General features: G+C 38.9%; 3 protein-coding genes across 3 annotated transcripts; 2 read left to right on the forward strand and 1 right to left on the reverse strand.

Moving 5' to 3' along the window:
* Positions 1 to 12,745: 12,745 nt before the first annotated feature.
* Positions 12,746 to 13,854, reverse strand: LOC118479594 (zinc finger BED domain-containing protein RICESLEEPER 1-like). The gene is made up of 2 exons (XM_035974202.1): positions 13,426 to 13,854; positions 12,746 to 13,372 (listed from the first exon to the last, which is right to left on the reverse strand). Exons 1-2 carry the CDS (start codon positions 13,852 to 13,854, stop codon positions 12,746 to 12,748), a joined length of 1,056 nt encoding a protein of 351 aa, XP_035830095.1.
* A 916-nt stretch (positions 13,855 to 14,770) lies between these two features.
* On the forward strand, positions 14,771 to 18,947 carry LOC110865729 (protein NRT1/ PTR FAMILY 4.5). The gene is made up of 6 exons (XM_022115055.2): positions 14,771 to 14,941; positions 15,041 to 15,137; positions 16,029 to 16,246; positions 16,556 to 16,984; positions 17,561 to 17,682; positions 17,812 to 18,947. Exons 1-6 carry the CDS (start codon positions 14,939 to 14,941, stop codon positions 18,713 to 18,715), a joined length of 1,773 nt encoding a protein of 590 aa, XP_021970747.1. The 5' UTR covers positions 14,771 to 14,938; the 3' UTR covers positions 18,716 to 18,947.
* Positions 18,948 to 19,849: 902 nt separating this feature from the next.
* Positions 19,850 to 20,421, forward strand: LOC110944920. The gene is made up of 2 exons (XM_022186563.1): positions 19,850 to 19,893; positions 19,986 to 20,421. Exons 1-2 carry the CDS (start codon positions 19,850 to 19,852, stop codon positions 20,419 to 20,421), a joined length of 480 nt encoding a protein of 159 aa, XP_022042255.1.
* Positions 20,422 to 72,089: the final 51,668 nt, after the last annotated feature.

Here is a 72,089-nt window from a genome sequence, read left to right on the forward strand (position 1 = left end):
ACAGATTGAAGGAATCATATGATGTGCTGAACAAAGCGATGAATATGTACAATGACACAAGTGAAGAACACGCTACAGCAATGAAGACACTTCAGGGAGCGGTCATGATTAAACAGAAAGTTGTGAACAACTACATCGAGAAGTGTGATGCTCTTGAACAGAAACTAGAGTTACAAAGGATAGAAACTGAAAGAGTAAACCGTTTGTTGAAAAGTTACTCATGTATTTCTTATGTCATTGACAGGATTTATCCAACTGTTGAGGGCATGAAGGCATTTGAAGAGAATGAAGTAACTGAAGAAAAGAATGCTGGAAAAGTTTCTGAAGAAAAAACTCCAGAAAAGAAGACTGAGAAGAAGAATGACACAAAGAAAAAGACTGACAAAAAGAATTCTGGTAAGAAACAAGGTGTCAGTTACAACAAGTGTCCGCCCCCGCTGGAAAGTGGATATTTGCCCAGAAATCCAAATTCTGAAAGAGTCCAAAAGGCTACAAACTTACAGTGGGAGTCAGAGTCGTCAGTCAATTTGCCAGAAAATATTGATGTCACGTTTACATCGTCTGACACTGATCAACAATCTCAATTGATGAAGAAAGTGGTGGATCATGTGTTAGATAACGATGAAACTGAGGAGTCAAAGTTGGAGTCCGTGTCGGAGTCAAAGTCCGAGTCCAGCATTCCGGGTCAAAATGAAAAACAGGGCAAAAGAGTTTATAGTAATGAATTCCTGTTATCAAAATCTAATTTGAATGATGAATCATTTAAAGTGGCAAATACTTTAAATGATTCTGACAAATTATATTCTGATGAGGAATTTCCAATAAGAGGTGTTAAAACTGAAATGATAAAAAAGGTCTTCAAACTAACAGAAATCAATATTTCTTAAATAAAAGATTTAAATCTTACTGATAAACCTAAAAAATACACCTCAAGAGTGCAACAAAGATTAAACAAGAAAAAGGGTTACGGTTCTGGTTCTGGTTTTCAAAAGAAACCAAACCATAACGGTAATTTCAAAAAGAAAGGTCTTGGTTTTACTCCAACAGGAAAACAGAAAAATGAAAAATATGTTCGTGATTTTAAATCAAAAATGACATTTGTTTCAGGTACATCATCAGAAGAAGAAGAAAAGAAAGCATTTTGGAGACGATCAAACAGAGAGTTCCTTGCAAAGAAGCAAGAAGAGATGAAGAATGCTGATCAGAGAAAGAAACCTCGAACCTGTTTCAAATGTGGTAGAATTGTACATCTTGCAGTGAATTGTTCGCAAGCAATTCAAACCAAACAGGGAGTTTTCAAACTCAAAGAGAAAGTGGTTGAGTTTGAACCGCCAATTGACCGAACCAAATTATTCAAAAACTCAAAATTTGAAATTGGTGAATGTTCAAACAAGTTTTACAACAAAAGAGCTAAATCCGACAACCAGAAATGGGTTGTTAAGAAGTCTGTTGATAGTTCTAGCGATGATTCTGATAGGTCAAAATCAGAGGAGTTATCTTCTGGCGATGAATCTAATTCCACAAAATCAGATGAGCCACTGGTTATTTCAAAATGTGAGGGATCAGTTCCGACTGTGGATGATGAGGATTTTCCACTACTTCGGGCTGAAAATTTTAAAAAGAAAATTGGAAAAGTTGAGATTTCATATCAATTTTTTTTCTGAAAAAAAAGATTTTGATGTTGAAAAAGCCTTTAACCCCACTGTAAAACATATTTTTGGTAAAATGATTGATCGAAAAGTCAAAGGGGTTAAAGAGTTCTACGAGAAGAAGTTGGGAGGTAGGAAACAGAGTGTTGATGACTTGGTAACACCCAAGGCTGGTCAGGCTTGGGTGGATATTTTCTTTGAATAGAAAAACCTGACTTGCTGGAATTCCCGGGTTAGTAAGCGTGGAACATGAATCGGCATCATTCTTTATATTTGATTGTGTTTTTACGTACAAGTGGCAAATCAGGGACATTAATTTGTACTTGATTTCCTACAAGTTGAAGACAAAATGATGAACCACATCCCCGTTCCTACAAGTGGTAAAAACAAACTTATTTTCCGGAAAAATCATTTTGATTAAAACAAACTTAAGTGTTTTGAAATCTTAATGAGAAAATAGTTTGTTGAAAGGGGGAGTTCTGATTGTTTATGCTAAGTAGATGGCGAATTGAAGCTTGAAACAACAGTTGTCAAATTTTTGTATAGTTTGTTTTCAAATTTCTTTAAATGTGTTTGCATTTTAGGGGGAGTAAAAAGTTTAGAAAATCCAAAAACATTAGAAAATTTGAAAAAGCCAAAAACATGATAAAATTCAAAAATGAGTTTTGTTGTGAAAAAGAGGAAATGATAGTACATCAGCAGACTGTCACAACATGCTACAGAAATGTAAATTAAAAATGTGATAAACAATCTCACTGTGGATGTGTCAGTAGGTTTTTGCACATTTAGTAGATTGTGACGAGATATAAACCTAAAAATTCAAACTTGCTTAATTCGTGGGTAACATTTCTTGGATATATGGGTAACCTCCGAAATCTTGTTTGAAAGGTCCCTCTTTCTGAGATACTAGGTCTTTATACTCAGTGATATCTGGGGTATTATCCCGGGACTTCTGCTGAATGAAAATTCTGACCTAGTCCCCGTATAATACTTTCTGCAAATGCTTGAAACATAGCACAACCCTCAGCAAAATGATGAAACAATAAAATTGATAATCATTGCTGTTGAAGAAAAGATCCTCGAAAGGGGACATACCAAAAGTTGAAGCCGTCATCTCTCTGCTGAACGGAAGTTCTGACCCGAGCTCTCACGGTTTCGCATCTAACCCCTTTACAGATATCATCTGTGGAATACTCACCTGTAAGACTGAATATTGGGATCTGGATACAGGAGTATATTCAAGTAGTGGGACACGCGAATAAGTTTAAGTTCTTAAAACATTAATTCGTATCTCGGAATAGTTGAAATTTGTGTGAAAATTTAAGTGGATCAGTATACTGACAATCTAGGTGAATTGTTTACAACTGAAAATGAAATGAAGCTTAATGGTGTTGGTGATTTGTCTCATAAACTGATATGATCCTCTTACACAAACTCAGTAAAATATTGTTTGTAAATATTTCTTTACTGCATTTCTTTTCAATTTAAAAACTCAAAAAGATTTTAGTGTGTTTTAGCATAAATTTTGAAAAATTCCAAAAAGATTTTCGGCAACTGGTGTTGAAGAGCTGATTTTCAAAATTCCAAGTGCTAAACATGACGACACTTGGTTTCGGAGAGTGTGTTTAAGAGTTTAAATCTTTCAAGTGGTCATCAGAAATTTTTGTAGAGAAAATGTTTTTGCAAGTAGTAAAAACTATATTCCTACAAGTGGTTCATCAAAGACAAAATGTTTGATCATTTTATGATTTTTACAAGTGGTGTCTGAGTGAGTTAAAGGTTTATATTAGAAAATTTATGTTTGAGGTAGAGATTGTGCAGATAACCTGAGCTGGAGGAGAGCCAGGTCACGATCTTGGAATGGATTCTGAACTGATGAAATTAAAGATTCAACATTTGAGGTGGAGTGTATGTTGGTGCTGATGAATAGAGAAGAATTCAACATCCGAGGGAAGACTGAAAGAGAAGAGAAGATAGAGATTGAAGATGCTTACAGCGTCAGATACTTTAAAGAGAAGCCCAAAAGCAGATAAAGACTGAAGATGCGAAGACTCGACACTGAAGACTCCGTTAACATCCGAGCGGGAGTTTGTTGGTGCATCCGTCTGTCGTCTTTGTCTTGTATCGAGTCTTGTATTGTATCAGTTAGATCAGGGCACGAAAATCGAGATAGTGAATTATTAGAGAATCCGCTTGAAATGACCTTGGGTCAGTTTCAAGCGAAATCACATTCTTTCTGATTCCGCTCGAGATTATTGTCCTGATTCCGCTTGAACTGAACGTACTCATGTTCAAGCGGAACCCCATCGTCTATATATAGGCTGTTGGAGCGGAATATCAGTAAGTTAGTGTTCCGGTTTGCAACGAATTGCTGCCGAAGTGTCGAGTCGCTGTAAAAGTCATTCAATCTATACAATCGACGATTTAAAGTGTATTCCTTGCTGAATTGAACTCAGTTTCTTAGTTTCCGCCTCTGAAACTGAGATAAACTCTTCTGATCGACTCGTTCGGGTCCGAAAACGATCCAACACACAGGACTGGACCTTGCGCAGTACATGTGACTGCGGACTATTCATGAGACTTGTATTAGATTACCATAGTGTTTTTGTTCTTACTAAAAGAAATTGCATGCATTTGTAATAAAACATAAAGGCATAATGTAAGTAACAGACTTTGCATTGATTTTGATAAGGCGCAGAGGCCGCTTAGTACAAAGCTGCTAAGATTACATTTTAGGATAAATAAGATAATTAAGTTGATGCGCATGTAAGTACTTATCCTTGTGTCATATGTTTACAGGCTGTGAGGAACCTGTCAAATATAAAGGAAACTAGAATTACATGCGTGATGTACCATCTTGGACCATCAAGTTTGTTTCCTTCGTCTCCGCGGGTGATCTGGCGAATCTCTTTTCGCACGTTCTGCACCAAATAAGCAAGTTCTCTGCTTTTGAGTGCCTTTTCTATTTCAGTGCGCAGGCTGATACAGTTGTTAGTGGTGTGACCTGTATCCTTGTGATACTCACAATAAAGATTCGGGTCTTGTCCCCTCTTATTTTTCATCTGTTGCGGTAGTTTAAACTGGTAATTTTCAGTGCTGAGGACCTCCGCAGGAGTTTTGGTTAGAGGTGTCCATTGTCTCTCACGGTTCTCTTGCTTAGCTTCCTTTTGTGTCGCGATCTTGTTGATTGTTACGCGAGCATCTTTTGAAGAGTATGCGCTTGAAGTTGAATCTTTCCAATTTTTCTTGAACTTTCGACCACTGTTTCCACTCATGTCTTGAGGAAGATTCTGAGGCAGCGGCGGTCAATTGGAACTCAAGTTGCGCTCAGTTTGAGCATAAACTTTGGCTGCTGCCATCAATTTCTCCCAACTCTTTGGTAATCCCTCAGTTCTTGATAACACCTTTATCATGTCATCACACCGTACAGCTTACTTGAACTGTGCGCGAATTAAATTCTCGTGCACATCGCCAATCTCCAACACCACTTTGTTATACTGTGTGATGAAATCCTCCAAACTTTCATCATCTCTCCGCCAGATGTTCATGACATCCGCGAAGTCTCGAATAGAGATGTCGTCGCTGGCTAAAATGGACCAAAAAATTATCCTTAAGATCAACCCAGGATGTTAGCTTACCTGTTGGTAGGTTGTGAAACCAAAGGCGTATGGCACTTGTGAGGGTTTGAACGAACATGTGACACCGCATAGGTAGTGTCCATCCATCGATTAGCCCTGTGCTATGAACAAGCGAAAATGATCAACAGGATCTGTCAGTCCATTAAACTTTCCAACATTATATGATAAATTTGCGCGCTCGAGCGGAGCCAACGCAATTTCCCTGACGAACTTAGAATTTTCAGCTGCTTCGGCTGGTCGATAGATCAGATTGTAGTCATGCTCAGCATCTGGGTTATAAACCGCACGAAATTTTGGCTTATAACTGGTATGATCCTTTTGCATCCGATTTAAAACACTCATGCTATCACCTTCATCATAGGTTTTGTCATATTAACAATTGAACCATTTCCACACGTGCAACATCTTCAACGACTCTAGTCCAATATTATCGCCATGACTCAGTCCATATCATCCATGACCTACATGCCATCACGAAAATATACAAGGAACAACTGTTAGTTAAGTTATGAAAATAATAAGGATCCGTGATCCTCAGACTTCCTGCATCAGATTTTAAGGATCAGTGATCCAGGCAGGTCTAAGGATAAGTGATTCATAAGTATTAAAAATTAACCCCTAACAATCCCGTTCGTGAATTTTGAGCTGTCGAGAGGCGCATGCAATAACTTTCTCGCGTTGCATCAACATGCAACCGAGTCCCTGAATAAGCGCATCGCAGTAGACAACAAAGTCGTTGGTACCTTCAGGTAATAAAAGAATAGGAGCACTATAGAGTTTCTCCATAAACTTCTGAAACGCAGACTCCTGAGCATCATTCCACTAGTAAGCAACACCCTTTTGGGTTAGAGTTGTGAGGGGTTGAGCAACCTTCGAAAATCCCTCAATGAATCTACGACAGTAACCCGCCAATCCCAAGAATTGACGAATTTTGGTTGGAGTTTTCGGTATAGGCCAGCTCTTGGTGGAGTCAATCTTAGCTGGATCCATGTGAATCCCAACTTCATTGACCACATGTCCGAGGAAATGGAATTCCCGAAGCCATAAGTCTCATTTCGAGAACTTGACATAAAGTCGTTCGTTCCGAAGGAGTTCCAGAATGAGACGTAGATGTTGCTCGTGTTCCTCTTGATTCTTCGACTAGATCAGGATGTCGTCAATGAATACAATCACAAAATTGTCAAGATACGGTTTACACACTCAGTTCATGAGGTTCATGAAACCCGCAGGTGCGTTTGTAATCCCGAAAGGCATTACAAGGAATTCGTAATGGCCGTAACGGGTTCGGAATGCTGTTTTGGAGATGTCCTCATTGCAGATTCTCAGCTGATGGTAGCCTGATCTTAGATCAATCTTAGAATCGTAGCTCGACCCTTGCAACTGGTCGAACATATCGTCGATACGTGGGAGTGGGTAACAGTTCTTAGTAGTTACTTTGTTCAGCTCACGATAGTCGATACACATACGGAATGTGCCATCTTTCTTCTTGACAAAGAGTATTGGGGCTCCCCAAGGCGACGAGCTATGACGGATAAAACCCTTATCCAATAGTACCTGTATTGCATAGATAATTCCTCTAGTTCGGCTGAGGCTAGTCGATAAGGTGCACGAGCTATGGGTGCTGCTCTAGGGGTTAACTCGATTTGAAATTCAACTTGACAATGAGGTGGAAGGCCAGGTAATTCCTCAGGGAATACCTCAGGAAAGTTGCATACGATAGGAAAATCTTCAATCTTGCTTTCTTTCTCCTGGGTGTCAGTGACGAGTGCTAGAATAGCGGTATGCCCCTTTCATAAGCAGTTCTGGGATTTTAGGAATGAAATAATTCCTGTGACAACGCCACTTTTGTCGCCTTGAACAATAAGAGGTTCACAAATAGAACAGGGAATACGAACAACTTTCTCTTGACAGAGCGTTTCGGCTTGATGTTTGGATAACCAATCCATTCCGATGATAACGTCGAAGCTTCCAAGAACGATGGGAGAAAGATTGACGAGGAAGGTTTGGCCAGATAGTACGAGTTTACAACTGTTGATAACGTGTGAGGCCTCGATGTTTCTACCATTAGCTAATTCAACGACGTGCTTAGAGTTTAGAGGTGTTGGCGTAGGCTTAAGCGTCTTGCTAATACATAGGGATACATAACTAGCATTGGTTCCAGAATCAAATAGTACAGAGACATAACGGTCATCAAGTAGGAACTTACCCGCTAAAACGTTGGGATCATTCCTCGCTTCACCAGCTCTGATCACGAATGCTCTTCCCCTCGCACCGTTGTCACCATTGTTGTTGTTGTTTCCAGTGCCTTGATTGTTGTTGTTGCAATTCTGGTTCAACTGAGGCCAGTTCTTCTTCATATGCCCTATTGCTCCTCACTAGTAGCATCCATGGTTGTTCCCTTGCTGTTGTTGTTGCTGTTGCTGCTGTTGTTGTTGTGGCTGGTTTTGCCTTGCTGGGTACAGGCTTCTACAGTCTTTAGCCTCATGCCCCAGTTTGTTGCATCTCTGACAAAAGTTCTTTTCACACGGTCCATTGTGATGTCGATTGCACTTGTCGCATTTGGATCGGTTTCCTTGGTACCCACGCTGTTGCTGAGGACCCTTGTTGTTCTCAAACTTCCTTTGCTGAGTTGGGGCTTGGGTGGAGTTAGCACTCGTGCCCGGATAGCCTTCCCATTATGCTTGTTATCACTAGAAGTTTCAGCAGTAGCACTGATTTGTTTGGGCAGCTTGCCTTGTTCCACAGCTTGATCAGTGAGACGGTGTGCCAGGCGAATAACTTGCTGGATTGTGGGGAAACTAGTTGAAGTCACCAGACTTTGAATAACGGGAACTAGGCCCTTGAGATAAAGCTCGATCCTTCTGTAAGGAGGTTAAGACATGTTGGGACATAGAGCAGCATAGTCGTTAGATCGCTTAGTGTACGTCTCGATTTCAGATCTAACCATTTTCAACTCGTAGTAATCGGACTCGAGCTTGTGGATATCATCCCTGTGGTAGTATTCTTCCTTGATCAAATTCTTGAAGTCGTTCCAAGGAGTGGCATTGGCAGTCGCCAATCCAAGCATCCGAACCTGCGCATTCCACCAATAAAGCGCGTTTCCTTCGAGGGTACCGGTAGCAAATTTCACCCAATTAACAGCAGGACATTAACACACAGCGAACACATATTCGACCTTCTCGATCCAGTGCAGAAGGCCTATGGCTCCCTCGGTGCCATTGAAAGTGAGAGGTTTATAGTCCATAAACGTCTTGAAAGTGCACACGCGAGGTTAAGGAGGTGCAGGTTGTCCTGTCACGCAAAACAAAGCAAACAAATTTAAGAACGACAAGACAATACGAGAGTAGGATCTAAACATGCTAGAAAGACAAGTTTACCTCCGGGATGGGCTGCCAAAGCCTCGGCCACGGTGTTGATCAGGTTCGTCAACTGATCCTGAGTCATGTTAATGTTACCTCTTCCACATTCGCTCATTGTCTTCATATCTAGAAAACACAGTATGAGAATGACGCCATAGTGTCGTAAGAATAAGTAGAAGGAGGATTGACCATTGCACACAAGTTCATATATATATATATATACACATATCTATATAGCTAAGTATACTAGTACATATATCGTCACAATATGCACCAATTAAATAACAAGTGAACACATGCCCGAGCCACAAAGTCTAGATTGTTGAGCCTTGAACTTGGAGTGTAGTGTCGATGCGAGTCGCTTAGTACAAAATGCATTATAGTCTGGTTTTTCTCAAAAAGACTTTCTTTTTAAAACCGAGTTCACTATAACCGATGGCTCTGATACCAACCTGTCACACCCTCAATTTTCACTTGCAGAGTACTACCACGAGGCGTGTGACTGGCCAGGATCAAGCCACCAATCAGATTCAACAATCATATAAATAAAATAGTTATATCAAACCACTACGATTAGTGACTAATAAAGTCCGTGTCCAAAGTCTTATGTTTAAAAAAATGTTTAAAGATAACAGCAGAAGCATATGTGAAGTAGTTCAAGCATAAGTTCAAAAGTTCATAATTATTAATAAGAAACCCAACACGGGTTTATGCAACCACTACACCCCTTGCTTCAAGCTCCTGAGTCACTGTGTACCTGCAAAGCATGTAGTAGGGTGTCAACATAAATTTGGCGAGTTCACGAGTTGTCCAGTTTTAATTCCATAAAACTTATGTTGGTGTTAAATTACTCATTTATACCATGCCATGGGGAGCTACCCCATATGTAAGTTACTAAACTGCGTGATACCGAATACTTTGTGACCTCATGTTTCGTTGTTGCCCTGTTTGTCAATGTCTATCATCATTGATGGTTTGCTAAGGTCTAATAGTTCACGACCGATCCTCTCCAGGCACAGTGTGAGGTTGGTGAAACCTAAATAGCGCTATGAACTAATAACTCGTTCGCCAGGCCCGGACGACTAATCAGTATAGAAAGTGGGGACTTCATGATAGAGTTTCATTTAGTACACTTGTTGCATCTAATATAAATAGTAATTACCTGTATTCCAAACCAGGAATAGTAAGCAATTCCAAAACCAGGGAAATTATTGTTTGTACCATTCAAGCAATCCCAAACCAGGGAAAGTGTTTTGGTTTTGTTTCCCAATCATTGGGAACGCATGCTTTTAGTAAAAAGTTTTGAACTCACCTTGGTTTACATGGCATGTAATTTACTTGTTAACAATTGATCAACCACGCCCTATTATGGTTACCGAGTTTAATTAGGTTCGTATTCAAGTAACATCACATATTCAAGTACTTAACACGTAGCACATAAGTTGTAATCACACATATTACATACACAAACGAGTGCGTCATACTGGTATTCATACATAAGCCCTTAGTAAATCAGTTTATTAAATAAGCATTCAAGTGTGTGGCCCAAGTATATCACGCAGCCCAAAAGTACAAGTGTGCGGTGTAATTTTACTTGTGCGGTTTATGGCAACATATAATATATAGTCCAATAACAGAATTGTGTGGTTTAAAGTAGCGCTGGACCCAATTTTGGATGTGCAGCCCAGTCTTTTAGCAGTTTTAATGGGAGTGTGCAACCCACTGCTTAATGTGCGGTCACTAGGTAGTGTGCGGTCATGCTAGTGTGCGACATGTAGTGTTTGGTTGCACGTTCTGCATGACAATTGGTACCTCACATTAGTGTACGGTACCGAATGTGCGGTCTACATGACTGGTTTGTACAAAGTGCATTACAGGTTGTACCTTGCCTAGTGTGCGACACACCTCGCACACACAGGTGTGCGACGTGCTGTGTGAGTTTGTACGGTATGCATGGAAGGTTGTACCCTTTGTAAATGCATAGTAACAAGTAAATTTAAACATCTTTCATCATTCCGTTCCATCAATTACTACCACCCCTATACTTCATATAATTCATCAAAACAGATTTAACAACAAGCGTCAATAGATTTACCTTCCTATGTTCATCTAGAATCATCAAACAGTCATCATCATTGCATCAAGAACAAGAACCCAAACATGAATTCGAATCTATCTATTATTTTGATATCATCAAATCAATCCAGCAATTAAACTCATCATGTTAACAGTTTATCTTTTAACCTTCTTCATGGACCGATTTCGCACAAGAACCTTCCATAATATTCATAAAGTTCTAAACTTTAGGTAGCATAACAACTCCTAGTCTTTCTCTTGTCAAAATATTAATCACCATCCAAATCTTTTTATAGAAACATCATCATATGAACATTAATCAAGCCAAGTTCTTTATTCATTTAACACTAAAACAAACATCACTCATGTATAACCATTTAGCATACGGATCATTAACCAAGTTAGCACCTTTACCATGTATTATCATCATTTATAAAGATAGTAGACTAACCATTTTGGATGAGAGTTTAAATGTGCGTAGAATAGAAAAGATGGAGCTCCTCAATGGTTTTCACTAGCTGCCGTTGATGATGGTGCTTTTGCCGCCACTGATCCAAGGAAAAGAAGAGGAATGGTGTCTTTTTAGGGTTTTTAGAGAGAGAAAGTAGGAGAGAGGGAGCGAGTGAGAGAAGGAATGTTTTTAGGGATTTGTGCCCTAAGTGAATGCTGCCAACAATCATATATGTGGGCTGGAAGAGAGTATTTATAACCATTCCATACACGTCGCACACATGAGCATGTGCGCCTTATTTCATATGTGTGGGTGCCCTAGGTCAATTGATGGGCTCATTAAGAGTTCAGTCTGGGTTCAAAGGGGATGTGTGCCAGCCCAAAGGGGGCGAGTGTACGAGACCAAGAGAAAGTGTGCGACTATGCATCTAATCGCACACATTAGTTTAACTGTGCGGTTGGATTTAAATAACAAAATAATCAATTCAACCAATTCACAAACAAAAACTCATATAATTTACCAATTAAAGCTCGTTTACTAAGCTCATATAATTCTAACATACAAGAAACGTGTAGGAAAACCCGAAGTGTCACATTATCCCCAAGTTTAAAGAAATTTCATCCTAGAATTTAGCACGCAGCCACTGACAAGCTAGTGTGTTTAAACGTTTTCACGGGGTGTCACATTTGGCGCCTAGGAAATGGGAAGGGCGCTATAGGGCGTCATTCATGCTGATGTGGCAGGGGGGGGGTGTATACCACACCCACCAGCCTAATAAGGTGGTGGTTGGAATGGTTTAGTGTAGGGATGGGATTAGTACAATACTTGTCCTGGTACCAAATTTGAACAAAACTTGGTTCCAAATAACTTTCCGAATATATTGATATTGTACGGGTATGGGTAGGGGTATTTCGGTATGTTCCCCGCTTTCGTACCACTTTGTTTTTATTTTAGTTTTTAAGCATTCGTATGGGTACTATATAGGTAAAATCGACATGAATACCAATATAGTACAAGTACCAGATAGGTAAAATTGGTACGAGTACCACTACAATACGAGTAACAAATAGGTACAATCAATACAAATAATACCATAATATGGAATTAAACATAATATAAAAAAACTTTGAAAGTTCTATATAAAATTCGATACCAGTACCCTTTTTACCTGTACCCGTTCCAATACCGAAAGTACTGAATACCAAAATCAATAAAACTGGGTACCAATACATATACCGAGTACCTAAAATCGGTACGAGTCAGAGATGGGCATAATCGGGTATTTTTAATACCCGGAACCGGGTACTACCCGTGTCCGGGTACTGATAACACTGAGTGGAACCGGGTACACTGAGGAACCGGGTCTGGGTTGAACCCGGGTAGAAGTCAAAAAAAGTGTAACCGATGTAACCGGTTACAAGTATTGTCGAACCGGGTTCGGGTATAGTTTGGAACCGGGTACGTCGGGTACTGACAGGAACCGGTTCTGTCGGGTATTTCAAATCAAAAGCTGTAGAACACTGTTTGGAACCGGTTCCAACGGATATATGACCATTGGAAACCGATTTTATATTAAAAAAATTTGTGTTTTTTCCTAGAAAACCCCAAATTTTTACCCTTCACTCCCATTATAAACATATCACAAGTTGAATTCCACCGAGTTGGAATATCCCAATTAGGTCCAATTAATTTTTGGTTAACATCTTTACAAAGCTTTTTGTAATCTTGGTATCGTTCTTTGCCACTTTTGAAAACATCTTGAAGTATTACTCTAAAAGCTATAATAAAATCCGATACAAATTTATCTTTTAAACTGGTTTGCACAACTAAGTTAATAATATGTGCAACACACCATGTGTGGAAACAAACACCATCAACAATTGGTTTGTACTTCAACTTTAATTTATCGATTGCATTTGAGTTGTTTGAAGCGTTATCAAATGATATTGAAAAAATTTTATCCTCTAAACAATATTTCATTATTGTGGCATTTATAATTTTATAAATATTTTCTCCCGTATGAGGAGAAGGAAACTCTTCAAATGCAATCGTACGCTTCATCATTTGCCATGTATCGGGATCAACCCAATGAGCGGTGACACAAATGTATGATTCGGGTAAACCGTGTGGAGCCGACCACACATCACTAGTTAGGTTTACACTAGTTTTTAAAGTTAAAAAAAAGCAATTAAATCTTTTCTTGCATTTTCCCAAAAATTTAAACAATAGCGTTTTAAAGTACGACGACTTACATGTTTGTAGCAAAGTTGAAGCGTTTCCCTAATAAGCTTAGTAAGATCGGGGTCGTCGAAGTGTCCAAACGACAACGCTTTTTGAATCACCAACTTCGCCATCCTATCTCGAGCTATCTTTTGTTCATAGCGAAATATCATACCATCTTTTGAGAGTTGAACTTGACCGGGTGGCAAATCTTTTAAAGCTTTACAATACTTTTTAGCATGCTTCGTTAACGTCGAGTTAGAGTCCTTGCTTAACAAGGCGCCACAATGTTTACATTGGGCCTTTTGCGAACCGTCACTCATTTCGACCAAGTCCCAATTGCCCCATACTTCCGCATTGCGACTATGTGATAATGTTCCAACAACATATGGAGCGCTTTGACCTTGAGGAACATTATTGACGGATGGGGAATTTGTGGTTTTAGAGTTCTTTGAAGCCATTGTAGAAAAGTATTACAAGAACTAGAAGAAAATGATATAAGAAGAATAAGAGGATTGGTGAGTTAAACAAATGAAATTTGAAAACAATTTATAGGAATCAGTTCTAACCTAACGGCTAGTAACCGGGTACAACGGCTAATAACCGGTTCCTTCGGATAGTAACCGGTTCCAACGGTAATATTTGGCATTTAATGCATTTAATGTGATTTCCAACGGATAGAACCGGTTCTAACGGTAACATTATACTCGGTACACTGGCGGAACCGGGTACTGGAGGAAACGGGTACGGGTATTAACCGGGTACGGGTTAGGAACCGGGTACTACCCATTTGTTATGAGAAAAAGTGGAACCGAGTAAGAACCTCCGGGTTTTTTGAACCTGGACCCGGTTCTCCTATGTGTCGGGTAGGACTTGGAACCGGTTCCGGGCTGGTTCTATGGGTACGTGTATTTGGGAAAAAATGCCCATCCATAGTTTAGTGTTGTGAGAAAAAGGGGGGGTTTGGAATTGAGGTGGTCTGAAATGATGGCATGCTGACCATGCAGTCTGGATTTTGGACCACCTTTAGCGTTGTGGGTGCTCAGATGATGGTCAATGGACGAAAAGGTTATGAGTTACACCAAGGAGCCTTTGGATCAGGTGTGTAAAATCGTGCTTCTCGTTAAGAGGTTGGGGGTTCGATTCCCTTGTAGAACTATGTCTAGATTATATTTTTAAAACAAATGAAAAATAAATGTATATAACGTTACACAAAAAGGCTGGCTACTTAATTGAAAGAAAACACAAACTGCACAGTATATAAGTTCATGTGGCTTTTGTCGTGTATTTTGTTTAAAATGTAGTTCGTGGGAAATGCAGTTGGCAAACAGATAAAAAGACATAAAGTTTGTTTGTAGTTGGGGGGAAGAAACAATGCTCTCATACAAAGCTATGTGATTGTGTGTTGTTGCAACGTTATGTACAAAGTTGTCCCTCACTTATGCCTTCCTTTTTAAGCCTACCCTTCACTTCTTCATTATCCTCACCCTTTTCTACACATCCTACTAATATTGCAGCTCTATATCTCTCTCATTTTCTATAACCATGGTACGTGTCATCATTATCTCTCTCTCTCTCTCTGTATATACTTATACATACATACGTATGTATATCTATGTCATATGTTAACTTATGCATGCCTTGCAGGGAGAGGAGAAATTTACTCGATACAAATTACTTAGTAAGATCAGCTTCAAGTCCACTGAACACAAGGGTGGCTTCAGATCTTCTGGTTTCATCTTTGGTATGCAATACATGTTCATCAATATCGATCGACATCCAAATCTGTAACGATTTTATTGGACTAACGGGAAACTAGGGTGTTAGCGTTGAATTTATGTACAGTATTTATGTTCAGTTAGTAGTCTATCACTAGAAATAAACTGGGAAATAGTAAAGTAATTCACAATGGCTTAATTTTAAACAAGATTTTCATATGCGTCATACTAACAAATCTTTACCACTTCAAGTAAAAGGTCTTTTGGTGGATGCTACTTTGTTAGGGATTCATGTGAGTTTCCAACATTTATTTTATTATCGACCTATTTTTTATTTACGCACATAAATGAAGCATAAATGTCACGCATGCCACCCCTTTTCTTGTTGACACATTTAAGACATCGATATTCCTTAAGTATTTTTTTATGATGTTTTTGTGGAAGTAGGGTGTTTAGGGACGAGTCTTGTACTTTTGAAACTTGTAATTTTGAGCACTTTGATACCCCTCTAAGCGAACTTGGCAAATGAATTTTATTGAGTTTTTCATCAAACTTAACTTAATTGAGTTCGCTTGCCATCCAAGTGAACTTGCCGAGATCGCTTATAGAGATGACAGACTGTCTAGAAGTACAAGAAGTTTCAAAAATCATGTAAAAGTATCGTCTCGTTCCTAAACCACCTACTAATACATACAAATTGTTTTACATAGCTTGTCACACTTGTAAATCATGTTTAAGAAGTTTAGTAATTTCGATATGGCAGAACTATGTACTAACATATCTACTCATGCCAAAATCGCAAAGTCATGGGACGTTTAGCTAGGGACTCAAGATTTATGCAGATGGATTTGAATCTTATGCTTTTATTTACATGGTTAATTTGGATTGTGACTAAGCAAGTTCGTTCACAATTGCAGGTTTGGTGGCATTGGAGAACATGGGATTTATATCAACAATATTGATTATGTTCACATACTTCATGGAGGATTTGAGCTTTAATATCCCTGGGGCTGCGAACACAGTCACAAACTTCATGGGCGCAGCTTTCTTACTGTCAATCATTAGTGCTTTCATTTCCGACACTTTCGTCTCCAGATTTTACACTGTTCTAATCTTTGGAGTTGTCGAAATAGTGGTAAACACAGAGTATACAATAATAAACACCACAAGATCTTTTGTAAACAAAACCACACTGGGTTTGCCAAACGTACCCCTATTAGTGAATGCAACTCCTATTTGATTTGAACGGTTTTACTCTTACTTATTTTAAAATGCCAATAGGGTCGCATAAGATGTAACATACTGCTTTCGCCCTTAATTACGACCCATATAATTAAGGTTCACTCTTTTATACCGCCAATTTACATTGAATATAAACCGGAGAGAGGTATGTTTAGCATAACCTTTTTTCCATCTAAAATTCACTGTGTGTGCATGATGGCAGGGTTTCACGTTCATGACGATTCAAGCTCATGACACTAGCCTGCATCCAGATCCTTGTGGTAAGAAGAGTTGCATAGGAGGAATGATAAAAGTAATGTTCTACACCTCTCTAGCATTGTTAGCGTTAGGGTGTGGTGGGGTTAGAGGTGCCCTTCCTGCTTTTGGTGCGGACCAATTTGACACCTCCACACCAAAAGGACTCAAGACCCAAGGAAGCTATTTCAACTGGCTTCTACTAAGCACCACCTTGGGCGCCGCTGTTGGGGTGATCGGGTTTGTGTGGGTTGGGACCAATCATGGCTGGTGGTGGTGTTTCTGCTTATCTACCATAGGTTGTGTCTTGGGGTTATGTATGTTTCTCCTGGGGAAGCCATTCTACCGCATTCAAATTCCAGTTCCAAAAGATAGCCCCTTCCTGAGTATTGGCAGGGTACTCTTTCTCGCCCTCCCTCCATAGTCATCAAAACAATCACATTTAAATGCTATGCTATGAACAAATATTGTGACGCAAAGTGGTAGCACAAAAATAATAGAGAACTTCTCATGACTAGTTGATAGAAAATTAAACGACTTAAACATCACACGTGAGGCCCCTGTTACAGGAAACTCTAAATTTTGCAGGTTTTGTTAGATTTCCAAATTACAATTGAGGCTATAACTAAATGCATAAATTAATGGAGATTTCCACATATTTAGACTAAAATGAAATAACTGAAATTAGCTAAAATTTAGGAAAAATATTCAATGGTAAAATCGGAGCCATGGAATTCAAGTCTCTATCGAGAGCTTTCCGGATTATCGCTTATAGGCCCTGTGACTCAACACGTAGCCCAACATGTTTACGCTCTTTTATTGTTTGGACATTTCCTTGCTTCTTTTTTTTTTGTCTAGCTGGTCAAAGTAAGAGTATTTAACTTTAGATTTATCATGTGCATGACAAGTACAAATATGTTCCTTAATGTTTCGATGTTCTTGTTATTGCCAACTTAGATTTGATTTTATACAGGTAATTGCTCTAGCTATTAACAACAGAAAGGCAAAACTACCTGAGAATCCTGAAGAATTATATGAGAATGACACAAATAAGGATTTTACTGGCCGAAAACTCACTCGTACGAGGCAATTCTCGTAAGTATTATTGCCCCATGCCGAGAGGGGATTCAAAATTTGAGTTCTTAATTATAGACTTGAGTTCAAGTTGCTTGTTTAGCCATAAAAAAGCAAAACTAAATATTGTTTTGGTTTCATCTTTCTCAGTTGGTTGGACAAAGCAGCAATTGTTCCAAATGGTTCAAAACCTAGTGAACTTGCACCATGGGAGATATGCACTGTCACACAAGTTGAAGAAGTTAAGATCATAATACGAATGCTTCCTATCGTACTGAGTACAGTTATCATGAACACATGCTTAGCTCAACTACAAACATTCTCACAAGCCCAAGGCAATATCATGAACAAAAAGCTAGGAAAGCTTGAATTCCCTGCAGGCTCAATTCCAGTTATCCCGCTAGTTTTCATGTCCGTTCTTCTCCCTGTTTACGAGTTTGTATTTGTACCCTTTGCGCGAAAGTTCACAAAACATCCCCAAGGCATTACGCAGCTCCAAAGAGTCGGTGTTGGGCTTGTTTTATCCGTGATGTCAATGGGAGTTGCAGGAATTGTTGAAGTTAAGAGGAGAAACCAATCAAGAATCAATCCATTTGAGCCTATCAGCCTTTTTTGGCTCTCTTTTCAGTACGGTATTTTTGGGGTTGCAGATATGTTCACACTAGTAGGATTGCTTGAATTTTTCTACAAAGAGGCTCCTGTCGGGATGAGATCGCTTGCCACTTCATTCGCGTGGATATCCATGTCCCTTGGTTACTTTTTAAGTAGTGTTTTGGTCGATTCTCTGAACGCTGTTACAAAGAGAGTATCTCCAAGCAAAAAAGGATGGGTTACCGGATATCTTTTGGACAAGAACAATCTGAATTTGTTTTATTGGTTCTTAGCTGTATTAAGCTTGATAAATTTCGCAGTTTACTTGCTTTTGGCTTCGATGTACCAGTACAAAAAGGAAGATGATGGTCTACTAACAACCGAAATGGCATCCACAACTACTAGCATTGCAATGGTTAGTACAAGTGAAAATCTTGAACCGAATGAAGATGTGAAAGGTTGAACAAAACATGAAGCTTTATCCAGATTTTGAAGACGTTGATCGGTTTTAGAACGGTTTTTGTTTCGGTTTTAGAAGCTTCATCCTCTCTTTTTACTTTTGTTTTCATGGTACTTTGTTCTACTTTAGACGACCCACCCTAACTCTCCGAGCAGAACACGCTTTGAATGTATTGCATTAAATAAAAATGATATGGTCTCTAAATCTGTGTCGGCATAGATGAATTTTACTTTAAGGCAGAAGGTTTTTCTAAATGGGGGACACTTTAGGCACACTCTAAAGGTAGTTCGATTTTTATTTTTGAGTCTGTTACCTTGAAAAGTTTAAACCGCACATCTATTAATGGCCGACATACATCCATAATTCAACAAGTAGACATCAATGACTAACCATGTATCTTCAGAAAACAATGGTTTAAAGAAAATAAGAAACCCACGGGAGAAAAGATATCATAGTCTTATTCTTCTCCGCCGAAACATTACAAATAAACAGAAATAGATAGTCACTAGTCGGTTGGTGTGGTAAGGACTAGCAATTAATCGGGATTAAACAGGGATCAAATAAATAACGAAGAAGAAAAAAAGCTTGAACACTTTCACTTCGATGTTGTATTTGATATAATGATTTGTTAAAATATGTAGTTGTAAGTGGGTGTCTTCATTATGAAACTCAATCACACTCACTTATCCAATACCATTTGACACCTCACTTTATTACATTCCATGACTATTTTTTTCCCTTTTAAATAAAATATAAAATTAAATAAGCTAAAAACCAACATTTTTAAATACATAAAATTAAATAAAAATACAACCTACAAGAAAAAAGATACTCAAATTTAAAAACTAAAATAAGAAAACTACTCTTCATAGAAATCCATGGAGGTAGGACTTCACTAAGGGTCTGCTTTGAGCCCTTTTCTATTTGCGGTTATCCTAGATGAGTTGACAAAGTTAATTCAGGAGGCTCTTCCGTAGTGCCTGCTTTTCGCAGATGATATTGTGTTAGTTGCTGATAGTAAACAAAGCCTTAATGCGAGGTTGGAAGAGTGGCGAGCATCTTTAGAGGGCAGGGGTTTAAGGATTAGTCGTTCTAAGACTGAGTACTTGTATTGTGACTTTAGTGGAGTAGACAACGATGAGGACATTTAGATCACCATTGACGGTCAAGTGGTTCCACAGGTGACTAAGTTCAAGTATCTAGGATCGTTCGTTCAGAGGGATGGGGAGATAGATAGTGACGTTGCCCACCTCATCCAGGTTGGATGGTGTAGGTGGAGAGCTGCCACTAGGGTATTGTGCGATAGGAGGTTCCCAACAAAATTGAAAGGGAAATTTTATAGAGTTGCAATTAGACCTGCTATGTTATACGGAACCGACTACTGGGCCATTAAGGAAGTACAAGCATGCAAGATGGAGGTGGCAGAGATGAGAATGCTAAGATGGATGTGTGGGCACACAAGGTTAGACCGGATAAGAAATGATGTTTTTAAGAAGAGGTTAGAAGTAGCTAGTATATCAGATAAGATAAAAGACAGAAGATTGAGATGGTTTGGGCATGTGAAGAGGAGACAGACGATAGAGCCAGTTAGAGTGGTTGAAACTCTCGAGGTAGAGGGGAGGAGGAGTAGAGGCAGACCCAAAATTACTTGGGATAAGCGGATTAGGCAGGATTTGCAAAGATTGCGCCTCTCTGAACATGGTCCATGATAGGAGCTCGTGGAGACGTAGGATTAAGGTTAAGGATTTCTAGGAGAGGGTTCATTTGTGTTTTTAGGTGTAGTGTATGGTCGTAGATATGTATATATGTGTATAGGCTGTTTGTGTTGTTATATTTGTCTTGTTTACCATTCACTCTTTCACCACTCATGTTATATTGGTAGCTTCATACACACACACACACACCTCATGTTCTATTTATTTCTTTCCTAGGTGTTTTGGAGTCGAGGGTCTCACTAGAAGCAGCATCTCTATCCCTAGGGGTAGAGGTAAGGTGTGCCTATATCTCACCCTCCCCAGACCATACCAATAACTTTGCTATTTGTGGGATTTTACTGGGTATGATTGACTCTTCGTCGAAATCGGGTAATTGGATCTCTAAACTTCCAACGTGTTCCGTTAGATCATGTTGTAGTCGAAAGTGGATGTCTTCATTCCGCAACTACAATTAAATATCCTCGTTGACGGGTACCTGTGTCGGAGGGTCCATATCATAGCCTGGCGATATTGTGTGGCCCTCATCCTTTATGATTGTCACACTCACATCGCGTGCGAAAACTGCGATGCATGACTTGCTGATAGCAAAAACCAAGGCAATTGAATAAACCATGATTGTATTAGAGTATGATAATTGATTACATTGTTTTAAACAAATAACATATTACAATAAATTATATCTAAGTCTTTGATTTTAAAGTCTTTAAGTCTATGACCAACGGTACAAATCTGGTAACTTTCGTACCATTAGATAACTATTTATTGTCTGCGATTAGGTGTTTTAAACGTCAACATTTTATATTTGCATGTCATCCATTTAAATCATGCATGTTATACATTTAATTCATCGCATTGTAAAACAATTTAAGCGTTGCGTCAAAACAGTTAGTAAACTCACCGGTTAGAAAGGTTGTGTCAGCACAGCCTCAGTACTCAGCTAAATGGTAGATTTAGGACTTAGATGTCGGTCCGACATAAAAAAATATATCAAATCCCAAGTCGGAAAACAAGTATAATAGTTAACAATTTCCGGAAAAATTTAACGAACACAAAAGTGTCCGTTTTGGACCATAAATAACAATTTTCGCAGGATTCAGAATCCGACAAATTATACAAGTCCAGAAATGTAGTTAAACATCAAAAACAACTTAAAAAGTGTTGGGAATACTTTTAAAACACAAAAACACATATTACCTTATAAATTACATAACTTAACCTTTTAGCGAACTGGCAACGAAACAAGCACCGAACAATTAACCGAACACCACTAAAATACCAAATACGAACTAGTAGCATTATTTTAATGTTGTGACACTAATATGGGTCACATAACACTTAGTTACATATTAAAAACACTTTAAAACACTTAACCCCTAAATTAACCCCCTTTCACCTTCGAGTCCCTCAACTTTCATATTTTGACACTTAACCCCCCCCCCCTTTACATATGGACGATTATAGTGGGGGCCCACAAGCCTCCCACTTGTCTCCCAAGGTTTATTAAGAATTTATGGGTAAAAGAGAGCATGGAAGATTAAGATGCAAGATTGGATTATAAGGATCAACATCACCACTTTTCACTCACCATTTCAAAACTTACTTTCCTTCTTCCTTTCTCTCTCACAATCGGCCATACACACCCCACAATCACCATCATCTTCTCGTGTTCTTCAAGCTATTCCAAGGGTTCTCCAAGGTGTAACAAGGTTAGCAAATGAAGGTTCAAGTTTTGGATGCTTAAGGACCTCTCAAGGAATCTATTAACCACCATCTTCATCTTCTACTCATCTTCTTGTTCATTTTCCCATTTCCCTAGCCACTAGAGCTAGTTGTGAGTCTTCTAAACCCTTGTTTTGATGTGCATTAGTAGTGTGATAATGATGTACAAGTTAATCCATCAAGAACACTAAACTTTAAAATATGAACAACTAAAGAAAATGCAAGATCTAACATGCACAAGTAATTTTTACTGTTATGTGAAGGTTGTGATGAAATTGTTGTTGTTTGTTTTGTGATTTTGATGAAATCCATTAGATGCATGCTTATTAGAAGTATAGATCTAACAAGTATACACATGGATCTTGAAATATCCATGATGAACATGTTAGTAGACTTGAAGATCTTGAAATATGAACTTGTAAGTTTGTTAAAAATGAAATGTTTAAGTTTATAAACCTCCTAACAAAGTGGATGAACAAGTTTTCAAAATAAAGTTTCAACAAATTTTATAAAATTTAACAAGTGAGTCTTGTTTTAAGTAGATCTACATGTTTAAAGTGTAGATCTAAGTTACTACAAGTTTATATGAAACTTCAAGTATGTTAACATGAAAAGTATGGATGATTTTGATGATTGTAACTTGCAAAGTTTGTTGTTGAATGAGTTTTGAGTTTGAAAAGAAAATAAACACATGTTTTAAACATGGGAAAACCTCTATTTTTAGGGGAAACTATGACAAACTTTTTGTAGAATTTAAACAATTAGAAAAATATATTTTTCAAGACTTTTTGTAAGAAATAAGTTCAAAGTTTTTAGCCATAATGTTTCCCTAATTTTTATGCAAAATATAAGTTAAGAAAATAGTGTTTTTCTTAAAGATTAAAATGGATATGAATATACATAATTAGGGCAAATTATATATATTTAGATGTTACCCAAGATTTTGTGTGTTTATGTGTATATTATGTGTAATATTTACTAGTATATAAATAGGGCCAAAACTACAAAATATACACTGTGACAACCCGCACTTCCCGGTTATACCGTTTCTTTTTCGATGTAATTTTTACAAGTTATAAAGTGATATTAATGCAAGTCGGGTTTAAATTATGAAACCATATGTGTGTAATGTTAAAATTGACATCATAAACTTCTATTATTACACATAACCATATTAGAAGACCACACACTATTTTGGATGTCGTACACCCCTTTGTCAATTGCACACCCTCATGGTTGGGCTTGTGACTATTTGGAGCCCAAGCAGCATGGACTGAACCATCTTTGAAGATAGGCCTGTTCTCATGTTCGCACAATCCAGAAGTTGACCAAAAAAAAATATAATATAAAACCCCATTTCGAAAACCTAGAGAATGTCCCCAATCAATTCTGGCGGCTACCTTTCCTTTCTCTTTCTGAGAGCATCTTCTCTCCCCTCCTTACATTCATAAAACCTCCATTGAAATCGAAAAAATAACAAAACAAAACAAAAGCAACAACTCTGTTGAGCGATCTTCGGCCGCTCCGTCTCTCGGGTCGGTCCCAGGATACACCAGTGCATTCCGGACACACCAACGGAAGCTCATATTTCGTCGACGGAACTCTGTTTTCCTTCTTCATTTTCTCACAACATGCATGTTACGTTACGACGTCGGATTCAGGTTAGAACACCACCATTTTTAATAGTATGCTTGACAAATGTTAAATGATGATTGTGAATCCTTGGTTGAATGTTAAATGAAACTGTTGGTGTCGTGTGATGAGTGACAAAGAGAATGATAAATGTTAGTTTTTTTATGATGAAGATAGTCTTGTTGGTTGTAGTAATAAAGAAGGTAATAGTCGATTAATAATGAATGTTTAAATAAAACAGGGACCTATTGCTTGATGAATGAATGTTTGATGTTGGAATCTGTTAACTATTGAATGAACGATGATACTCCTCGTTTAAACCTGTTCTCACACTTGATCGCTTAAGGACTGCCAAATGTTTGATTCCCGAGTTCGATGACGTAAGAAATTGTGATTCTTAGAATAATGAGGACCTCTAATTTACTGTTTCAAGCGATGAAGATTTTGATGTTCACAAACCTATTACGAAGGGTAGGATAGGATGTTAATATAGTTTAACAGTTGCATGATGATGATTTTGGTGAGTCCGATGATAAGATTGTTATTATGAACTGGTTATGCATGTGGTGGGTATTTGAAATTGCTTTGAGTGATTATTACAAAAGATTGGGTAGTGATTAGGATTGCCTATTCTTTAAAAAAAGTGTTAATTGTGTAACCACTCATTCGAAACTAATGGTGGGGAATAACTGATGTTGCACACTAACCATGGCCGCACATGTACTTAGGCCGGTTACATTGGTTGGGCCGCACCCTAGTTAGCGGGCCACAAACATAAACAAAACACACACTTAAATGAGGATCGGATACCATATTCAGTGGGCACGCTTAAACTGAGTAGCACACTGTCCTTGGGCCAAACCTTTGACATTGGGCCGCACACTACCTATTGCACACTTGGACTGGGCCTTAAACCATGTGGATCGCACACTTATATGATTTATAAATGTTAAACATGTACATGTAACGAACTGATATGAGGCTAGACATCTTCCATATGCTAATACAATGCATGTTATGGATTATGGATTTCATGAACAACTGTTTCAACTTGTACGAAGATACGTGAATGTTAATTGTGTAATACATGTTACAACTTGCGTAAGTGTTTAAGAGACTGATTGTCACTGGTAACCGCGTTAGGGCTGGTTGACCAACTTGGAAAATGTGCGTTAATTTACCGAGCAAATCTAAGGTGAGTTCACTACTTTGAGCATGCGTCCCGGTGGTTGGGAGAGTCAGTGGGTATCCCGAGGAGGGATAAATCTTTTGGGTAAAAGTGGGATGTTGGGTAATATTCTCACTATCTATCTCTTAAGTCCCATCTTTTGCTATCGTGGGTGGTAGCTGGGTATTAGTTGGTAGCGCTACTTAGGTTTGGCACCCTCACCCCGTTCCTGAGAGAGGGCGGGTGTGAACTAATGACCCAGTCGGGCCCAGTGCTTTGATAGGAGCACTGGGGAACGGGCAAAACATACATCAGGAGCCGTCTTGTTCAGTATCGAGATATTATCAACATTACTTTTGGAATTGTAAACAAACTGGATTAAACACTTGGTAACTAACGTTTTCATAAAACCATGAACTCACCAGCGTAGTCTGACACACTTGTTGCATGCTCGCAGGTCGTTAAGTACTTTGAAGAGAACTTGCTATCTGGATGGCTGGAGTGGTTATGGTCGTGTCGCTGAGGATTACCTGCATGATATTTAAAAACTATTGCATTTGGTTTTGAGAACACGTCAACATTATTATGTCTTTTGCTTCCGCTGAATCTGATACTCTTGTTTGATAATTTTGATTACTTAATTTTAATAAACATAAACTTGGTATTGTTTTCATATTGGTTCAATGTGATTGGTGGCTTGGATCCTGGTACGTCACACGTCCCGCGATGTTTCCGCATATGGTATTTTGGGGGTGTGACAATTTGGTATCAGAGCCACTGGTTATAGTGAACTTGGTTTTAAAAATGTTTTTATAAAACCAGACTATAACGGAATATTTCTGAATACGCGGATACGACCATGACACTCAGCTCCAGATTGCAAGGTTCGTCTTTCTCACTTGATGCATACATTACATGACTAGTGTACACATGTTTAAGATGTAGAATACGGACACACACTCGTCACTATAGCATAATTACATGAACTGCTTGTTTACATTATGATGCGTTGTTAGTGTGTCGTAGCCCTGGGATTCTTGTAACCTTGATGTTTTGACAGCCCCTGTTTGATATCTGAGTTTGAAGGACCATTTGAAATGAGTTAGGAGGAGCTGAGATGAGCATGCAAATCATAATATTATGGTGGGTGCACACATAATAATAATAATGTGGGGTGCATGTGAGTCCAGTGAGGCTTAACAAGTGAAAAAGGGGTTCCGTTCTGTTATTTGGTTGATGTGAAACACAACAGTCTATAGGAGTCATAGCAGTGATTGTCTCTTACTTGAATGTGATCTTTTCACTTCCCTCTGAAATCTTTCGAATCTCGAAGCTATCGAGTATTACCTGAACACCCATCTGAATGCCTAGCGAACTGTGTAGAATGCTAGGTGCTTGTACGAACGTCCCTGAGTGGATGTTGCAGCGTCAATGATTGGTCTATACCCCCCTCACTCCTCTTTGTTGTTGGAACTCAATGTACTGACGTCGTAGACCCCAAAGTGCGATCACATCTGCAACACTCTTGAAACATACCGTGCATTACCCAGTTAACTTGCAAGAACGATGGACAAGAGGATGAGCGTAGAGCCTCACCAACCTCAGTGTTAGAACGACCTTGATTACTGGCAGCGAACATCAGCAATTTGTCTTCAATCGAATCCTAAGCAACTTATGAGAGTCAACTCTTACGAATCAATCGGGACATCGGCGATGACAATCGACTGTAGTATGGAATGTGTGACTATTAGCACAATGAGTAACGCTTTAGGACGTGGCATGGAAATATGGCAGGATAGACCTTGTTGGTGAATGGTTGCAGGGCTTCATTTCGAGCAACGACATTAGAGGCAACAGTCATGGCAACATCAAGGTACTCGTAATCGTAGCATGGAAACGAAGGTGACACTGGCAAGGAATGACTGATGTTAAGTCAAGACGTCAACAACCCAGGGAACAATGACAGTTTTGGGAGTTCTAGTAGCAGTAGCAACAACACTGGATGTGGTACTCGTGAAGGGCATTTAGGATTGGCGTGGGAGACGCCAGGATTATAACAACATGGTGGCCTACACATTCTTAGTAACAAATCGCTTCGTCACTGTTTTGCTCAACCCTGATACTTCTTGAAACCGAACCTGCTGTGGAATCGGCAGATGGCAAGCCCACTGAAACCTCATATGATTGTTGGAATGCAAACTCGACCTTGTGGGACAAGCGTTCGACGTCGACCATCCTTCTACTACACTTGAAAGTTTTGATGCAGTAGTCCGTATGGATTGGTTATCCAGATATCGCGCAGATATACCCAGTGAGGAGAAAACTTTATGTGGAGAATCGTTATTTGTTCTAAAGCATCAGAGTGGTGCAAAAGTTTGCGCCATTTCAGCTGTAAAGGCCAGAAGTGTCTACGGAGGGATTACTCCGCTGTGTTAGCAACCGTTACTGATGATAGGGCTGAGGGAAAAGAGGATCGAGGATCCATCAATTGTTTGTGATCCCTCTCGGTTTGTTACCCGAGGATACTTTCGGCTTACTTCCACAACCGTTAGGCAGAATCTCAGTTTAATCTCACGCTAGAAGCAGCCTTGATCACTCGTACTTCATACCGCCTTGCACCAAGAGGGTTGCAGGAACTGTCTACTCAACTTCAGAAACTACCGGGTGGGAGTTTTAGCGATCTAGCTCCTTGTTCTGGGGAGCCCGAGCTCTATTGTGGAAAATGAAGGACAGGTCCTTTCGTACGCGTACAGACTACCCCAAGGTGGAAATCATAGACCATCACCCTCTATCTCGCATCGACAACCTGCTTGACCCGCTGTAATGATCAAGCTTCTATTCGGAAACCGACATAAGATCAAACTATCACACGTCCCGCGGTGTTTACGCATATGGTATTTTGGGGGTGTGACAGTTCTGCAATGCACTGAGCATTGTCATTACCCGAGGGTGCGGGTGATTTAGTAGTGTACCATGATGGTCCGAATCAGAGTCCCAGTTACACACCGGCATAACACGAGAGATTGATGACTTACGTAATGGAGTTACAAAGAGGAACTGCACGACACACAACTGGCAGTGGAAACCGTGGTCTTTGGATTTACTTGGAGACATTACTTTGACGGTACCGAATGCGCTACTTAGACCGATCACAAGGGCCTCCCATGTACCCTAGTTTCGAAAGAGCTAAATCGGTAAATGGCATCGCTGGATGGAACTTTTGGATGATTACAACTAGGAAACTTGAACGTGCACGAGCTTTACAGCTCACTATCGACTCTAACTTATCTGATCCGACTCGTCCTGTTCAAACTGGAGAACTAAAGGAAGCGGATTTTCAAGTCGAACTCATGCGGGGAAAGGAGAAGCAACCTTGGCAGATCAGACGATATTCGCTACCTCATGGAACGAATGTGGATCTCATCATACAGTAACTGTGGGAAATTTATGATGAGCAAAGCACACCGGCCTCGATATTCTAGTCATCTAGGTTTTGATGAGAGACATTAGAATTTATAAATCCTGAACTAGCAACCGGGTATGAAGGCCCACGTAGCCGAGCATAGGAACGATGTACGTGCGAAAGACAAAAGGTAGAATATTAGAAACCTACCGCTTGTGCCAACAACCAGAAACACTCATATGGAAATGGGCACAGACTGCCATGGATTCTGGCACTGGTCTACTTACAACTCGAAATGAAAACAATATCACCTGGGTGATCATTGATTGTCTCACGTTACTGGTACACTTTCTTACAATCAAGGAAACTGACGAGTCTTCATAGATGTGAATGTTCCTCTGAGAGATGCGGCTTTTAGGCACAAGGTGTCAACTCCTGTTACCTTTGATTTTGAGCTATACCTGTTTTATGGCATGCAATACGCAACACCCCTGGCTCACATCTAGGCATGAGCATTACTTATCACTGTAGGACAACCGGGCAGAGTAGCGAGCCATCCTGACACACAAAGACATGTTGCGAGCATGTGCGTGATTGACTCTAGTAAACAATTGGGAAGAACACTTACCTTTGGTTGAGTTCTACTACAGCAATTACCATTCTAGTAGTCAGACAGCTCTGTTTGAGGCGTTGTATGGACAGTAACGCTAATCTCCTTGTTGGATTAAGGTGGGTGACAACCTAATTACAGGTCCAAGACTTGTACTCGAAACCTTTGGGAAGATTGCTTGGATGAAATCGTTTGGTGGCAACGAGTGATCGTTAGGGAAGTTGATAAGCTTAGGAAACACTGGGAGTTCGCTATAGGCGACCGTGTCATGTTGAAAATCTCGCCCTGGGAGGGTGTGGTACGCTTGGGAAGCGTGGCAAGCTTAATTTACGTTACGTTGAGTTATTCAGAATTCTTGAATCTAAGGCAGAGTTTGTCCGATGAAACGCTCGTGATACCCTTATTAGAGTCTGAGGTTCATGACAAGTAACAGTTGTTGAGGAATCTACTGAAATCATAGACCAGGACGTCAAGGATCGCTAGCATAGTCGAATTCCAATCGTAGGAGTTCATTGGAACTCAAGACGTGGACCGGAGTTCCAGTGGGAACACAAAGATCAAATGAAACTCAAGTATCCTCAACTTTTTCCTAATGACCAATCTAATTCTGGTACTACTTGTGAATTTCGGGACGAAATTCCTTCTCAAGTTGGGGATGATGTAGCACCTGGGAAAAATCCACAATCACCCTGATCTAACACCGTACTGTTTTGGGTTGCTTATCAAATTTCGGGACGAAATTTCTTTCAACTCGGGGATGATGTGACAACTCGCACTTCCCAGTTATACCGTTTCTTTTTCGATGTAATTTTTACAAGTTATAAAGTGATATTAATGCAAGTCGGTTTTAAATTATGAATCCATATGTGTGTAATGTTAAAATTGACATCATAAACTTCTATTATTACACATAACCATATTAGAAGACCACACACTATTTTGGATGTCGTACACCCCTTTGTCAATTGCACACCCTCATGGTTGGGCTTGTGACTATTTGGAGCCCAAGCAGCATGGACTGAACCATCTTTGAAGATAGGCCTGTTCTCATGTTCGCACAATCCAGAAGTTGACCAAAAAAAAATATAATATAAAACCCCATTTCGAAAACCTAGAGAATGTCCCCAATCAATTCTGGCGGCTACCTTTCCTTTCTCTTTCTGAGAGCATCTTCTCTCCCCTCCTTACATTCATAAAACCTCCATTGAAATCGAAAAAAAAACAAAACAAAACAAAAGCAACAGCTCTGTTGAGCGATCTTCGGCCGCTCCGTCTCTCGGGTCGGTCTCAGGATACATCAGTGCACTCCGGACACACCAACGGAAGCTCATATTTCGTCGACCGAACTCTGTTTTCCTTCTTCATTTACTCACAACACGCACGTTACGTTACGACGTTGGATTCAGGTTAGAACACCACCATTTTTAATAGTATGCTTGACAAATGTTACGACTGCGACATGATTTAAATGATGATTGTGAATCCTTGGTTGAATGTTAAATGAAACTGTTGGTGTGGTGTGATGAGTGATAAAGAGAATGATAAATGTTAGTTTTTTTATGATGAAGATAGTCTTGTTGGTTGTAGTAATAAAGAAGGTAATAGTCGATTAATAATGAATGTTTAAATAAAACAGGGACCTATTGCTTGATGAATGAATGTTTGATGTTGGAATCTGTTAACTATTGAATGAACGATGATACTCCTCGTTTAAACCTGTTCTCACACTTGATCGCTTAAAGACTGCCAAATGTTTGATTCCCGGGTTCGATGACGTAAGAAATTGTGATTCTTAGAATAATGAGGACCTCTAATTTACTGTTTCAAGCGATGAAGATTTTGATGTTCACAAACCTATTACGAAGGGTAGGATAGGATGTTAATATAGTTTAACAGTTGCATGATGATGATTTTGGTGAGTCCGATGATAAGATTGTTATTATGAACTGGTTATGCATGTGGTGGGTATTTGAAATTGCTTTGAGTGATTATTACAAAAGATTGGGTAGTGATTAGGATTGCCTATTCTTTAAAAAAAGTGTTAATTGTGTAACCACTCATTCGAAACTAATGGTGGGGAATAACTGATGTTGCACACTAACCATGGCCGCACATGTACTTAGGCCGGTTACATTGGTTGGGCCGCACCCTAGTTAGCGGGCCATAAACATAAACAAAACACACACTTAAATGAGGATCGTATACCATATTCAGTGGGCACGCTTAAACTGAGTAGCACACTGTCCCTGGGCCAAACCTTTGACATTGGGCCGCATACTACCTATTGCACACTTGGACTGGGCCTTAAACCATGTGGATCGCACACTTATATGATTTATAAATGTTAAACGTGTACATGTAACCAACTGATATGAGGCCAGACATCTTCCATGTGCTAATATAATGCATGTTATGGATTATGGATTTCATGAACAACTGTTACAACTTGTACGATGATACGTGTATGTTAATTGTGTAATACATGTTACAACTTGTTTAAGTGTTTAAGAAACTGATTGTCATTGGTAACCGCGTTAGGGCTGGTTGACCAACTTGGAAAATGTGTGTTAATTTACCGAGCAAATCTAAGGTGAGTTCACTACTTTGAGCATGCGTCCCGGTGGTTGGGAGAGTCAGTGGGTATCCCGAGGAGGGATAAATCTTTTGGGTAAAACTGGGATGTTGGATAATATTCTCACTCTCTATCTCTTAAGTCCCATCTTTTGCTATCGTGGGTGGTAGCGGGTTATTAGTTGGTAGTGCTACTTAGGTTTGGCACCCTCACCCCGTTCCTGAGAGAGGGCGGGTGTGAACTAATGACCCAGTCGGGCCCAGTGCTTTGATAGGAGCACTGGGGAACGAGCAAAACATACATCAGGAGCCGTCTTGTTCAGTATCGAGATATTATCAACATTACTTTTGGAATTGTAAACAAACTGGATTAAACACTTGGTAACTAACGTTTTCATAAAACCGTGAACTCACCAGCGTAGTCTGGCACACTTGTTGCATGCTCGCAGGTTGTTAAGTATTTGGAAGAGAACTTGCTATCTGGATGGCTGGAGTGGTTATGGTCGTGTCGCTGAGGATTACCTGCATGATATCTAAACACTATTGCATTTGGTTTTGAGAACACGTCAACATTATTATGTCTTTTGCTTCCGCTGAATCTGATACTCTTGTTTGGTAATTATGATTACTTAATTTTAATAAACTTAAACTTGGTATTGTTTTCATATTGGTTCAATGTGATTGGTGGCTTGGATTCTGGTACGTCACACGTCCCGCGGTGTTTCCGCATATGGTATTTTGGGGGTGTGACATACACAAAGGAATACACATATAAAATACACCCAAAAATACCACAAAATATAACTAGGTAAAATACTTATACTTGCCCAAGTGGGTGTATGGACAAAAATACAAAATATATACTTACATATATATTTCCTTACCAAGAATTATGGACATTTGGACTATGGACTTTATGGACAAATACATATATATAAAAGAACAAAATATATATATTTAACGAGTGTGATAAAAATATATTTATTAAATAAGGCTTAAAAATGTATTATTTTTAAGAAATATAAATTCCGGAAAGTATAAAATCATAAGAAATGATTTTTGACATTAAACATAAAATACATAAGTGTTTATACCTACATACATGTATACTTGCCTAAGTCTACATTTGGTAAAATTACAAATATATTTATACTAAAATAATCTTGAAAATATTATTTATTAAAAGTATAAATCGACGTTGACTTGGTCAAACTAATACAAAGACAAGTATACACAAATAATACAAGAATACATATAGAAAGATAAGTTAAAAATATATTATTTATTTTGAACACATATCATATACAAAGATTCAATATTGTTGGCCCATGTAATCAAACCCAGAAGAACAGATGATACTGAAAGCCAAAACTGGTTCTCAACAGTTGATCCACAATAAGCAAATGCATGTTCTAAATTCCCTCCAATGGCAGTGCTTCTATCAGCTGATTAATCTAAGTACTGATCCTCTCAACAACTGCTCAACAAGGAACTGCTGATTATAAAGACTGAAGACCTAACAACTGCTGATTGTCAAAGACCTAATGAAGTCTAAGCACTGCTGATTCAAAGGCCTGATCAACCATTGAAGAAAGCACTGATCTGCAACATAAGTGCTTGGGCATCAACAACGGATTGGTGTATCAGTGTTTTATTTATCAGTTGTTTAATGTAACAGTGTTTTCTTGTATCAGTGTTTAGAGGTTGTTAGTTTGTTAGATGTCACTGTCTAGGTGACGTCAGCATTAGATGCTCAGTGGTTAGGATTGTACTATAAATAGAACAGTACATGTACTGTTCTATTAGCTCTCTTTCACCATTCATCTTGTACGAACTAACTGTGAGCTCAGGCTGAGGGGGAGTTTAGTGTTGCATGCATGCATAGTTGAATCGTTGTAATTCATACAATCATTCGATTAATGAAATCATGTTTGCTGAAAGCTATTCTTCTTTGATTGTGTTATAAAGTTTACTTTCTATTTCCGCTGCAATTCATCTCTGTTTTACATTCTTACATTAATCACTTAATTAAACAACACAATCAAACAAACTCAGATCCTTACAATTGGTATCAAAGCATAGGACAGTCAAATTCGATCTAACCATCAATTTGACATAAGAGTTCAGCTCAAATCCATTGATACTTAAGTTGTTCGTATCAGTTGAAAAACAGAGTAAAGTGTAATCACGTATAAAAGTTGATTATTCAAAAACTTTTGTAAAACAACCAAGATGACATCACACTCACAGGTTCACAACACTGGAACACTATTCAAGCCACCTATGCTTGTCAGATCTGAGTACAACATCTGGCAACGTAGGATAGGCCATATGTTAGCTCAGCAAAACACCGGCTGCTGGAAGTCAGTCATCTTTGGACCACATGTTCCAATGGTGCCTAGCACAGAAGATCCCAAAGGCCAAGTGCCTAAAACCTTGAAAATTACTCAGAACAGGATTTTCAAAAATTGAACTAGATGCAAAGGCTTTTAGCATAGTGGCTTCAGCTCTCCCAAATGACATTTATACTGGACTATTACACTGTAACAGTGCCAAAGAGCTGTGGGATGCACTGAAAGAGCAGTTCAGTGGAACAGAAGAGGTTATCGAAAATAACAGGGAAGTTTTGAATCAACAGTATGACCTTTTGTCATATCAAAGGAGAGTCTCTAACCCAATAGTTTGAAAGATTTAGCTGTCTCATTAGTGAACTTAAATTGGTTAATGTTGAATTTGCAAAGTCCACTTTAAATAGTAGGTTTCTAAGGTCATTACCAGACAAATGGGATACTATAGCTTTCATAACTAGAAATTCTGTGGGTTTTAAAGAGCTAAGTTTGACCCAACTTCATGGTCGACTCCTCACATATGAGAGAGAGTTGAACTAGAAAAAGAAGTTACAGGAATCTGGGAAGGTTGTTGATGATTACACCTTTGGTAACACAACACTTCTGGGTTAAGAAGAATCTGGTGGTAGTAAGGATCAGAGTTATGATCATTACATTGACATAACTGCTGGTGGAGCCTTTAACAACTCTGAATCTTACTCACCCAACAATGCTTTTACAGCAAGTGGGGAAAACCAGAATTCTGACAACTTATCCTTTGAGCTCAATGACCTCCAACACTTTGATCCCACTGATCTGGAGGAAATGGACATTTTGCACCAACTTGCACTGCTGAGTGTAAGAACCAGCAAGTTTTATAAGAGAACATGAAGAAAGTTTCCAGGGTTGCATGGGAATCTAAAAGTGGGGTTGGATAAATCTAAAACTAAGTGCAACAAGTGTAACAGGCTTGGACACTTTGCTAGAGAATGTAGAAGTCAAAATAATTGACCAATCATTACACATCCTAGCCCTAGACCTCAAAATACCCAAAACACTATGCACTATTCCTGATATACCCCTGCTGCTCATGTAAACACTGCCCCATTATGCACATCTCGTAACCACTGTTCCAGTGCAATATGTTCAAACCCCTGTTCCACAAATCCAGTATGTCCAAGCCCCAGTCTCTCAGGTTCATGTGCAACAACCTGCACCACAACATGCTGCACAAACATCTGCTCCAGCAGAGGCAAGTCAGCAAAGCTTCTTTACCCAAGGCTTTGTTGATTGGAGTAGCATGCTTGATGAGTTAACTGATGAAAATTTTGCTCTATTTGCTAAGAATGATGCTCCTTGTGATGAATTTTGTTTTGAAGCATTAGATTCATTTCCAGAGGGGCTGGAAACTCAAGAAGTGGAATCCAGTGCTAAAACAGTGGATGAAGTTGCTGAAGCAGTGGTTACTGCTATTCTTGGTGAACGGCTATTAGAAAAGGAACCTGAACCACTGTTAGAACCTCTTGCTGATCCATGGTGTGTTGATGAAGTGGAGAAGAATACTAGTGCTTGTGAGAATGTTTGTGACTGTGCCATGATGGCTGCAGCTAAGGTATCACCTTAGGTCTTGAAAAACCTATGTTTAGACAAATGTATCATAGCATTTTCTAATGTTAAAGAGGTGAATGAAAACCTTAGGGATAAGATTTTAAAAGATGAAGTACAATTTGAAAAATCTGTTAAAGAATTGAAAAACAAATTGTATGAAAAGGATAATGAAATCTGTAGTCTTAAACATTAACACAGCATAACCAAGGACCAACTCCAAGCCATGATAGAGAAATGTCAAGCTTGTAAAAAGGAGTTGGAATCCACCCAATCACTTGTGAAAAATGGGTGGAATCCTACAAAGGTTATGAGTTGATGTTAGAGAAATAGATCAAAAGCAATGTAAAGCTTGGCATAGGTTTCAGGAAAAATGACCAAACTAAAAACACTGCTGTAAATGATTCTGATTCAGTTGAGTTTAAACCAACAAACAAGGATGGTCAAGGAGTTAAAATCACTGATAAAAATGGTAACAAAATCATTTTGCAAAAACCAGAGGGATCATCAACCTTTGAAGAGATTGAAAAATATCAATTCAAACCCACCTAGTCAGATGAGTGTGACATCCTTGAGAATTTCAAACCAATGGATTTTTCCACAATTGAGGGTGTAAAAGCACCTAAGGCTAAGATCATTCCTCTTAAAGACATCCCAACAGTGGTTCAAAACTCTGTTGCAAAGGAAGTTGAAAAGAGGAAGAAAAGAGAAAAGGTTAAAAATCTATTTTGTGACTTTTGTGAAAAGAGAAATCATTCCACAAAGGATTTTTCTCATTTAAAAGCTTTTAACATTAACAAAACAAGCAGAATTGAGCATGCACCAAGTTGCACCATCTGTGGAAAAACAAACCATCTTACTCATGAGTGTGTGTACCTCAAAACTTTTGAGGTTAAAAGAAAAGAGTACACTTTAACAACACTTGTGAGTTCTTCAAATTCATCTATCAAGAAACAACAACCATTTGTGTCAGTCCAAACAACTGTTACAAAACAGTTGAACAAAAACTCTGCTCCCAGAGATGTTTAAGTGACATATGCACCTACAACTAACCAATTTCAAAGAGGGAAAGGTCAACGTCCATACCAAAGGGTCTCACATATTTATGAGGCTTACAAAAAGCCTTCTAAATCAAAAGTGAATTGGCATCCTTTTGGATTTTAACATCTGACAGGAAATGGCTCACAACAGTGGTTAGGGAAAAATGTTCAACAACAAGTTCAAAACCCTGACCTAACCAATGTCCATGTTCCTGGACTTGAGACTGACTCTGTTGTGACCCCATCCAAAGCCTTATTGGCTTTGGAGACCCTCCTGAACTAATTGTTTACTTGATGTGAAGGGAGCTTCTACATGCTTGGATAGTCTTTGGTATATAGATAGTGGAGGCTCCAGGCACATGACTGGATGTAGAGCCCTACTCAAGGATTTCAAAAACCATGGAGGGGGTGATATATCCTTTGGTAACAATTCTAAGGGAAAGGTATTGGGGTCTGGAACAGTTCAATCAGGAAAAATCAAGTTTGAAAATGTCAATCTTATTGACAATCTAAAATTCAACCTCCTTAGTGTCTCACAAATGAGTGACAAAGGTTATGGGTCATTCTTCACTAAGGAGAGTTGCAAGATTGTTGGGCCAGAAATGGTGAAAAAGATTGAAGAAATAATAGCCAAAGGAAAAACACAGCTTGTTGCTCAAAGGAGTGGCAATGTGTATGCAGTTTATTTGTCAAAAGAGAGCCCAGTGACTGATGCTTGTCTGTTCTCAGCTGCCTCTAACAAAGAGACATAATTATGGCATAGAAGACTTGGGTACACAAATCTCAAGACTATCACTACTCTATCAAAACAAGGCCTTGTAAGAGGTCTTCCACAAAAATTGTTTACTTGTTCTGAGCATTGTGTTTACTGTCTAAAAGGTAAACAACATAAAAGCTCATACAAGTCCATTGAAGAGTCCAAAACAACCAATGTTTGCAAATGCTGCACATGGATTTGTTTGGCCAAGTAAAAATCATGAGTTTGAAAAAGAAAAGATACTGTTTGGTCATTGTAGATGATTTTTCTAGGTTTACATGGACTTACTTTTTACATTCTAAAGATGAGATTGCAGGTATTTTTCAAGACTTTGTCAAACAGGTTGAAAAACAATTTGATCTGCCAGTAAAAATCTTTAGAAGTAACAACGAAACAGAGTTCAGAAATAAGGAGTTGGATGATTTCTGTGTGTCAAAAGGGATTGTAAGGCAGTACACCATCCTAAGAACACTAGAACAAAATGGGGTGGTTGAAAGGAAAAACAGAACATTGATTGAAGGTGCCAGAACAATGCTTGCAGACTCAGGTTTACCCTTAACTTTTTGGGCAGAGGCTGTAAACACTGCTTGTTTTATGCAGAACGGAGTTTTGATCAACCCCAGGCATCAAAAGACTGCCTATGAAACTCTGTTCAAAATCAAACCACTGATCTCATATTTCAAAGCATTTGGCTGCCCATGTTTTATCTTTAATTTAAAAGAATCAATTTCAAAATTTGCAGCCAAAGTAGATTCTGGTTATCATTTGGGATACTCAACCACTGCCAAGGCCTGTAAAGTGTTTAACACAAGGACTAGGTGTGTGGAAGAGACTCTGAATGTAAAGTTCAATGAACTTTCTTAACTGAAAATCCCTCCAAACCTTGCTGAATTATTTGATCTTGATAAGTTTACATTTGAAAATGTGTCTATCAAGACTAACCTTGCAGGTACTCAACAACCTCCTCCACAAGATTATGGATATGATGTTGTGATCCCATAATGCAAAATCACATCCACCACCAGAGCAGCAGATGTTTAAAACAGCTGTCAAAGCTCATCCACTGCTGCATCAACAGTTGTTGGCCAAAGTAGGCCTTCTACCTTTGTCACCACATCATCCACAACCACTGTTGATAAAAAGCCACCAACAGTGGATGAAAATCAACTTTGTGCCACACCCATTCCTCCTATTCCACTTCCATTTCAAACAGATGTTGCATCATCAAAGTCACCAACAGATGTTAGCTCAGATGATTCACATCTGCAGCCTTCACCCTTAAATGCCATTGTTCCATACAAGGGAGATCTGATCTTTCTTAAATCTTATCCACCAGACCAAGTGATTGGCAACATCAATGAAGGGGTTTGTTAGGATCTGAGTTTGATATGATTATGTTTGTTTAACTAAAATGAAGGTGAAACAGAAACAATTACAGCGAAAATAGACGAATAACTTTCAACACAATCAAAGAGAGAACAATTTTAGGCAAACATGCTTAACATATAATCGAATGATTGTATTTGATTAGAATAAACAAAACTATTGCATGCATGCAGAAAGTCTCCCCCTCAGCCTGAGCTCACAATGATTGTTCGTACAGAATGACTTGGTGATGAAGAGAGCTAATAGAATAGTACAGGGTACTGTTCTATTTATAGTACAGAACAAACCACTGAAGCATCTTTGCTGACGTCACCATGAAAGTGACATCTAACCTCCTAACAACCTATAACCACTGATCTATACAAACACTTCTCACTAAACTACTGATTACAAATAATACAAGTTACAAAGTAAATTACTGCTTCTCATTCCACTGTTATAACCCCATCAGTGCTTTGTGTCTTCAGCAGTACTTGAACCATATCTGTAGATTGAGCATCAGTGCTTTATTACCAACAGTCTTTAGAGATCATCAATTGTTGTAGATCAACAGTTGTTATAGAAGGGCAGTACTTAGAGGTCATCAGATGTTAGGCCACATTCAAGGGGAAAGACTGATGCAAACATCTGCTTATTGTGAATCCACTGATCTGATCCAGTTTTGGCTTTATCAATTTTTCCTTTAGTAGGGTTCAATCCCAACAATCTCCCCCTGGAACAGATGATGCCAAAACTCTTCATTATTCTAGATTTTTATTGTCTCATCAAGAGTTCCCTAACTTGACCTTTGAACTGTAATTCAAAGTTCATAGAGTCCTCATCATCCTCATCCCTGCACAGTGGAAGCTCAAGGAGATCTTGTAAATCTTCAACACCCAGGCTAAGTGCTTCTTCCCTTGATATGTGCTTCACCTCACCATTGGATTTGAGCAGAGTCAATACGTGGGTCTTTTGATCAGACTTCCACTTTAGTATCTTTGAATCCAATGGGTTTCTTGGGAGAGTTTTTATTGTTGATGAGTTTAGAGATTGAGGCCTGGTGATGACAACTTTGACAGGGTCTTGAGATTGTGCTGAGTCTTGTTTTTCTGACATAAGTTTCTGAAGAACCATCTTCATGATATACTCTTCTTGAGCCTTGTCTTCTTTTGTCATTGTATCCATCTACTTTTGTTTCCTTCTTTGATAAAGGATGGTAGTAGGTGGAACAGTGGGTCTCCTGATTGGTAACTTTTGTTGTTTGACTGGAACCACTGCTTCTGGATAATCAGGCTTTTTAGGAGCAGTGGGATCTCTCTTCCTCAACTCTTCCAACCTTTTGTAGGTAGCTAACACTTTTTCCTCTGACCACCTTGTAACCTGGTTCCTTGACCCATAATCAGCAGTTATCAGCTCTTCTTTCATTCTTTTCAGTTTCAAGACCCTTTCTGGTACATTTTTCTTGTAATTTGCCCAGACTGGAGGAGTTTACTTTACCTTGTCTTGAATCATCTTTTGAATTCTGGCTATCTCCTCTTGTAGTTCACTGATTGTCCATTCTTTATATTGATACTTTTCTGCCCCGTTCTTCTTGTATGCTATGATGTATTCAAGGTAGTCATTTCTCATGCTTTCATCATCCTTTTCTGATAATTTCTGACAAAGGTCTTTTGAGAACTGCTCTAAAGTTCTAACTTTGGTGAGCAGGTATTGCAAATTTCTTTAAATTTCCTTGTCAGACTTTCCCTCTGTGTCTCTTTTAGATATATCCTCTGCTTGTTGGGCCTTTATTTTGAGATACTCTTCTATATTTGTTGGCAAAGGATAACCTTGAACAGATGGGAGATTTCTCTTTTCATGGTCATCTTCGGAGTAGAAGGATTTGATTTCCTCCCTGACTGCTGGAAGATCTAGAGGATCTTGTACTCCTACAGGGAAAATGGCAGTGTTTTGATTGAAGGCTTGAACTGAAGATATTGGAACAGGGTTTGGAATGGTGACAAGGGTCAGTGGTTGTGTAGATGTTGGAGTTGGGGAAGTGTCATCTTCCAGTACAATGTTTGTTACCGTTCTCCTTTTGTGCTTTGGAGAAGTTGGTGGAGTATTTGTGGGTTTAGTGGTGGTGATTGAAGTGGTAGGTGTCTGACTAACAGCTGTTGAAACAACTGGTGTTTCAACCACTGTTGTCACTACAACAGTTGATGTGTCAACTATTGTCTTCTGCTTTTTGGCAGGTGGTTTTTGTGGTGGTGAGATTGTTTTTGGTATGGCAATGGATTTGTTGGTGCACTACATCTGCCGACTTCGTCTTGTATCGAGTCTTAGATTGCATTGTATTGATTAGGGTGTGTTTTACGAGAAAACAGGAAAATGTATGAGTTTTAGGTGATGATTTTGCTTATTTGGACATAGAGGTTTCGCTTATATGGTCTTGAGGGATTTCGCTCATATGTCATGTACATAAGAGCGAAATCACCAACACTATATATAGTGGTCCTATAGGCGAAATCAGGATCATTGCCTTGTATTCCATACCGAAGTGCTGCCGGTGTGAAGATTGAGCTATAATCATTGTCAGATCAATACAATTAGCAGTTTTAGTGAAGTATCAGCTATTTCTACCTCCGTTTCTTGTTACCCGCACCTGAAACGAAGTTGAACACCTCTGAACGACTCGTTCAGGTCAGATCACGATCCTACAAGTGGTATCAGAGCTTAGGAGGAGGAGTTCTGCAGATATTAGCTGGAATTTATCGAGATTTCTTACTTCTACACCTTCTTTCATCAATTCAGAAAGTTTTACTGGTCGAAATTCGCTCAAAATTTCACAGACTGTGTGTTATTGGATATTAACAAACCCTGGAAAGTTTCAGACCAAAATACGGACTAAAAATGGACCAAATTACCTTCGGACTGGGTTTCGCTCATACGGACATTGTGTGATTTCGCTTATATGTCATCCTGATTTCGCTCTTGTGACCATTCAAAACCCTGACTTCGCTCAAAGTTACATCAAATTTCGCTCTTTTGTCACAATATTTGGGTTTCGCTCATTTGAACTTAGGGGTTTCGCTTTTAGGATCTCTAGGGTTTCGCTCTTGTGTGCAACATTTGATTTCGCTGATAATGTCACACCCTCAAAATCCACAAGCGGAGTATTACCGCGAGGCGTGTGACTGACCAGGATCATACCACCAATTATAATAAACATTAAATAAAGTAAAGTAAAACCAAACGTCTAAAGTTCTCCAAACCAAAGTCCAAAACCAAGTTGGATAGTCAACGGAAGCATTTAAGTTCAAAACCAAAATTAAAGCTTTTAATTTAATAAAGTTTTTCATGAACACGCAGCGGTTCATGTCCCACAACGACTCCTGCTCCCCTGCAAGCTCCAGCTAAACCTCTAACGACCTGCAAGGCATGTAACAACGAGTCAACAACAAAGTTGAGCGAGTTCACAGTTGGTGTTCATTATTAAGTTGTTTAAAAACCAGGAGTTCATTTGTAAGTTGTAAGTAAATCCGTTTACCCTGTTTCCCAAACATATCCATAGTTGGTGGGGGCTTCCCCATGTTAACCACTAGACCTGTTTACCATATCGACCACTGACTAAAGTAAGTTGGTGCCCTAATGTCAATGTCTATCATCATTGACTAGTGCCCAGATCCATTAGTTCACGCCCGTCCTCTGCGGCACGGTGTGAGGCTTGTCAAACCTAAATAGCGCTATCTAACTAATGACCCGCTCACCATTGGCCCGACGATTAAGTCGATATAAAAGGAGGGACTTCATGATAGAGAGTTTTGGTCTAGTATCCATGTTGTCACCCTTCAGTAAAGAGGGTGTGTACGTAATCCCCAAACCAGGAGATTACGCAGGTTCCGATTATATTCTTATCACGTGTTGTCACCCTTCAATAAAGAGGGTGTATGCGTGTCCCAAACCAGGAGATCACGCAGTTTCATTATAAATCCTTTACCCATTCTCAATCCTTGGGAATTCAAAAGTGGTCAACCAGATCCTAATGTGATTACCATTTACAGTTAGTTTGTGTATATGCAACGCAGGTGTTCTTTGCATTTATCACATAGATCACAAATAAACAAAACACATATCTTAATGCAAGTCATGGCAAGTGTTCGAATCCTACTATTAATCATAATGCAACATAAAACTTCGTATCATCACACATTGTATCCTCATATGGTAAACATTTGATTTATATAAAAGTATATCTAAGTTACTAGTTCACACTTTACAAAACTCATGTTCACTAAACCAGTAATTCCTTACTTTCTCATAACCAGTTAGTATAATATATACACAATCAAGCAACATATTCCTTCGCTGTTAACTAAGCCCCTATATAAAAGACTTCGACCCAATACCTATTACCCAAACCAAGTTACTGGGCCCCTTATCCAACCCAGCCTAATACCCGGCCCACGGGCATGCCAAACTAATGGCCCAATTCAAGTATGTAACATGCCAAAGTTAAAAATATATAATCAAACATAATCAGTCCATTCATAATGCATCAGTGATGTGTGTGTGCTCGAAGCCCAGGTTAATTTGACCACATTCCAGTCCATAATCTACGGCCCAGGTTTAAAGTACTAAATGCCCCGGTGATATATCCCAATCCAAACAAGACTTGCACGATTACTATAACGTATATTAATTAAAACAAGAAGACATATACATAAAAATTATATATATTGAAAACGAGATTAAGGATGATGATTCGAAGGACAGAATAGTAATTACACTAATATGTAATTGATTTTCAAGTTCTTAAACTCACATGCATTGACTGTATATTCACATACACACTGAATTTTGCATTAAATGAATGCACATGAGATTGATTAAAAAAAAACCAACAAACTTTACACTCACAGACTTTTAATTGGACCTATTCTAATGACAATAAATGCAATATCAGGGAACAAAGAACAATATCTCGTAAACTCGTCTAAGTCCTCAATAACGAAACAAAACTATATAATATAATCTCCAAACTTAATATATCATGCATGAGCAGCCTATATCTTTAACATTCAGATCGGTTATATCAAACTAAACACATACTCGGATCGCATTGGAAAACAATGTTAAAACAGATTCTAATCATATATTTTACTGGTGATTATTACGATTATATCCGCACTAGAACTATAATAATAACTATAACACCAATCAAAGTCACCAAAACACAATCAACTTAAACAAGGAATCTAGTGTACTAACCAAGAAGACTCGACTAAAGAATCTGATGTCTTCGAACTACAGGATCACTTCGAGAGGGGGGGGGGGGGTTCTCCACTACCGCACGTACGTATGGAATCGTAGGGTTTAGTTTTTGAGTTTTTATGATAAGCAACCAATTAATATAATACTAATTGATATAGAATGTTTGGGGCGGTTTGGGCTTTGACCGAACTGGCTGCCATCGGTTCCCAAATATAGATAATGGTAGGTTTGTTTGATAAAATTATGAGTTGTTAAAATAACAAATTATATTTACACCTAATTTAATATCAAACTATCTAATATCTAATAATCAAAACCAAGTGGGCCGAAAACAATATTTTTGTACACAATGCACAGTGTACTGGGCCGAGATCGAATTAAAACACGTGGTATATTGGGCTCGGGTGTGAAGATGCGGCCCAGTTGAGGTGCCGGCCAATGTCAAAACATTATCCAATAAGTTATTACACCGATCAATTTAACAAGGTTATACGAGTAGAACGTTTTAACGTATTAGAGAAAGATAACGATAAGTAAAGATCAAAAGATGCAACGTTATCGACCTCGAAAGTTCGGGTTGTCACATCATCCCCAACTTGAAAGAAATTTCGTCCCGAAATTTAGCACGAATTTACTGAGGAAGCTAGTTAGGATGTGTGGTTTCTGGTTTTTTCCTGGGGTGTCACATCATCCCCCCATTGGTTTGGAATTTCGTCCCGAAATTCCGTAGTAGCTTCAGTAGTGGACTCACTTTCCTTAAACGACTGGGGATACTTGTGTTTCATTTGGTCTTCTCGTTCCCAGGTGAAGGTGAATTCTGGGGCACGACGGGAGTTCCAACGACACAATGGGTATCCTGGTACGCTTGAGAGTCTTAACCTCTCGGTGCGTAATTTCCACCGGTTCCTAGACGAATTGCAACTGATCGTCGATAGTGAGTTCCTTGAAAGGAACTCACTGGGTCTCATTTGAAAGACACCTCTTCAGATTCGACACATGGAAAACGTTGTGAACTCCACTGAGTTCTTCGGGTAGGTTCAGATGTCGTCGAAGAAAAACAAATGACATATCTGTCAGGTTAGACTAGATTCGAGTATCGTGTCTGAGAGTCCATATCGGCCCTCTCAAGATCAAAGAACAGTACTTGTGGTATCATCATATTCATGGCCCAATGCTCATCGAGTAATGTTCGTAGAGTGTAATTTGTCCAAGCGAGCGTTCGTGGGGAATGTTGTTAGGATCACAGGATCCAAAAGTGTATCTCGTATGGATGCGGAAACATGAGAAAGAGTAGTCACAATCGACGGGTAAGCATTTAAGAATCCACAGCAGGGGTTTTACCAGATGTCAAGGGTCCATCTGGTCGTGCGAATGTTGTATATGGTTAGGATAAAGTATGTCGTTGATCAAAAGAGATGTCACGAAGTTAAATCAATCGGAACAAGGATTTGCCATAGCAGCTTGATTGTCGTACAAGTTTGTAGTGTTAAAATTCACTGAGACTTCCATCAAAAGTCGTTGGACTCGTCCACATGCGAAGGAGGAATGGTTCACCTGGATCCATGAACTTAGGTGTGTTTGTGATTCATCGAGTCGGTAAGCAACCAAATTCGGGGTAGTTCCTTAGGCCGTGCGAAAAAATCCAAAATACGTCTGTGCAGTTGGGAGGTTCCAAAGAAAGGACGCGAAAACATTCTCAAGAGAGTATAGTCGTATCCACAACACATCATCATCCTCAAGGTTTTAAGGAGTGATCACCAATGACCAAAAGTCGAGCCTTCCAAATTCTCTAAGCTAAAGTGTGTTTGTTCCAGTGTCTCGTCATGGAGAAGCGTGAACGTAATGTCACTGTGGTAAGGGAGTGATGGTTTGATCTAAGCCAATGATAGAAATTAAACAAAGCATTAATCGACAATCAGGTGTTGGTACAAAGGCTAGTGAGTAGATTCCGCATATATATATGGAAAACTATCATGGAGTTAAAATACGACTCTTGTAGTGTAAGGTGGGTCAGGTAAACATATAAATTATCGTGTTCGCCGGTGGGTCGAGTGCTCCATATTTCCGTCCCCAAATGTTCTGAAGACTATTTCACCCGTAATGGCATTCACTCGTTAAGTTGGGTATACGAGAGAGCTAATCAAGTAGAATAAGAATAAACCATCCAACAGGGTAATATGGTAGTCTTGTGATTGGTGAAAATCGTGGTATAGATGTTGGTGTTTCATTAAATTGGTTGTCAATCGAAGCGATAGGGAATTAATGAGGTTTATGCGAAGAATCGAGTGAAAACAGGGGTCCAACAATAACCGAAGGATTTGACCAGCTAATCTGTTGTCTAGAAGTAATTTCCAGTAGTGGTGCATGGCGGCATAGTACAAAAAGGAAATTTGTTGCATCACGGTCGCGCGAGTGTATCACTTGTCCAAAACAGAGTTTGGTGGGTAAGGTTTCGTGTTGCATAACAACAAACACATGTAACTGTAACTACTTCCCTTCTGGCGAAGATGACAGGTGAAGGTGATGAAGTTCGTCAACTGGGATGCGTGGGTTTAGTTCTCCTAAGCCCGAGTTCGTGTAAGCCAGGTCTGGTCTTCGTGAATGTTGACGTACAAACTGACTGTACGGAGGGTCAGATGGCGACGTCATGTCGAGGTAAACGTATGAGTAGATAGAATGCATAAAGTCGTTGTAGCGGGGTGACAAGAAATCAGGAAAGAATTTGACCGCCACTTGTCAAATTTCAAGTAAACAATTATGTGTCATAAAGAACACAGTAGGGCTAATAGACAGCATGTTGCTCTCCTAATTAAGCATACCATAACATCACACCATGCAAAAGTAATCTAGCAAGTAGGTAATATAAAGTTAAGTCATATCACCTAGTTTGTTGAGCCTTGCACGTGGAGCGAAGCGTCGTTGAGGATCGTTGAGCACTGTACAGGTTATAGTCTGATTTTAATAAAGACTTTTTCCCTTATTAAAACCAAGTTCACTATAACCAATGGCTCTGATACCAATCTATCACACCCTCAAAATCCACATGCGGAGTATTACCGCGAGGCGTGTGACTGACCAGGATCATGCCACCAATTATAATAAACATTAAATAAAGTAAAGTAAAACCAAACGTCTAAAGTTCTCCAAACCAAAGTCCAAAACCAAGTTGGATAGTCAGAAGAAGCATTTAAGTTCAAAACCAAAATTTAAGCTTTTAATTTAATAAAGTTTTTCATGAACACGCAGCGGTTCATGTCCCACAACGACTCCTGCTCCCCTGCAAGCTCCAGCTAAACCTCTAACGACTTGTAAGGCATGTAACAACGAGTCAACAACAAAGTTGAGCGAGTTCATAGTTGGTGTTCATTATTAAGTTGTTTCAAAACCAGGAGTTCATTTGTAAGTTGTAAGTAAATCCGTTTACCCTGTTTCCCAAACATATCCATAGTCACCAAAACACAATCAACTTAAACAAGGAATCTAGTGTACTAACCGAGAAGACTCGACTAAAGAATCTGATGTCTTCGAACTACAGGATCACTTCGAGAGGGCGGGGGGGGGGGGGGGTCTCCACTACCGCACGTACGTATGGAATCGAAGGGTTTAGTTTTTGAGTTTTTATGATAAGCAACCAATTAATATAATACTAATTGATATAGGATGTTTGGGGCGGTTTGGGCTTTGACCGAACTGGCTACCATCGGTTCCCAAATATAGATAATGGTAGGTTTGTTTGATAAAATTATGAGTTGTTAAAATAAAAAATTATATTTACACCTAATTTAATATCAAACTATCTAACATCTAATAATCAAAACCAAGTGGGCTGGAAACAATATTTTCATACACAATGCACAGTGTACTGGGCCGAGATCGAATTAAAACACGTTGTATATTGGGCTCGGGTGTGAAGATGCGGCCCAGTTGAGGTGTGTCCCAATGTCAAAACATTATCCAATAAGTTATTACACCGATCAATTTAACAAGGTTGTACGAGTAGAACATTTTAACATATTAGAGAAAGATAACGATAAGTAAAGATAAAAAAATGGAACGTTATCGACCTCGAAAGTTCGGGTTGTCACATCATCCCCCACTTGAAAGAAATTTTGTCCCGAAATTTAGCACGTATTTACTGAGGAAGCTAGTTAGGATGTGTGGTTTCCTGGTTTTTTCCTGGGGTGTCACATCATCCCCCCGTTGGTTTGGAATTTCGTCCCGAAATTCCGTAGTAGCTTCAGTAGTGGACTCACTTTCCTTAAACGACTGGGGATACTTGCGTTTCATTTGGTCTTCTCGTTCCCAGGTGAAGGTGAATTCTGGGGCACGACGGGAGTTCCAACGAACTCGAACAATGGGTATCCTGGTATGCTAGAGAGTCTTAACCTCTCGGTGCGTAATTTCCACCGGTTCCTCGATGAATCGCAACTGATCGTCGATAGTGAGTTACTTGAAAGGAACTATGTGTGACAACTGCCACTTTTTCGGTAACTTTCTTAAACTTAAAGTACTCATTTTTAGCTACATTTTTATGCATTTTGAACACCTGAACTGCGTATTTCATAACATACACTTAGAATACTCATGGAATACTTACTTATGATGCATATGATCCATTTTTATTAAGTACATTTGAAACAGTTTAAACAATGCATCGAAACTACTAGAAAAGCACCTAGTAAACTAGTATTCTGACGAAAACGCAGGATCCGCATAAACCATCTAAATGACCTCTTTAGGACTCACACAAAAGTCCAACATCTAATATACATTAAACCCTAACTAGGAATGCAATGGTTTGGTTTAAAACCTTCCCGAAGTCCGATAACACTATAAACTACCCGAAAAGCACTAAAAGCGACAATTTCAACACTTTTCCGCAGAAATTCTGCAGAAATCAGTCTTTTCATATTTTTACAACATATAAAAGTGTTGTTTAACATAGAATTCATATGAGGATACCTTCGGGTATCATCCAAACCAATAACTACATCAAATTACACAAGTTACACAACTTAGCGTTCAATTAACGACTAACGGAAACAAAGCGAAACGAATATCCGAACAATATCAAATCTTTTTTTTAGTGACCATCTAATGTTAATTGGATCATTTTGGTCTAGTAATGGTCACTTGACACCTTTTAAACACTTAAACACTTGAATATCTAAGCTTTGCTAAACAACTTTCTAATAAAAAAAAACTAACACATTTACACTAATAAAAGAAGTTACAACTTGTGGGACCCACTTTTTACCATGTCTCCACAAATATCTTGCTAGATGCAAGTGGTTTAACCATGTTGGTTGCAAGTTGGACAAGTTGGTGAAAGAGGTGAAAGGTACTAACAACTAGTTACTTTCATTACTAACCATTTCATCACCACTTTTCATCTTTCATTACACACACTTAAAGACTCTCTCAACCTTCATCATTTTAGCCAAGAACACCCACCAAAAACCTTCATTTTTCTAGCCTTTCTTGATGATCAAGATGCATTTTCATGGAACTTGAGAAGATCTTAAGCATACACAAGTTGAAGCAAGCTTTCTCATACATCTAAGAGCTCACAAGCATCAAGATCATCATTTTTATTTTCTTAATCATCATCAAGATCATCCCTTGTCATTAGTGCTAGAAGTAAGCTTCAACAATCTCTTTTTCATACTTATTTATGTATTTATTGTTTAAAGAACAAGTTATAACTAAAACAATCATACAAAATAATATGAAAATACCAAGAAGCAAAATAATAATCATGATATAAAAGTGTGTTTATGTTGTGATTTAAAGATGATTACTTGCATATTTGATCTAGTTTTGATGATTAGGATACAAATAACTTGTTAGATGATGTTTAAAAACATAATCTACCAAGTGTACATGAAAATATTTAAGGGTTTTGTTAAACATAAATGTTTAGATGGATGATCATAATCTTTGATTTTGTTAAAGTATGTAAGGGTTTTAACTAAAAATAATACTTTTACAAAGTTATAAAAAGAAACATACAAGATGGGTTTTCATAAAAAGCTTGTTAAAACTAGAAGTAAAGCATGGATTTTGAACTAGTTAACTTATGTTATGATCATATCAAAACCCTACATAATTATGAGTTCATCTTGTTAAGTTATGTTATAAATCTCATATGTTTTTATTAAGAAAAATATGAGAAGATTAGTGGTGATTTTATAAGAAAAAGATATGTTTTTATTAAACATGGCAAAGTCCATATTTCTAAAAAAATATGGCCAAGTTTTTCTTAAAAATCATAAGTTATAAAAACTATTATTTTTGACAAAATCTTTATTAGATTAAAAAGATTTTAAAGAATAGTTTTTATAAAAGCAAAGTTTGATAAAAATATATATTTTTGAGAAAATATATATTTAGTTAACTTAACAACTTATGTGCTATGTGTTATTTGTTTGTATTAGTTATATTTATGATAACTAGGAACTTGAATACAATGATACAAATGAACACAATGTACATTTCGACTAAAGTCTTACAAGACTACATTTAAATACACCTTATAAACACCTTACGGACATTCCGACCTTTCGAACACAACTTATGGTCAAAACGGACGACGGGCGAATCTATGAACGTATCGCCATTCCGAGGAAGTTACTACGACGTTTAGGCGATCTTTCGACACGAATACATACACATCACCGACAACAATATCCGGATGTTTTGAAACTTATAAAAACTATTGTGTATTTTTTTAACTAAAAAGCTTATACTTAGTAATTTTTATAAAAATGAAAGAATATATTTTTAACAAATGGGCTTATTTTATAACAAATGGGCTATTTTACGAATGAGCTTATTTTTAACAAATGGGCTTATTTTATAACAAATGGGCTATTTTTACAAATGGGCTTATTTATAACAAATGGGCTATTTTTACAAATGGGCTTATTTATAACAAATGGGTTATTTTACAAATGGGCTTATCATTCTAAATGGGCTTAACATAAATACATGGGCTAAGCCCAATACCAAACATATGGGCCAAGGCCCAATTAGATTTAGGCCCAACACTATTGAGGCCCAACACTATTTAGGCCCAACACTATTGAGGCCCAACACTATTTAGGCCCAACAATATTTGGGCCCAACACTATTTAGGCCCAACACTATTTAGGGCAAACACTATTGAGGCCCAACACTATTTAGGCCCAACACTATTTGGGCCCAATCACATGAAATCTTGGGCTAAGCCCAATGACATATATTTGATAAAAATTACAATTATACAAAGACACGAAATCAAGATGACAAGACCTGATGATACAACTCACAAGATACAAGATTACATATATATATTTGGTGAAATATATACATATATATATATATATATATATAACAGTTTAACAATTCATTCATCTAATACACAGTTCAACGAACAATAAAGACATACAAGTCTTACACATATTTAAGACACAAGACTTGTACTCAAGTCATTTACAAAGACCGAAGTATCTAACAAATATAGAACGTTTGTAGGTCGTGACACTATTCAGGACGACTGTACGTCAGGTCACAGTTACTTACAATTCACAGACGCAATTCTGTGAGTTCATGTCCCCTATTCATTTTAAATGCTTTACAACTTTACAACTATAGGGGAAAATACATGTTCAATTGTATGTTAAGTCATGGAATGAAACACCTTAGATCATGTGCGATTAGGGTCATACATCTAAGCACCATTAATCCAGTTTGGACCTAGGTACAGAGGGTTAGATCTAATGGGTATTGGCGAGCCCCACTCTTGGTCGTGGACCCATACAGAAGAGTGCGTTTGTGTCCCAGTCGATAGTAGTCAACACGAAATCCTTTAGGTTTGGATTGCTTCCTAATTCGTCACACATATTAATGTCCTCGCGAAGCATTAATGATCAACGATTTCATTGACGCTTTACATACTACATCTTTACATACAAATACATTTTATACAACTCACATTTTACAGGTACATTTTATATAACTCACATTTTACAGATACATTTTATACAACTCACGTTTTACAAATAAATCTCATAGAACTAAACTGCATGAACTCGCCAACTTTTGTTGATGTTTTCAAACTTAACATGTATTTCAGGAAATTAGTGGACCATGCGGACATTTCAGTCAAGGAAAGCAAGTATCAAGACTCCATGCCACCATTTGAAGGGCTTGCCCATTATATACCGCCTCTTTGCGTTGATATAGTGGTTAAACCCTTGACATTTTAAGACTTACATTTTGATGTATAAAACAATGACAACTTATTTTCATTTGATGGTTTGTAACCAATACATTTAACTTATGTTGCGTTCTTTTGAAATTATGACAATGGCATTGGAGCTTGTTTTTATTCATTTAGTATGTTCACTTATATTGTTATGCAATGAGAACCGATCAGATCACACCTCACGCTTCCGCTATGAGTGGGTGTGACAGATTGGTATCAGAGCATCGATTGTAGTGAACCAGGATTCTTTCTCGAGTCTAAGTCTACAATCACTAGGGACCTCTCACGAAAACCTCTTGTTCATGTTGAACAAATTACAAATAAAATTGGACAGGTTAAAAGGTTTTCATTGCATAAACATTTTTCATGGTCCACTACAACAAAAATTCACTTCACATAAATCAAGCGAGGACATTTCCATGGGTGATGTCTATGAGAAGTAGACACATTACATTAACAGACTATGTGCCTACAACATATTACATTATCATTTTACGCACTATAAACAATTTACAAGTTCAGCTTATACAAGATAGAAATCCTTGTTAGATAGGATTTTATATGATTCATCTATATATGTGTTGTACGAAATACTTTGGCAAGAACGAAATGCCTTCAACTTCGAATTCCAATGTCATCCTTGACACACATAACATGGTTAAGACACGACATCTTTTACACAAGACATAATACTCTATTTCAAAACATAACATACTTTATACAATACATCTTCTATGAGAATATCGACCTCATAAAGCATTGATCCCGTAGAAGATGGGTGCTTTCTCGCGGATGCTGAGAAGCCTGACTTCAGTAGTGACGATGAGGCGGAGGTGGCTGCCTTGGACAACAACTCCAGTAGTGGGACGAGATCCCTATTACTCTTACAAATCGCGATTGACGACACACTTGTCCAGACAAGGAAGATGAATTACTCATCTTAAAGGTGCCCCCCAGTTGTTATTTTTATAGATTCTCTCCATTTTCTATTTCATCTAACGCCGTGCGATTCCGTGAGTAATGACAACGGGCGTTGAGACATGAACTATCATGAAGTTCCCTCCTGTGTTAAACATAGGCAGTAGTGTCCCCTCATTGACTGGTGGTCTATCTTGAACGAGAGAATACTAGGGTGACCATGCAAGACAATTTATTATTACGGGGGCCCACGTAATAACAAGTTGTAGTACATGGAAATCCTGGTGGACTCTGCGGGTCAAGCTAATGATCACTATTCGTTCAAGAATTTTAAGCTGTTACTTAAAATTCAGTCTTTTCTGTCCAATAGAACACTAACCGAGATGGTTACTATTACACCCTACAATACAATACAGGAAGACGATATGTATTGTTCGTACCTAACATTCAACATGAATTGTTCGAGACTAGTCATCTAAACAAACAAAACTTGTTAACCACTCATGGAGGATCTTTCCTCAACATTCTAGAATTCTTGTACATGAGTTGGTTCCATGGTGTCCATGGCACCTTATCTTATTTATTGGAAAGGAATACAATAAATTCTGTCGTTTGACATTTGTCTTATCCAAAGGGATAGTATGGCATGAGCCATGCTACAACTCCCTCATTGTATTCTATTCGACATCTATGGAGATTTTAATGATCTCATTGGAACTCGTGAAGCTCAAGCACTATTACCATATTCGTCACATCGACCAGCGACAAAGGAATCTCTCTACTTCGGATGATCAAAGCCTATGTAGTATGGAATGCATACTATAGGGACGGAGACCACTGGTTGGTTTCCCCTCCTCAACGAATTAATTCGTTTTTCACTTAGACGTATGACCAATATACGCAAGAGGCACTGCACATTTTGGTTTCGGTTATCCGCATTATCATTTATTCGAACATGTATGAACAATGCGATCTTGAGGTTTCCATGACCGATTGCATCCTTCGTTCTTGGGTGCATGATAGACTATATTATCCAAATATATGTCTAGATTCTTTTAATATCGCTTATTAAAAAGATCATGGAGCCAAAAGGAAGGTCTACACCCAAAAAGGATTAACAAATCAACATCTTACTGATTAAGTCAAACACGAGTTCTTATGGAATAACATGAGGGTGCAGAAATTGCACAACATGAGGTTAATCGGGACAACACTAGTGACGGTACTGCTGGTACTGGTAGTTCAAGTGATTCAAATCCCGATGGATTGGGAATGAGTAGCAATGCCACACCAGAAGATGCAACCACACAAGGCCTTAATTTTAAGACTTTTCGGACTGTAAGCGGCAAGACCTCATTAATACGAGAGGTGCGGTAGGTTCTGTCTGCCACGTAAAGACAATGAAATCGGTACAAATGCTAGGAAGGCATACAGTGAAGAGGTTGTCGGTGGAAGAACTCAAGGATCTTATACGAGAAGAGTATTACTCGCTGTTTTAAACTCAAAGGTTGGAAACAAAATTCTAGAACTCGGTGATGATTAGAGCCAATGTTATTGGTTACACTCGAGGCTTTCAGGATATCTCTAGGGTTGTTTCCATACTATGTAACACCCGAATTCAAACGCATTGCGCGTTACATTTGGGATTTAGCCCCGAAGATCCGAGGTATGACCGCATCATCCCACCCTACCTCGATCACTCAAACAGTAGTTACTCGACACGTTTCCAATCAACCAACACATCCATGTTATTTGATACTGGTGCCAATTTTAGCTTCATCTCAACATTTCACACACATAAGTTTCATGGCTAGTGACGGGATTGTCCTAGCTACAATTAGGGACTAGATTATCCTACAACTAAACATATGGATTGGGTTATCCTACATTTAAACATAGGGTTCCTAAAACTATACTGTGAAGTCCTCGCCACATAGAATTCAAAATGTACTTGGCCTAGAGTCGAGTAAGCTAGACATCCCCTCATGCTATAGAATTGGCATACGGTAAACTACCCTAGTCAGGGGAAGTTGTTAGAGGATGTTCCTTGGAACTTGGCGAGCGAAGATTCAGTATCGATCTCTTACCGTTGAGTTGGGTAGTTTCGACGTAGTGGTTGGCATGGATTGGTTATCCGATAACCAAGCCGAAGTCTTATTGTCACACCCCCAAAATCCACACGCGGAGTATCACCGCTTGGGAGCGTGACTGACCAGGATCAAGCCACCAATCATATCGAACATGTAATTAATATCAAGTATCATAAGTGTAAACCAATCATTCAATACGATAGGTGTTCAAAACATAATCATAGTTTCAAAGTATAGCGGAAGCATAAGTATGAAAACCCAATGTGTAACATAAGTTCAAATGTTTAAATGTTTTAACATGGCATCCACGATCCATGTTCCACAACGACCTGCTCCTCCCTGTGCAAGCTCCATGTATCTAACGACCTGCAAGGCATGTAACAGAGGATCAACAACTAGTTGAGCGAGTTCACAGTTAACAGTTCAGTAATAGTATAGTGTGAGTAGTAGTATGTTCGTTCGTTATGTCATGTATCGTATTAGTTTCCATCGCGGCCTCCCAGGCAGGTATGCGAAGATATTAGGGGATGTTCATCCCAAGTATTCTAGACTAGGTTTATCTGTATCGCGGCCTACCAGGCAGGTGTGCGAAGATTAGTAAATTACAGTTCGCGGCCTTCCAAAGGCAGGTGTGCGAAGTCAGTCATAATATCGCGGCCAACCCTTGGCAGGTGTGCGAAGATCAGTTCAATAAGTGTTACTAGTCTAGTCGTATCCTTATCGTTAGGTTCTATCAACTGAGTACGTACAATAAAGTAATCCAATCCCATTCCCACCCTGGGAACCCCATGCCTTGGCTGTGTGAACTCACCTTGGTTTGCTCGGTATGCTAGGTTATGCACTCACAAGTATTCAATCAAGTCCTATTGCATGCACGTATAATAATCAGTTTCGAATTCGTAATATTTCACATACCACACAATTATCGCGCAAGTAGCGTACATATAGTTTAATTCGTAAACAATTAGCACTTCAATCTAGAATTAGCAAGTAGTCATTTAGCATGCATTTGTTCAAACGTGGATTCATTCCATGATTCCATATTTGCTAGGCACGTGCACTTACCTTTCAATCCAACAGATATGGGAAATAACTTGTTTCGTAAGTACACAGAAAATAATATCAAAGTGCACATGCTATACAAGTACCTCGATTGACCAGTAGATAAGATCAACACTATTCTTAATCATTCTGAAGTGAGACTTCACACCACCTCACAAAGTCGGACTACACATACATTCGCTACTAATTTTCGGACAAGGCAAAGCATGAAGTATCAGACAACACAAATAACAACTGCATAAAACTCGGACAAAGAAGGGGTGGGGCTTCCCCTTTCAAACTCGGACCTAAGGGGATGGGGTTCAAAAGTCGGACAAGTTGCATGGATCAAAAGTCGGACATGTGGGGGAGTTTGGGGTTGAAACTCGGACATAAAATCTCCCTAAACTCGGACCCCTTGTGACTTATAAGGTCGGACAAGGTGACAATATAATAAACTCGGACCTTCATGAATCATTTATAAAATTCGGGCTTCAAGTTGATACAAAGCTCGGGCCATTTACCTCCTTAAAAACTCGGACTTGAAGTGTGTATATGGAACTCGGACCAACATGTTTTTATGTAATAAAAGTCGGACTTCATGTTATTTATATATGACACTAATAAGCATACGTATAAAAACTTGGTTGACCTTCAAGTTCCATTTGGCCGACACAATCAGCCAAAGATCTTCACCCAACCGCCCATCCCCACCAATCATATTACTTTTGTTAGTCAAATATCATCTAGTCTTTGTTTATGCATATCGATACCCTTCACATGCTTCCTGACAACTCCAAGATTTTTTTTTAATCCTTACTATACTACAAATTCACCATCCAATCTATCCATAATGGCCGACAATTGCAATTTGTTTTCATGTTTCTATTGGACCAACTTATATACTAGCCATACCTTTAGAATCATGCACTATTATCCATTCATTCAATCATTATTCACTAGAAGTAGGTTGACTAATTTAAAAGCACATGCAACAAGCACAAGCACAAGGTTACTGACAATCCTATGCAAATATTTATTATTAGCTTACTAACATGTGATTCCTATTGATTGTGAACATAATTGGTCAAAGTGAGCACATGTATAGCCGCCAATATGTATCATCACATGCACTGCCATTTAGGCTTTTGATGTATTGGAATGTGAAATATGCCATTAAACTCAATTGGACTACACTCTTCTAGCCGACAATGACTAAGTAAACACATGCTATTCATTTCGATTGGACCCCTTTGCCTAGCCGCCAATATCCCCCAATTGCATATCACATACAAACAATCACTAACTCACAAATATTAGAATATATATAGCTGATCATGTCATGCATACACCAATCGATATCACCCATCAACATACAATTCAAATTTCATGTCTAACCTATTAATCATACAAGATACTATCAACTCACAGTGATTCCAACTATACAGGTAACAAGCAATCATGTATAGGTTGAACACTAACCGGAAAAGAGAAAAAATAACGAGTCGATCGGAAAGAAAGGCTCCTAAAGCTTGCAGTTGCCGTCACTCGGAGAAAGAGGCCCTAGGGTTTTGCGATTAAGCTAAGACGTAAAGGTTGAGAATAATATAACACTGATCCACTACTGGGCCTAAAGCCCAGTTGATTTCGTTGAACATATATGGCCGAAAATACATGAACATGGGTGTTTTCGTAGGAGGTTGGTTCACACAGTTCCATGTTTTATAATAAACGTACAAATATTTTTCTCATAACATCAACATACAAACATGCAACCCTATATTAGCAAATATGCAAACATATCAACAATACACTTATGTTGTATATCAAATATAACAAACAAACAATACGATTTAACGTATTACAACCATGTACATTTGTGAAACAAACAAGTTGTGTAAAATAAACAACTTAAACCATTAACATGCAATTAATGCGATGATGGAAATCTTGGAAACTCGAGTTGTCACATTATCCCCAACTTAAAAGAAATTTCGTCCCGAAATTTAGCATGCAGTTACTGAGGAAGCTAGGTAAGTTGTATCGTTCACTGGTTTTCCTGGGGTGTCACATCATCCCCCCGTTGATTTGGAATTTCGTCCCGAAATTCTGTAGTAGTAGCTTCAGCCTCAGTAGTAGTTGCATTGGTTTCGAATAACTGGGGGTACTTTTCTTTCATTTGGTCTTCGCGTTCCCAGATGTACTCTGGGCCACGTCGGGAGTTCCAATGAACTCGAACAAGAGGGATTCTCTTGTGTTTAAGGACCTTAACATCCCGGTCCGTGATTTCAACTGGTTCCTCGACGAACTGCAACCGCTCGTCGATAGTGAGTTCCTTAGAAAGGAACTATAAGGGTCTCATCTGACAGGCACCTCTTCAGATTCGACACGTGAAAGACATTGTGAACTGCACCGAGTTCAGCTGGTAGGTTCAGTCTGTAGGCTACTGGGCCTATTCTTTCAGTGATTTCGAACGGTCCAACATACCGTGGATTGAGTTTGCCTCTTTTACCAAAACTAACCACACCCTTCCAGGGTGAAACTTTGAGTAAAAACCCGGTCCCCGACCTGAGATTTCCAATGGCTTCCTACGCTTATCTGCGTAGCTTTTCTGGCGATCGCGAGTTGCCGCCATGCGTTGTCGTATCTGTGCAATTCGTTCAGTAGCGTCAACTACCATTTCTGGGCCTGTAATCTAACTATCCCCCACCTCTGCCCAACCGAGAGGTGACCGGCATTTACGTCCGTACAATGCCTCGAATGGAGCGGCTTGAATGCTGGTGTGGTAACTGTTATTTTACGAAAACTCCACTAAAGGAAGGTGCTTTTCCCAGCTGTTGCCGAAATCGATAACACACGCCCGAAGCATGTCTTCTAGAGTTTGAATCGTGCGCTCAGACTGCCCGTCCGTCTGAGGATGATACGCTGTGCTCATGTCTAATCGTGAGCCGAAAGATTTGTGCATCGCTTGCCATAGTTCTGACGTGAATCGTGCATCCCGATCCGAAATAATGGAGGTGGGCACCCCGTGCCTCAAAACAACTCCTTTAAGATAGATGTCTGCGAGAGTGAAGAACTCATCCGTTTCCTTTATAGCCAGGAAGTGTGCAGACTTGGTGAGTCGATCCACGATCACCCATATAGTATCATTCCCACGCTGGAATCTGGGTAGGCCTGTAACAAAATCCATGGGATCTGGGTTGCTGAAGTAGGCCTGAGGGTTTCTAGTACTCTGGCTTGACTCTCGCACAAGTCAAACATTTGCCGACGTAAGTTGCAATGTGGGCCTTCATGCTAGGCCACCAATATGTAGTTCTAATGTCATGGTACATTTTGTCCGACCCTGGATGTACCGAGTAGCGAGACTTGTGTGCTTCGCCCATCACAAGCTCTCGTAAACCGCCATAAAGTGGGACCCAAATACGCCCCGTTACATAGTAGGCGCCGTCTTCCTTTTGTTCCATTCGTTGCCTTGAACCGCGTAAGGCTTCAGCCATGACGTTTTCGGGTTCCAATGCTTCTATCTGAGCAGCTCGTATCTGTGCAGGAAGACTGGACTGAATAGTAAGCTGTAGCGCTCGCATGCGCTTAGGTAGGGTGTCCTTTCGACTGAGGGCGTCGGCCACAACATTGGCCTTGCCTGGATGATATTTGGTGGCGCATTCGTAGTCGTTCAGAAGTTCAACCCATCTCCGTTGACGCATGTTCAAATCCTTTTGCTTAAGAGTATGCTCGAGACTCCTGTGGTCAGTGTAAATCGTGCACCTGGTACCGTACAGGTAGTGTCGCCATATCTTAAGCGCGAAAACAACAGCTCCCAGCTCTAAGTCGTGCGTCGTATAATTTCGTTCATGAACCTTGAGTTGTCGCGAAGCGTAAGCAATAACCTTATCCCGTTGCATCAATACGCAACCAAGACCCTGTATCGATGCGTCACAATAAACCACGAAGTCATCTGTGCCCTCCGGCAGTGAGAGGATAGGTGCGCTGCATAGCCTATCCTTTAAGTACTGAAAAGCCGTTTTCCTGGGAATCCCCCCAACGGTAGGTAACACCTTTTTGTGTCAGCAGTGTAAGTGGCTGAGCAATCCTTGAGAAATCTTTGATAAACCGCCTGTAGTATCCCGGCAAACCCAAGAATTGGCGTATTTCTGTTGGTGTACGTGGTGCAGGCCAGTTCCTGATCGAGTCTACCTTGGATGAATCGACATGGATCCCATCCTTGTTCACTATGTGGCCTAGAAAGCGGACTCCACGAAGCCAGAAGTCGCATTTCGAAAACTTAGCGTACAGCTGTTCCTTCCGTAGGAGTTCCAAAATAAGGCGTAGGTGCTGCTCGTGCTCCTCCTGACTCTTGGAGTAGATCAGAATGTCTTCGATGAAGACAATGACGAACTTGTCAAAATAGGGTTTGCACACCCTGTTCATAAGGTCCATAAATACGGCAGGTGCGCTCAATAATATCAAACCATCCATCATATCAAATATAAAGTATAGTAGTTAAAATAATTCATAACACCCAATACAATTGATGTTCAAACCAAACTTTGTTTGAGTAGCGGAAACATAATAATGAAAACCCAAAATAAGTTAGAAGTTCAAATATCGTTCATTGCGTCTCCTCGTCCTAACACGAAAACTCGACCTCTTGCCTCGTTGCCATTGTTGTTGTTGTTTCCCCCGTTGTTGTTGTTGTTCCCGTTGCCCTGGTTATTGTCGTGGTTCTGATTCTGGTTCAACTGAGGACAATCGCGTTTGTAATGACCTTCTGCCCCACACTGGAAACATCCCCGGTTTCCACGCTGTGGTTGCTGCTGCTGGTTCTGTGGAGCTGGCGGTGGGAGTTGCTGGTTCTGATTTGCTGGCCGAGAGCTTCTACAATCCTTAGCCTCATGACCCATCTTGAGGCATCTTTGACAACGTTCCCTGCGACATCTTCCGCTGTGGTGTCTGTTGCACTTATTACACAGTGGGTGAATTCCCTGATATCCACCCTGCCCCTGACTGCCAGATGATTGCTGACTCGAATTCTGGTAGTCATTTGTCTTGCGCTGCTGAGACTGAACAGAAACTGACCCCTTGCTGGAATCCCCCTCCCATTTCCTCTTGTTGTCACTGGGAGTAGCAGAAGTGGTGACAGCAGCAGTGGTAGCCTTGACACGTTTTGGCAGCCTGTTCTGATCCACTGCCTGATCTGTGATACGATGAGCAAGGCGCTGAATAGCCTGGATATTATCAAGATTAGCCGATGTCACATGGCTCTGGATCTCTGGCGCCAAACCCTTGAGATACAACTCAATACGTTTCACTGGAGGGTCCACCATAGTTGGGCATAGCACGGCCAGTTCATTCGACCGTTTGGTATAGGCTTCGATCTCTGACCCAACCATTTTCAAGTGATACAGTTCATCTTCCAACTTGTGAATGTCTTCACGAGTGTAGTATTCCCTTTTGATCAATTCCTTGAAATCATTCCAAGGTGTGGCGTTAGCAACTGCCAACCCTAGGATCTGTACTTGCGCGTTCCACCAAGTCAACGCGATTCCTTCCAAAGTGCCAGTGGCGTACTTAACCCTGCGAGCCTCAGGGCATTCACACATTTCGAACACGGATTCTAGCTTCTCAAACCAATGGAGGAGTCCCACTGCCCCCTCGGTGCCACTGAATGAGCTTGGACGACAGTCCATGAAGTTCTTGAAAGTGCAGACAGGCTGCTGCGCGTGTTGACCTGCTTGAGCAGCTGCAAGTGCCGCAGCAACTTGAGCTTGAACGAGAGCCTCTAGCTGGGCTTGGGTTATGTTAATTCGTCCGGCCATTGATCTTCACATCAAAGGCAACATAAGTGAGAAAGGTTCGCGAATAGTGCGATGACAGAAGAGTGTAAGCACGTAAGTGTTCTTAAGCAATAACAAGTAGTGAGCAAAGTAATGTAAGCATACTACGAGCAAAGTTCTATGCAGTTCTAGCAAGCAGGTAATAAACATAAACCTTATTACCTAGGATGTCGAGTCTTGCACGTGGAGCGAAGCGTCGTTGTGGATCGTTGAGAGCACTGTTCTGGTTATAGTCTGGTTTTAATAAAAATGTTTTCCCATATTAAAACCAAGTTCTCTATAACCAATGGCTCTGATACCAATCTGTCACACCCCCAAAATCCACACGCGGAGTATCACCGCTTGGGAGCGTGACTGACCAGGATCAAGCCACCAATCATATCGAACATGTAATTAATATCAAGTATCATAAGTGTAAACCAATCATTCAATACGATAGGTGTTCAAAACATAATCATAGTTTCAAAGTATTGCGGAAGCATAAGTATGAAAACCCAATGTGTAACATAAGTTCAAATGTTTAAATGTTTTAACATGGCATCCACGATCCATGTTCCACAACGACCTGCTCCTCCCTGTGCAAGCTCCATGTATCTAACGACCTGCAAGGCATGTAACAGAGGATCAACAACTAGTTGAGCGAGTTCACAGTTAACAGTTCAGTAATAGTATAGTGTGAGTAGTAGTATGTTCGTTCGTTATGTCATGTATCGTATTAGTTTCCATCGCGGCCTCCCAGGCAGGTATGCGAAGATATTAGGGGATGTTCATCCCAAGTATTCTAGACTAGGTTTATCTGTATCGCGGCCTACCAGGCAGGTGTGCGAAGATTAGTAAATTACAGTTCGCGGCCTTCTAAAGGCAGGTGTGCGAAGTCAGTCATAATATCGCGGCCAACCCTTGGCAGGTGGGCGAAGATCAGTTCAATAAGTGTTACTAGTCTAGTCGTATCCTTATCGTTAGGTTCTATCAACTGAGTACGTACAATAAAGTAATCCAATCCCATTCCCACCCTGGGAACCCCATGCCTTGGCTGTGTGAACTCACCTTGGTTTGCTCGGTATGCTAGGTTATGCACTCACAAGTATTCAATCAAGTCCTATTGCATGCACGTATAATAATCAGTTTCGAATTCGTAATATTTCACATACCACACAATTATCGCGCAAGTAGCGTACATATAGTTTAATTCGTAAACAATTAGCACTTCAATCTAGAATTAGCAAGTAGTCATTTAGCATGCATTTGTTCAAACGTGGATTCATTCCATGATTCCATATTTGCTAGGCACGTGCACTTACCTTTCAATCCAACAGATATGGGAAATAACTTGTTTCGTAAGTACACAGAAAATAATATCAAAGTGCACATGATATACAAGTACCTCGATTGACCAGTAGATAAGATCAACACTATTCTTAATCATTCTGAAGTGAGACTTCACACCACCTCACAAAGTCGGACTACACATACATTCGCTACTAATTTTCGGACAAGGCAAAGCATGAAGCATCAGACAACACAAATAACAACTGCATAAAACTCGGACAAAGAAGGGGAGGGGCTTCCCCTTTCAAACTCGGACCTAAGGGGATGGGGTTCAAAAGTCGGACAAGATGCATGGATCAAAAGTCGGACATGTGGGGGAGTTTGGGGTTGAAACTCGGACATAAAATCTCCCTAAACTCGGACCCCTTGTGACTTATAAGGTCGGACAAGGTGACAATATAATAAACTCGGACCTTCATGAATCATTTATAAAATTCGGGCTTCAAGTTGATACAAAGCTCGGGCCATTTACCTCCTTAAAATCTCGGACTTGAAGTGTGTATGTGGAACTCGGACCAACATGTTTTTATGTAATAAAAGTCGGACTTCATGTTATTTATATATGACACTAATAAGCATACGTATAAAAACTTGGTTGACCTTCAAGTTCCATTTGGCCGACACAATCAGCCAAAGATCTTCACCCAACCGCCCATCCCCACCAATCATATTACTTTTGTTAGTCAAATATCATCTAGTCTTTGTTTATGCATATCGATACCCTTCACATGCTTCCTGACAACTCCAAGATTTTTTTTTAATCCTTACTATACTACAAATTCACCATCCAATCTATCCATAATGGCCGACAATTGCAATTTGTTTTCATGTTTCTATTGGACCAACTTATATACTAGCCATACCTTTAGAATCATGCACTATTATCCATTCATTCAATCATTATTCACTAGAAGTAGGTTGACTAATTTAAAAGCACATGCAACAAGCACAAGCACAAGGTTACTGACAATCCTATGCAAATATTTATTATTAGCTTACTAACATGTGATTCCTATTGATTGTGAACATAATTGGTCAAAGTGAGCACATGTATAGCCGCCAATATGTATCATCACATGCACTGCCATTTAGGCTTTTGATGTATTGGAATGTGAAATATGCCATTAAACTCAATTGGACCACACTCTTCTAGCCGACAATGACTAAGTAAACACATGCTATTCATTTCGATTGGACCCCTTTGCCTAGCCGCCAATATCCCCCAATTGCATACAACATACAAACAATCACTAACTCACAAATATTAGAATATATATAGCTGATCATGTCATGCATACACCAATCGATATCACCCATCAACATACAATTCAAATTTCATGTCTAACCTATTAATCATACAAGATACTATCAACTCACAGTGATTCCAACTATACAGGTAACAAGCAATCATGTATAGGTTGAACACTAACCGGAAAAGAGAAAAAATAACGAGTCGATCGGAAAGAAAGGCTCCTAAAGCTTGCAGTTGCCGTCACTCGGAGAAAGAGGCCCTAGGGTTTTGCGATTAAGCTAAGACGTAAAGGTTGAGAATAATATAACACTGATCCACTACTGGGCCTAAAGCCCAGTTGATTTCGTTGAACATATATGGCCGAAAATACATGAACATGGGTGTTTTCGTAGGAGGTTGGTTCACACAGTTCCATGTTTTATAATAAACGTACAAATATTTTTCTCATAACATCAACATACAAACATGCAACCCTATATTAGCAAATATGCAAACAAATCAACAATACACTTATGTTGTATATCAAATATAACAAACAAACAATACGATTTAACGTATTACAACCATGTACATTTGTGAAACAAACAAGTTGTGTAAAATAAACAACTTAAACCATTAACATGCAATTAATGCGATGATGGAAATCTTGGAAACTCGAGTTGTCACACTTATGTCATGAAAAGGTCATTTGCCTGCCACTACTGAACAAAGAGACACTTGTTATACATGGAGAGAAGGGCGACACGCCAATGCGGATTATCAATTGTATGAAGGCATAGAAGTGCTTACGGAAGGGTGGTATTGCATTCCTTGCGCATGTTTTCGACAAGAAGGCCGAGGGGCCGCAACTGAAAGACATTCCTGTGATAAGAGACTTTCCTGAAGTCTTTCTTGACGACTTGCCGGGACTACCACCAATTCAACATGTCGAGTGTCACATCGACTTAGTACCATGAGCAGCACCTGTAGCCAGATCTCCATATCGATTAGCACCTTCTGAGATGCAGGAATTGTCCACACAACTTCAAGAGTTGTTGGATAAGGGATTCATTAGACCAAGCTTCTCGCCTTGGGGAGCTCCAGTTCTTTTTGTGAAAAAGAAGGACGGGACGTTTAGAATGTGCATAGAGTACATAGAGTTGAATAAACTCACCATCAAGGACCGGTATCCACTACCGAGGATTGATGACTTATTCGATCAATTGCAAAGTTCAAGCTTCTACTCCAAGATAGACTTACAATCGGGGTATCGCAAGTTACGAATACAAGAGGAAAGCATACCAAGGATGACTTTTCAAACTCGTTATCGTCATTATGAGTTTCTCGTTATGCCCTTTGGTTTAACGAACGCACCAGCGGTCTTCATGGATTTAATGAACCGCATGTGCAAACCGTATCTTGACAAATTCGTCATAGTGTTCATTGATGACATTTTAATATACCCACGATCGGCTGACGAGCACGAGCAACATTTGAGAACCATTTTAGAACTACTCAAGAAGGAGACACTATACGCAAAATTTTCCAAATACGAGTTTTGGATTTGTGAAGTACAATTTCTCGGGCATATAGTGAACGAGAAAGGCATTCAAGTAGACACCTTGAAGATCGAAGCCATTAAGAACTGGGAAGCACCCAAGACTCCAATAGAAGTTTGACAATTCTTAGGATTAGCGGGGTACTATCGGAGATTCATAGAGAATCTTTCTAAAATTTCTCAACCATTAACCTCCCTCACCCAAATCGAGAAACAAGAAGAATCATTTCAACTTTTCATGGATAAGTTGTGCAATGCACCAATCTTATCACTACCCGATGGTACCGATGACTTTGTAGTATATTGTGATGCTTCACATCAAGGATTGCGTTGCGTGCTCATGCAATGAGAAAAAGTTATTGCGTACGGATCACATCAACTAAATGTTCACGAGAAGAACTACACCACTCACGACCTTGAGTTAGGCGCGGTGGTATTCGCTTTGAAAATATGGCAACATTATTTATATGGAACTCAGTGTACAATTTTCACAGATCATAAAAATCTTCAACATATATTCAGTCAAACAGAAATAAATATGTGTCTACGGCGTTGGATTGAATTGTTGAACGACTATGATTGTGAAATAAAGTACCATCTGGGCAAGGTGAACGTTGTAGCAGACACCTTAAGCCGCAAGGAACGAGTTAGAACTTTGAGAGTTCGAGTATTAGAGATGAAGATTCACACAGATCTTACCAAACGAATTCATAATGCACAATAAGAAACGCTCAAGGAAGAACATATTCGAGCAGAAACACTTTGAGTCATAGAAAAACAATTAGTACCGAAAAAAGATGGAACTTTATACTCTGTGGGTAGAATTTGAGTTCCACTCTTTGGCGGCCTTCGAGATGTTATTTTGAGGAAGCACATAGGCCTAAGACTTGAAAGAGTACTATTGGTGGCCTAACCTCAAAAAGGATATCGCGACTTATGTCGGGAATGCTTAACCTACGCAATGGTCAAGGCAGAATATCAGAAACCCTTGGGTTTTCTACAACAACCCGAGATTCCCGTCTGGAAATGTGATCAAATATCAATCGACTTCGTTACGAAGTTACCCAGGACCTCAAGAGGCCACGACATGATATGGGTAATCGTCGATAGATTGACAAAGTCTGCACACTTCTTGCTGATTTGGGAGAAGGATAGCATAGAGAAACTAGCAGAATTCTATCTCAAAGAAATAGTGGCTTGTCATGGAGTGCCTATTTCAATCATTTCAAACTGAGACGGTCGCTTCATTTCAAGAATTAGGAAGTCATTTCAAGAGGCCTTTGGATCTCATCTAAATCTAAGCATGGCCTTTCATCCACAAACTGATGGCTAGAGCGAACGCACAATCCCAACACTTGAAGGTATGCTTCGTGCGTGTGCTATGGATTTGGGCGGCAACTGGGATACTCATTTATCGTCGGTTGAGTTTTCCTACAGCAACAACTACCATACAAGTATACAAGCAGCACCGTTCGAAACTCTCTACAGTCGAAAGTGTCGCTCTCCGCTATGTTGGGCGGAAGTGGGCGATAAATAACTAATCGGTCCGGAATTATTCCAAGAGACTACAGATAAAATCTTTCAGATCAGGGACCGTATCAAGGGGGCTCGCGATCGACAAAAGAGCTACACAGACAAGAGACAGAAGCCATTATCTTTCGAGATCGGAGACAAAGTGTTATTGAAAATCTAGCCTTGGAAGGGCATAGCGAGGTTCGGTAAGCGTGGAAAGCTTAACACTCGTTATGTAGGACAATTTGAAATCTTAGTAAAGATTGGCGTTGTTGCCTACAACTTGAAGTTACCAGACGAACTGAGCAGTGTGTATGACACATTTTGTGTGTCGAATCTCAAGAAGAGTCGAACGCAAGAAACAGTTATCATCTCAGAGGATGAGATTCACATTGATGAAAAACTACAATTCACAAAGCACCTGTTAAGCTCATGGACCGGAAGGTCCAGAAAACATGAAGGAGTCGTAACACATTAGCAAAAATTCGTTGGAACTCTCGACACGGACCCGAATATACTTGGGAACGTGAAAATCAAATCGAAACCAAAATACCCCCACCTGTTCCAGAATACTCCTGCAAAGGATGACTCAGCTTGAATTTCGGGATGAAATTCTCAATAACAGGGGGAGAATGTGACAACTGCCACTTTTTCGGTAACTTTCTTAAACTTAAAGTACTCATTTTTAGCTACATTTTTATGCATTTTGAACACCCGAACTGCGTATTTCATAACATACACTTAGAATACTCATGGAATACTTACTTATGATGCATATGATCCATTTTTATTAAGTGCATTTGAAACAGTTTAAACAATGCATCAAAACTACTAGAAGAGCACCTAGTAAACTAGTATTCTGACGAAAACGCAGGATCCGCATAAACCATCTAAATGACCTCTTTAGGACTCAGACAATAGTCCAACATCTAATATACATTAAACCCTAACTAGGAATGCAATGGTTTGGTTTAAAACCTTCCCGAAGTCCGATAACACTATAAACTACCCGAAAAGCACTAAAAGCGACAATTTCAACACTTTTCCGCAGAAATTCTGCAGAAATCAGTCTTTTCATATTTTTACAACATATAAAAGTGTTGTTTAACATAGAATTCATATGAGGATACCTTCGGGTATCATCCAAACCAATAACTACATCAAATTACACAAGTTACACAACTTAGCGTTCAATTAACGACTAACGGAAACAAAGCGAAACGAATATCCGAACAATATCAAATCTTTTTTTTAGTGACCATCTAATGTTAATTGGATCATTTTGGTCTAGTAATGGTCACTTGACACCTTTTAAACACTTAAACACTTGAATATCTAAGCTTTGCTAAACAACTTTCTAATAAAAAAAACTAACACATTTACACTAATAAAAGAAGTTACAACTTGTGGGACCCACTTTTTACCATGTCTCCACAAATATCTTGCTAGATGCAAGTGGTTTAACCACGTTGGTTGCAAGTTGGACAAGTTGGTGAAAGAGGTGAAAGGTACTAACAACTAGTTACTTTCATTACTAACCATTTCATCACCACTTTTCATCTTTCATTACACACACTTAAAGACTCTCTCAACCTTCATCATTTTAGCCAAGAACACCCACCAAAAACCTTCATTTTTCTAGCCTTTCTTGATGATCAAGATGCATTTTCATGGAACTTGAGAAGATCTAAGGCATACACAAGTTGAAGCAAGCTTTCTCATACATCTAAGAGCTCACAAGCATCAAGATCATCATTTTTATTTTCTTAATCATCATCAAGATCAAGATCATCCCTAGCCATTAGCGCTAGAAGTAAGCTTCAACAATCTCTTTTTCATACTTATTTATGTATTTATTGTTTAAAGAACAAGTTATAACTAAAACAATCATACAAAATAATATGAAAATACCAAGAAGCAAAATAATAATCATGATATAAAAGTGTGTTTATGTTGTGATTTAAAGATGATTACTTGCATATTTGATCTAGTTTTGATGATTAGGATACAAATAACTTGTTAGATGATGTTTAAAAACATAATCTACCAAGTGTACATGAAAATATTTAAGGGCTTTGTTAAACATAAATGTTTAGATGGATGATCATAATCTTTGATTTTGTTAAAGTATGTAAGGGTTTTAACTAAAAATAATACTTTTACAAAGTTATAAAAAGAAACATACAAGATGGGTTTTCATAAAAAGCTTGTTAAAACTAGAGGTAAAGCATGGATTTTGAACTAGTTAACTTATGTTATGATCATATCAAAACCCTACATAATTATGAGTTCATCTTGTTAAGTTATGTTATAAATCTCATATGTTTTTATTAAGAAAAATATGAGAAGATTAGTGGTGATTTTATAAGAAAAAGATATGTTTTTATTAAACATGGCAAAGTCCATATTTCTAAAAAAATATGGCCAAGTTTTTCTTAAAAATCATAAGTTATAAAAACTATTATTTTTGACAAAATCTTTATTAGATTAAAAAGATTTTAAAGAATAGTTTTTATAAAAGCAAAGTTTGATATAAATATATATTTTTGAGAAAATATATATTTAGTTAACTTAACAACTTATGTGCTATGTGTTATTTGTTTGTATTAGTTATATTTATGATAACTAGGAACTTGAATACAATGATACAAATGAACACAATGTACATTTCGACTAAAGTCTTACAAGACTACATTTAAATACACCTTATAAACACCTTACGGACATTCCGACCTTTCGAACACAACTTATGGTCAAAACGGACGACGGGCGAATCTATGAACATATCGCCATTCCGAGGAAGTTACTACGACGTTTAGGCGATCTTTCGACACGAATACATACACATCACCGACAACAATATCTGGATGTTTTGAAACTTATAAAAACTATTATGTATTTTTTTAACTAAAAAGCCTATACTTAGTAATTTTTATAAAAATGAAAGAATATATTTTTAACAAATGGGCTTATTTTATAACAAATGGGCTATTTTACGAATGGGCTTATTTTTAACAAATGGGCTTATTTTATAACAAATGGGCTATTTTTACAAATGGGCTTATTTATAACAAATGGGCTATTTTTACAAATGGGCTTATTTATAACAAATGGGCTATTTTACGAATGGGCTTATCATTCTAAATGGGCGTAACATAAATACATGGGTTAAGCCCAATACCAAACATATGGGCCAAGGCCCAATAAGATTTAGGCCCAACACTATTGAGGCCCAACACTATTTAGGCCCAACACTATTGAGGCCCAACACTATTTAGGCCCAACAATATTTGGGCCCAACACTATTTAGGCCCAACACTATTTAGGGCAAACACTATTGAGGCCCAACACTATTTAGGCCCAACACTATTTGGGCCCAATCACATGAAATCTTGGGCTAAGCCCAATGACATATATTTGATAAAAATTACAATTATACAAAGACACGAAATCAAGATGACAAGACCTGATGATACAACTCACAAGATACAAGATTACATATATATATTTGGTGAAACATATATATATATATATATATATATATATATTTATAACAGTTTAACAATTCATCTAATACACAGTTCAACGAACAATAAAGACATACAAGTCTTACACATATTTAAGACACAAGACTTGTATTCAAGTCATTTACAAAGACCGAAGTATCTAACAAATATAGAACGTTTGTAGGTCGTGACACTATTCAGGACGACCGTACGTCAGGTCACAGTTACTTACAATTCACGGACGCAATTCTGTGAGTTCATGTCCCCTATTCATTTTAAATGCTTTACAACTTTACAACTATCGGGGAAAATACATGTTCAATTGTATGTTAAGTCATGGAATGAAACACCTTAGATCATATGCGATTAGGGTCATACATCTAAGCACCATTAATCCAGTTTGGACCTAGGTACAGAGGGTTAGATCTAATGGGTATTGGCGAGCCCCACTCTTGGTCGTGGACCCATACAGAAGAGTGCGTTGTGTCCCAGTCGATAGTAGTCGACACGAAATCGTCTAGGTTTGGATTGCTTCCTAATTCGTCACACATATTTGTCCTCGCGAAACATTAATGATCAACGATTTCATTGACGCTTTACATACTACATCTTTACATACAAATACATTTTATACAACTCACGTTTTACAGGTACATTTTATATAACTTACATTTTACAGATACATTTTATACAACTCACATTTTACAAATAAATCTCATACAACTAAACTGCATGAACTCGCCAACTTTTGTTGATGTTTTCAAACTTAACATGTATTTCAGGAAATTAGTGGACCATGCGGACATTTCAGTCAAGGAAAGCAAGTATCAAGACTCCATGCCACCATTTGAAGGGCTTGCCCATTATATACCGCCTCTTTGCGGTGATATAGTGGTTAAACCCTTGACATTTTAAGACTTACATTTTGATGTATAAAACAATGAC

Source organism: Helianthus annuus, chromosome 6, assembly GCF_002127325.2.
Source record: "Helianthus annuus cultivar XRQ/B chromosome 6, HanXRQr2.0-SUNRISE, whole genome shotgun sequence".
NCBI lineage: Eukaryota > Viridiplantae > Streptophyta > Magnoliopsida > Asterales > Asteraceae > Helianthus > Helianthus annuus.

Excerpts from the sequence above, each read along its gene's own strand:
- LOC110944920 (XM_022186563.1), top strand. The coding sequence starts at position 19,850 with ATGAGGACATTTAGATCACCATTGACGGTCAAGTGGTTCCACAG. Across the intron at positions 19,894-19,985 it reads ACGGTCAAGTGGTTCCACAG|GTGGAGAGCTGCCACTAGGG; the intron begins GTGACTAAGTTC and ends TGGATGGTGTAG.
- LOC118479594 (XM_035974202.1), bottom strand. The coding sequence starts at position 13,854 with ATGGCTTCAAAGAACTCTAAAACCACAAATTCCCCATCCGTCAATAAT. Across the intron at positions 13,373-13,425 it reads TTCAACTTTGCTACAAACAT|AAAAGATTTAATTGCTTTTT; the intron begins GTAAGTCGTCGT and ends GGAAAATGCAAG.
- LOC110865729 (XM_022115055.2), top strand. Across the intron at positions 16,985-17,560 it reads CCTTCCTGAGTATTGGCAGG|GTAATTGCTCTAGCTATTAA; the intron begins GTACTCTTTCTC and ends GATTTTATACAG. Across the intron at positions 17,683-17,811 it reads ACTCGTACGAGGCAATTCTC|TTGGTTGGACAAAGCAGCAA; the intron begins GTAAGTATTATT and ends CATCTTTCTCAG.